Source organism: Triticum urartu, chromosome 5, assembly GCF_003073215.2.
Source record: "Triticum urartu cultivar G1812 chromosome 5, Tu2.1, whole genome shotgun sequence".
Classification (NCBI taxonomy): Eukaryota; Viridiplantae; Streptophyta; class Magnoliopsida; order Poales; family Poaceae; genus Triticum; species Triticum urartu.
The window spans coordinates 33,126,962-33,185,411 of NC_053026.1; the positions used below are offsets into that span (position 1 = coordinate 33,126,962).

The following is a 58,450-nucleotide window of genomic DNA, read 5'->3' on the forward strand; positions in this document are numbered from 1 at the left end:
CAGTTACAAGACCCCAGTCAACTATGCAAAATCATCTACAATTGTATGGGATGTCGGTCACATATACTAGGTGGGTTCATCATGGTGAAGCTTTGAACGTTAATGTTATTGACTACGTGGAAGCAGCAGATCACCATCTTGATCTGCCTGATGCTCAGGTGGAAGAGGAGGAGGAGGAGGTGGTGGCGGAGCCAGTGAGTTCGACCAACATTGAAACAATGCTACGAAATGTTCGTGCATTCCGTGAACTTTCACCTGCAGAAGAAAAGCGGTGGCCCCGCATGTTGGAACAATGCAATGTGGCTGTCACCCCAGGAAATAAGTTGTCAGTATTCTCAGCTACGGTCACCTTTCTTCAGGTGAAGACATCTGAGCGGATGACCAACAAATCATTCGATGCAATGTTGGCTGCTTTCCGCAAAGCTTTCCCAAATGCGTCTGAGCTGCCACACACCTACAGTAAAATGAAGAATTTCCTCCATGCAGTTGGAATTGGATATGATATGATCCATGTTTGTAAGAATAATTGTGTTCTGTTCCGGAAGGATTATGCCAACTTAAGTGAATGCCCGAAATGCAAATCATCAAGATGGAAAGATGGCGATGCTGTGAAGAGGATTCCTCATAATGTTCTGAGACATTTTCCAATTACACCAAGATTGCAGAGGTTGTTTCATGATGCTGAAACAAGAGAGGATGTACTGTGGCATTCTAGGAACCAGGAGTACAGAGATCAGAATGTAATGAGCCATCCATCACATGGTAGTGAGTGGAAAAGCTTCAATCAGAAACAAGAAAAGTTTGCTGCTGACCCGAGAAACATTAGACTTGGCTTAGCTTCAGATGGATTTAACCCATTTGGCCACCAGAGCGCCACGTATAGCATGTGGCTAGTGCTTGTTATCCCTTACAACATGCCTCCAAATATATGCACCAAAGAATCAAACTACATGATGGCCTTGCTCATCCCAGGTCCAAAAAGTCCTGGAAAGGATTTTGATTTGTTCATGGAGCCTCTTGTGGAGGAACTTCAACAGCTATGGAGGGGTGTTCTCACTCGAGACCTCTATAGCAGCCCACCAGCTGATTTCTTTCTGTGTGCTATTATAATTTGGTGCATCCATAATTATCCGGCTTTGGGCACTATGTCAGGGAGAATGACACATGGTTACAATGCATGTGTTCATTGTGATAGGAATCCGCTGTCATACGCAATACTTAGCAAGATCCGTTACATTGGACACCGTCATTTCCTTGCCAAGGACAAGCCGCATCCTAGAAAATACCGAAGACATGTGTTCAATGCAAAACATGAAAACCGTGATGCGCCAAAGAGGCTCACCGCTGATGAGTTACAAGTGGAATTAGAGAAGGTCAGGCATATTACACCAGGAAACCATCCTGGTAATGGTAGCAGGAAAAGGAAGCGTGGCAGGGAAGAAGAGAGATTATTATTTACCCGCAGGGTCCACTTTGTGGGGCTTGGAGTATTGGAAAGATTTGGATCTGCGGCATAATCTTGATGTGATGCACATCGAGAAAAATATATGTGACAGCATTATCGGCACACTTCTTAATATTGAAGGCAAGACGAAAGATACCTTAAAATCTAGGATTGATTTGACACACCTGGGTATCAGACAAGATTTGCAGGTGCAAGATGGAGGTAAACCACGGGATATGGCACCAGCTGTGTACGTCTTGGACAAGGTAAAAAGAAAAGAATTCTGTGAGGTCCTGTCACGTGTGAGATTCCCAGATGGATTTGCTTCCAACCCTGAAAGGAGAGTCGGTGCAGATGAAAAAAAGGTACAAGGGTTGAAAACTCATGATTGCCACATCCTACTTCAAAGGGTTTTACCTGTTATCCTTATAGGATTGGGCCGCCCTGACCTATACAAAGCAGTTGCAGAGTTGGGACAATTCTTCAGGGAACTCTGCAGTAGAAATATCAGGATAGATGCTTTGGAGCGTCTTAGAGACAAGATACCAATTATCCTATGCAACCTTGAGAAGATATATCCTCCAGCCTTCTTTGATGTGATGGTGCATTTGGTTGTTCATCTACCTGATGAGGCACTACTTAGAGGTCCAATACAGTATGGCTGGATGTACCCTATTGAAAGGCGGCTAGGCATTTTCAAGGGTTGTGTTAGAAACAGAGCTAGACCCGAGGGTTCCATTGCAGAGGTCTACATTGCTACAGAAGCTTTGACATTCTGCTCAAAATACATTGAAACAGCTGATCAGCTTAGCAAAGAGGTGGATGAAGACAATCCCGGGCTCAATGTTTTCGATTATTCTATTCGAGTTACAGGGAAGAGTCGACAAGAGGACAAACCTAAAGATTTGGACAAAATGGTTTGGTATGTGTTGAATAACTGTCCTGAGATACTACCTTATATCAAGTAAGTGCTAAGTACTGCAGCTTATACATCGTAATCTACTAAACTTGCAGCACATTCCTATATATTTAGATGTTTGACGCGATCACTATGTTGTGCAGCATCTACAAAAAGGAGTTATTGCCGCAAAATCCAATAAACATTGACAAACTGGTTATGGCGGGATTTGCAAAATGGTTCAAGAGCCATGTAAGCTTTTGAATTGCACTGTCAGTTTTTGTAATATATTGAGTACATAAGATGATCGGCTTATCTATTTTCTAACCATAGCTTAAGAAGATGCGGGAGGATGGGCAGGCAGTTGATGATGCCCTTTACTCACTAGCAATGGGTCCTGATACTCGGGTAAGACATTATGAATCTTGCGTTGTTGGAGATGTGCGCTACAACACCCTTGCACGAGACGAAGGCACGAAGACACAAAACAGTGCCATCATGAGCACGGATACGTATGACAAAGAGACAACTGAAATGTATGCTAACATAACAGACATTGTTCAGTTGCAGTATATCTCCAGTTTCGAGGATCATTGGTGTGTGGTTCTGTTGTGATGTTGTTGGTATAACCTGTTTTCCAGGATCGCAAAACCCATAGCTGATGATTATTTAAAATCCATCAATGTCAAGGCGGCGTACCAGACCAACGAGCCTTTTATTTTGGCAAATCAAGCAACACAGATATTTTTCTTGGAAGACACATTTGCACGTAGCGATGACTGGAGAGTATTGCAAAGGTTTGAGCAGAGGAATTCGTTTAATGAAGTTGCACAACAAGATGATGTTTACACTGCTCCTAATGTACAAGATAACACAGATGTTCCTAATATCTTTGAGAACCATCACGTCAATGACGTCGGCGAAAAGATTGTCTGTCGTGATGTGGACATGCAAGAGTTGATCAAGAAGAAGCCAACATTCGAGGACGTTGAGGACGAAGAAGAAGATGACACCGTGGGGAATTACGATTCAGACTGATACACATGGCGAAGATGTTGATGCTGCTGCAGATGATGATTACATTGTTTTTGTCGTATTTGCCTGTCAGAAGATGTTTTCTTATCTACTATGTGAAATTGTGTTTGCTATGACAACTGAAACCTGATGAACATGGTGTTTAGTATTTTCCTGTGAGAACATCACTTGTTATGTATGTTGATTTGTGTTTGGTATGATGACTAAAACATGATGACATTGTTGTTTAGTTGTATTCATATTTGGCTGTGAAACTTGAATTTGATGACATAGTTTGCTGTTGGACTGCAATTTTCTCAACGTCTTTGAATGAGAACAAAGTTGACCCGACAGGGCCTCTGCTAATTTATTTATTTATTACCAAAAGAGTCTCTACTATTTATTTATTTATGAGCAAAAGGGGATACCCCTGATTTCCGTTAATAGAAATCATTAGATGTTCACAACACTACGCCGAGCCTGCTACACAGGCTTCATTTATTACTAGTTTTAGCAAAGTGTTCATATCATAGCCACTGAATACATCACGAGTGCTACATACACTGCAAATAATCATCCTACAGAGAACATCGATTTTGCCTATTATCTTCACAAGCTCTTTCATCTCCTCATTGCTGTCAAGGTCATTCAGCAGCTGTTGCTTGGCCATGATCAGAGGAACTGCATCTTTAACCTTCTGCTCTACATCTTCCTCTTCTGTCGTTCCTTCAGTTACTTGTACTTGTTCAACACCCCAACCTGCTGGTATTGGGATTCCTCGGCTAACCAAATAATCAATGTAGTTGCACTCCCCCACATCAGCAACTTCCCAGAAATACAAATCACACGAATCTTTCCTTTTCTGCACGAATCAAATTGGAAGCTCATCAACCAAACTATTAAAAAATCAGCAATTGAAAGCAGCAGATCAACACTTAAACATATTATTACCCCATGATTCGGGCATTTGTAGAAGACTCGCCCAGGGTTGAGGATTGTGGTTGAGACGCGACGGATGACTCTGCGTGATTTGCAGCAGTGGCACCACGCCAACGGCAGCGGGTTGCGATGAGCAACCGGCTGCGGTGCGCGTGCCGGCGGGGGTGTGATGAGACCCACAGGCGATGGTATGGGTGGCGACTTGGCGCATATTTGGTTGTTGTGTGCTGAAGAGCAGGTGGACGAGCAGCCAGCGGACATGGTTGCTGCGGCCAGAGCTTCTGATGCTAGGCAGAGTAAGTAGAGAAGAGGAGAACCGAACGTTGGATATGTCAGTTTCATTATTACTTGTAGAGTAGCATAGCACCATATATAGTCATACTCTAGGTTTGGATTCGAAGCAGCTACAGGAGCACGTCTCTCTTTTTTCTAAAACTCAGCAACGTCTCTTTACTGGTACACTAGCTTGTTCTGTACGCCTTCTCAAGTCTTTGATTCCTCCACCTAACATCTGGGACCCACCGGAAGGGCCTCTATATTTCACGAAAAAAACGTGCCCCCCGCTGACAGGTCAGACCCACCAGCTATCTTCGCACGCAATGAAGTGCCTCCTTATTACGCACAAAAAAATGAATACTCCCCCTGCCAGCTGGAACCCAGCATAGTGGGAGGTTGACTTGTGGGCCTACCAAATTGACCGGGACGGAGGGCTTTGTCAACTTAGTCAATATGAACGATTCTAGCTCCAGTTACCGTACGATGTTCATCCAACGGTCATAGTGCTTCTTCAACCTCTGGTCTTCTTGCTCCAGCCGCCCAAACCAGCGCCGGTCGTGCCGCGTGCTCCTGCCTCCCGTGGCCGGCCGTGATACCGCGGAGGCCTCACTGCCCCCTACTACTCCCACGGCTGGCTAGGGCATCCCTCTACTCACCCACACCCCCTATTACTCTGTGGCGACGGCAGCCCCACACCGCAGCCGAACCAGTGAACCCTCGTACTCCTCTTCACGTGGGCATCCACTGCCGCGTCTTCCCCGGTTCCGCGTCGTCCCCTTCCTAGGCCTCGCTGTCGTCCACCGCCTTGGTCCTCTCGGCGCGGCGTGGTCAATGTGGTCAACGACCGACTTCCATCGGAAGAGTACTGTACGTGGAGAGGCTGACAGTTGGGTCCACGGCCGCAACTGGGTCCACAGCCACAACCCAGTTTTTTGTGATTTTCCATGTAAGTCGCTTTGTCATGCCTGTTGGGCTGCAAATATTTCAAAACGAGGAGAGCTTCATTCGGTTGGCCGAGAAAATGGCCTATCAGTAATGAGAAATGAGTCGTACATTTTTAAAACACATCAAACCGGCAATTAGTTTCAAATTTCTTTTTTATCATTTCGAGATTTTAAATTGTATTGATTTTTATGCGTGGACAATTTGATGGATTTTATATTGATATACATTTATTTTTAAAATCAGTTTGAATGTGACTCGAAATTTCGATATTAAAAACAGTTCGGACCGCACCGAAATATGCAAAATTTCATATATATTTTTAACCATGGCTACAATATGGGCTGCAATGCTAACAAAAAAATGTGGGCTCCAAAAAAACCTTAAGAATTAGCAAATGGGTTGTAAATTATTAAGAATAATGGCAGATGGGTTGTATGATGTTTTTCACGGATTTGAGGCTTTTCTAAAAAAAGTTGATGCACAAGCAGTGACTGTTGGATGTCCATCCAACGGCCGTCGTGCTTATTCAATCTCTGCTCTTCCTGCTCCAGGCGCTCAAACAAGCGCCGGCGGTACTGCCTGCTCCCTCCTCCCCACGGCCGGCTATGCTCCCGCGCAGGCCTCACCGCTCCACCGTACTCCCATCGCTGGCCTAGTCATCCCTCTACTCACCACACCTGCTGTTATTCTCCGACGACGGCAGACGAACCAGTAAACCCTCGTATAGTCATACTCCCCTCCGCGTGAGAAACAACTGTCAGAGTCTTCCCTGCCTCCGTGTCGTTCCCTTCCTAGGCCTCGCCATCGTCCACCGCCCTGGTGCTCCTGGCGCAGCATGGTCAACGTGGTCAACGACTGACATGCATCTGAAGTAGACTGTATGTGAAGAGGCTGACAACTGGGTCCACGGCCGCACGCGAGGGAATGCCTCCTTATTACGCGCAAAATAATGATTCCTCCACCTGACATCTGGGACCCACCGAAAGGGCCTTTGTATTTAACGAAAACAACATTACCGCCGCTGACAGCTCGGACCCACCAGCTATATCTTTGCACGCAAGGAAGTGCCTCCTTATTACGCACAAAAAATAAATACTCTCCCTGCTAGCTGGGACCCACAATAGTGGGAGGCTGACTTGTGGGCCAACTAAGTTGACGGGGACGGAGGGCTTTGTAAACTTAGTCAATATGAACGATTCTAGCTCCAGTGACCGTACGATGTCCATCCAACAGTCGTAGTGCTTCTTCAACCTCTGGTCTTCTTGCTCCAGCCGCCCAAACCAGCGCCGGTCGTGCCTCATGTTCCTGCCTCCCGTGGCCGGCTATGATGCCGCGGAGGCCTCACCGCCCCCTACTACTCCCACTGCTGGCCAGGCCATCCCTCTACTCACCCACACCCCCTGTTATTCTGCGGCGACGACAGCCTCACACCGCAGCGAATCAGTGAACCCTCATACTCCTCTATGTGTGGGCATCCACTGTCGTGTCTTCCCCGGCTCCGTGTCGTCCCCTTCCTAGGCCTCGCCGTCGTCCACCGCCCTGGTGCTCTCGGCGCGTCCTGGTCAACGTGGTCAACGATCGACATGCATCTGAAGTGGACTGTACGTGGAGAGGCTGACAGCTGGGTCCATGGCCGCATGCAAGGAAATGCCTCCTTATTACGCGCAAAATAATGATTCCTCCGCCTGACATCTGTGACCCACCGAAACGGCCTCTGTATTTCGCGAAAACAACGTTACCGTCGCTGACAGCTCAGACCCACCAGCTATATCTTCGCACGCAAGGAAGTGCCTCCTTATTACGCACAAAAAATGAATACTCCCCTGCTAGTTGGGACCCAGTATAGTGGCAGGCTGACTTGTGGGCCTACTAATTTGACGGGGACGGAGGGCTTTGTCAACTTAGTCAATATGCACGATTCTAGCTCCAGTGACCGTACGATGTCCATCCAATGGCCGTAGTGCTTCTTCAACCTCTGGCCTTCTTGCTCCAGCCACCCAAACCAGCGCCAGTCGTGCCTCGTGCTCCTGCCTCCCATGGCCGGCTGCGATGCGACGGAGGCCTCACCGCCCCCTACTACTCCCACCGCTAGCCAGGCCATCCCTCTACTCACCCACACCCCCTATTATTCTGCGGCGATGGTAGCCTCACACCGCAGCGAATCAGTGAACCCTCATACTCCTCTACGCGTGGGCATCCACTGCCGCGTCTTCCCCGGCTCCGCGTCGTCCCCTTCCTAGGCCTCGCCGTCGTCCACCGCCCTGGTGCTCTCGGTGCGGCGTGGTCAACGTGGTCAAGGAACGGCTTCCATCGGACGTGGACTGTACGTGGAGAGGTTGACAGCTGGGTCCACGGCCGCATCAAGGAAGTGCCTCCTTATTACGCGCAAAATAATTATTCCTCCACTGACAGCGGGGACCCACCGGACGGGCCACCGTATTTTGCAAAAAAAGTTTCCCCCTTACTGTTGAGACCCACTAGCTACATCTGCGCACGCAAGGAAGTGTGTCCGAGCAAAAAAACGATTCGCCCCCTAACTGCTGGGACGCACCAGCTACATCTTCGCACGCAAGAAAGTGCCTGATAGTCGGGACCCACCTGGTCGAAGCGTACGTAGCGTTGTCATTCTGGTCGCAAACGTGTACGTACATACTGGTCGATGTAGAGGCGCACGTGTCATAGTAGAGGCGCGCACGTAGCATGTACACGTACGTATAGCGGCCAGTGTGCAAGAAAGAAAATACGGCCACGTACGTACATACGGGCGGGGTCTCGAACGCCTACTCGCGCATACGTACGGCCAGGGCTCGTGTACATGGCTGGGTCGGAACGGAGAAACTGCATCGTCGTCGTGTTCATGGGGAGCCAACCGGCTAGGTCGGAACGGAATGCGTCGTCGTGTTCATTGGGAGGGCTTGGACGGAACACCCGATGGAAAGGAGGCCTGGCGTACCGTAGAACGGAGAAAACGGCCTTGTGTTCGACCGACCACGTTCAAAACGGGATCCTGTTTATCGGGAGGGGTCTGGCGTACCGCAAAACGGAGGAAATGGACCTTCTACGGTCGAAACGGGGGTCCTGTTGATCGGGAGGGGTGTGGCTTATCACAAAACGGAGGAAACGGACTTGTATTGGAGCGCTATGGTCGAAACGGGGGTCATGTTCATCGGGAGGGGTGTGGCGTACCGCAAAACGGGACTCCACGGGATACTGTTCATCTCCACCATCGACCCCCTCCAACCTCCACGGGCTACTGTTCATCCACCGTCGACCTCCTCCAGCCTCCACCTGCGACTGTTCATCCACGGGCTCCTGTTCATCCTGCCTCCACCGCGCGCTACTCCACCGGCTACTGTTCAACCAGCCCTCTCCACGGGCTCCTGTTCAACCACCCCTCCACGGGCTACTGTTCATCCAGCCATCCACCGTCTACTGTTCATCCAGCCCTCCACGGGGTGGTCCTGTTCATCCGCCCTCCACCGGGTCCTTTTCATCCAGCCCCAACCGGCTCGATCGATCGGGGTCCTGTTCATTCAGAGGCAACACCACGGGGTCCTATTCATCCACCCCCACCGGGAACTGTTCATCCAACCCCCCCCCCAGCAACGCTCACTGTTCATCCAGAGGTAGCATTGATCGGCTTCAGTTAGCATCAGTAGCGAAGGAATCGCTCGATCGGGTTCAGTTAACAGTCATCAATCGATCGCTCGGGTTCAGTAACGCGACGCGTAGCCTGCAGTGCAATCGCTCGGGTTCAGTAGGCGAACGCCTCGCTCGGGTTCAGTTAGAGCCCAACGCCTCGCACCCACGCGTGTGCGTGTACAAGAGAAACGCGCAAACCTCCATGCATCGCTCGGCCCCGGTCACCCACCATAACCGGGAACACCCCGACATTTTCCTCGCCCTCGCTTCTACCACGGTTTTTTTCCGTCATGGACGGCCCAAATAATGTCATACAGCTGCGTCTCCGGCCCGCCCAGGACGAAAAGCCCATTTTCTGTCATGATTTTTTATCATAGAAGTAGGACCCCACCACATCTATGATGATACCGGGTTTTGTCACAATTATCGTCATAGAAGTGTCATAAGTATGACAGAAAAAAATTTCGTTCGGCCCAAAATGTCATGGATGTGTCCTTTTTTTTAGTGTACTTTAGAGACATGCATGCCCATGACACGTTCAGGTGGATTTGGAAATCAAGGGCCACTATGAAAATCAAAGTCTTCGGTTGGCTTCTACTGGTTGACCGGTTAAACACTCGAAATATGCTTAAAAGAAGGCACTATAATATCGGAGAGGGTCATGGGTGTCTTCTATGTGACTCAACCGATGAGGAAACGTTGGAACATCTATTTTTTGAGTGTCAATTCAGTACTCAATGCTGGGCCGCCCTCCACATTTCCTGGACAAGGGGGCGACAACATTTCAAAGAATATCAGAGGCCAAACTTAGTTGGAACCGACCCCTCTTCATGGAAACTTTTCTGCTCGCGGCTTGGAGTATTTGGAAGGAGAGGAATAACAAGCACTTCAGGAAAATTGTCCCCTCAAAGGAATCATGTGGCTTAGAAGATTCAAGGAAGATTTCTCCCTCCTCACTCATAGGGTGAAGGAGAAGCATAAAAACTCTATCCCCTCTATCTTAGCCTCAATAGTATAGTCCTCTTTCCCACCCCACCTCATGGGGATGTAAAAACTCTTTGTAAATTATGACTCATTCTTTAATTTAATTCACAGTAGGAGGTTCTCAAGTAAAAATTTGATCATTCGTATCACATGCAAAATATGGGCTGAACAAATGATCAAATGATTGTGGCGTTTCCAGGATGTAAATCATATGTAAAAACAGGGATAACTGAATGATTATTGATATGTTGGATTTGTTTTGAGGATCGGTTGATTTCGATGCGAGGTGATGATGTTATGTATGATAGTCTGTCAATCCCCTGATGTCACAAGGTGAAGACACGCATACATCCCGACAGGCTCTGATCGCATCTCAGTCCCACTTTCTGATTCCCTCCAATGTGCTTTTTGTAGTGCATTTCATCAATCCAATAATAAATGCTCCATCGTGTTTCAGCGGGTAAAGGCTTTGCCGAGAAGGAAATAATGTTTTGATCACATTCGATAAACAAATATTGGGACTGTCAAAACCAATCTGAACAGCTTGCATTCCAGTATCAGAAGGATTACTGACAATGTTTGTGGGTACAAATTGGCTTAGGCGTCTTTTTAGTTGTTGTGGAATTGCGCCGAAATTTGTACGATAGTTTATCTATTACATTGGTTGCCATGGTGAACATGAACCATGCTTGTCTCCAATGAATCGTCTGTGTGCCTTTTTGTCTTCAATAAAAAACATCACACTGGATCACATGCAAAATTGACTGTTTCAACTCTCACTACTCCTAGCTTTCTCTTAATCCAAGAATAGCCAACTTGCTCGGATGCACAGCGAGATTTCTGTTTTAGAGCAGTATAATTGCTTCGTATGGTAGGGCCTACTTGTCAATGACCCGTTACTAGTCTTGTTTGTGCTATCTGTGCATTACATGGTTATGCCTAGCCTACATGTTGGAATTACTGTCAGATTTTGAAGTGGCAAAAATTTATGTGGCTTTATGAGGTTTTAACAACTAAAAACAATTTTCTCATACCTGCAAGTGTTCCTTCACATGACTTTTGTTAGTTTGTCTTGGTTGGAATCCCCATGTCAGTCCCTTCCTACAATGTGTGCGATTTTCTGTGGGTCTTTGAGGGATTCTCTCTGACTTAGCTTGTTCTTGTAGTACTCCCTCCATTCCTAAATATAAGTCTTTTTAGAGATTTCACTACAAACTACATACGGATGTGTATATACATATTTTAGAGTGTAGATTAACTCAGTTTGCTCACTATGTAGTCCATAGTGGAATCTCTAAAAAGACTTCTATTTAGGAGCGGAGGGAGTATTTATTAAAATTAGGATCTGTCTAGAACACATCTAGATGTTTCCTAGTTATTGCACATCTAAGTAACTCAAAGCAAGAATAAAATAAAATAGGAAGGGAGAAAATAAAATATCACATGATTCTTCACCTAAAATCAATGGCATGGAATTTAGATGTGCTATACTTATGGCACATCTAGATGTGCTTTAGCAAAACCATTAGAATTAATCTAACTGTCCCTAATGGTCCTTCTTTGGTAGCTACAAGCATATTGGGCCATTAAACAGTTTCCTGGCACTGATCGGATCCTGGGACTTAATGCCTCTCTGATATATTTGTAGATGTTTTGCTGCTGGGAAATTTATGGCAGTGATGATAAATTTAAGGCTTGTTTCTCAAAACATTTTTTGTCTTTTACCTTGCCAGGCTTGAGAGCTGATGCTGCTTATTCCTTCCTTGCATTATGCGTCCATGCTGTCATTCCATAACTCTGAGGACAAATTTATCAGATTTTGAGTGTTAGCTCATGTTGAACAACACTTTTTGTGCAGAATCATGTGACTCGGTCTCCTTGATGATCCAATCCCTCTGTTATATTTCACCGGGCTTGAATTTTCCAAAAGGGCTATACTTTATGGAATCTGCTTTGCCTACTGTAATTGCCCGTTCTTATCGTTGTATGTTTGATGGTTTTAAGTTCCTTTTCTCTTAAGGTCAGTCAGTTCTGCGAGTCCAGTGATGGCACATCTTTGAGAACTGAGTTTACTTAGTTAATGAACATCATAAGCATAATCCCTGAGGACCGCCGATTCGATCTTCTATTGTTCCTGGTCTACCCATGATCTTCTATTGTTCCTTGATGTTCTTTCTTCACTTTTGTTGTACTATCCTTTTGCTTGATGTAGATGTATTTGTCTAGAATGCATTCTCTGATAGCTCGACCATCATTCACCATGGTACTTTCCTTGTTCTGAAATTCTCTATTTGGAAGAAGTGGAGACCTGAACTGAGGATGGTCAGTTTAATTTTTTTTCCTAGGGTGTTTTCTTTCATATGGATCGAAGAGTGTTGTTCTTTTTTTTCTTTTCTATTTGTGTTTTGCTATTTGGCAGCCTTCTCTGAAAAATACCAATCTGTTGATACAAATATACAAATGTTCTGAGGTTGCTCTTGGGAAATTTACTTGTTTTTTACTATCTTGTTCTCTGGAGGCAACCTAAACACCTTCCAATGATGACCAAACTAAATACTTTCGTTCTTCTGATGCGCCACCTCATGGCGTGGTGCGGAAGCAATTTGGAGACTTGAACTGAGGAAATTTTTTATTATGTCTTCTTTCCGCCCCAAAACAATGTTGTTTATATCATGTTTTCCTCTTATAGTTGGCAACGCGAAAATGTTGTGTTTATTATATCAAATCGTGTTGTGTTACCTGTCTTCTGGCACATTTATTAACACAAGAATATAAGAATATGCCCATATTTTGCCTAGTCTATGATTTTATTTTTGTTTTTTAATACTTCCAAAATTCTTTAGATATGTAGTCTGATATTCTGTTTGTTCTTGATTCTGTTATTTACCATGTATATTTTCTTTTGTGTATCATCGAGTAAAATATGGCTGGACAGTGATGAAATACACAAACAAAACACACCATCTTTCGGGACTGATTGGTGCACTCTGTGTGCCATGCTGTGGAAATGTGTGATTCTGATGTCCACCTACCATATTTTCTCCAAAATACAACTTTTATGTTCTGTGATTCTGATGTGGTATATGTTCAAATTTTAGAGATTGATATGCCCATTGACGCCTTTCTTGGTATTTTGATTTTGACAACCATGATGAGCCAATTTTACAGTTACAGACCTGTGATGACTCCTGTGGAAATGATCACATGGTCAAAGAACATCTAAGGGACTGAGTTGTCTTTGTATTTTGGATCTTTGCTGTCAGTAGTTTATTTGTTGCTGCATTATTTTTTCGTATGCTTCTCTTCATCATATTTGTGCCTTTTAAACTTATCCATATGGTTCTTGGACAATGAGAAAATGTTAGGCAGAAAGCAAATGTTCCTCTCGCTATCCAGTGTGGAATTTCTTGTGATGTGATTGGACGTTGCTATCTCTTTTGATGAATTTGATTGGACTTTGTATCGTTTTCCAATTCGAACAACCTGAACAGATATAAATTAGAATGACAATCATACAAGCGTTTGACAAAAGCACCCTATCCAGAGAATGGACTACGTGGTGGTGGAGGAAGGTCCAAAGGAAAGAGATGGTTTACTTACCACCATTTGTTGTTGCTCTAGAGTCAAATGGTCTAATCAAAATATCCCGTTGCAGATGTTTTTCTTAAAAAAATTGAGCCGTACTGCTGGCAACTGATGATTAGATAGCATTAATGTGCTCTATTTGTCTGTCTCTTCTTTTATCCCCTTGAATTTATTTATCTTCCTGTGCAAACCAAGGGTGGCAAATGATGTGAAATATGCTATGCTATACACTGAATCTTTGATATGTTTACAAAACTCCGCTTATTATCTGACGCCACCCATGAGTTTGAACTTTCAACCCAGTTTTTGAAGAGCTTAGCTGCGTAATTTTTGTACAATGCCATGACGCTGGTAGTATCGTGTTTTCTTGATGCTTTATTATGAATGTTCCTCCGGGTTTGATGGTTTTCTCATTGATCTGATGTTTAAAATTGTCCAATGATGATCAAACTAAATACTTTTGTTCTTCTGATGTGCCATCTGATGGCTCGGTGCCGAAGCAATTTGGAGACCTGAACTGCGGATATATTTGATCATATTGTTCATCCCCCAGAACTGGATTTTGTGCTTTTTATGCTTGATTACTGAACAAAAGTTTTATGTTTGTTGCTTCACAACTGGAAGAATGGCCTGTTGTTAACAGTTTGGTCATCCTGTAGAGAGAAGCATAGATGAACGAAAACACCAGCCAGCATTAAACAACACGGTGCTTTATCAAACTGCGTCGTGTTACCTGTCTTCTGGCACATTTTGTAACATTAGAAAATGTCCAAATTTCCGGTGATGTTTTATTTCCGAGCTTCTTATAGTTTGGGTGGATATGCTATGTCTAAACATTGGCTTCCAACATTTAGATGGAAGTGAGGATCCTTTCCCCAGCTGATCGACTATGATTATATTGTGCGCAAATGTAATCCTTTATCAGAGGATTCCAAGCCATAAATCTGATCCATCTCACCGAACATTCTCTAGCCCTCTTTTTCTGTTGTATTTTTCCTTTGTTTATCTGTTCTGATTTGTAAACTTAATGGTAGTGAGGATTCCCTGAATGGTGGATTACACTATGCGCAACTGTAATCCCATAGGATCCATCTTTGTTTATGTTTGCCACCCTGTTTTTTTTCGTTTATCGGAAATTGAATATTGAATGGATGTGAGGATCCTTTCCCCAAATGATCGACTATGATTATACTGTGCGCACATGTAATCCTCATTAGAGGGTTCCAAGCCAGAAATCTGATCCATAAATTTCTGCTTACATGGTCCTATTTGTGTATTTTGCTTTTGTGTTATTTTGTGCAATATGTTTTGAGGGTTAGTCGTTCAACATCTGATTTTACTTAGAATGGAGATGTTTCTAGCAAATGAGGACTCTTCTGCTTATTCTCACACACTTGATGTTTCAAAATTCCGCTTTTTAAAATTGAAGCTCAGCCTGTCAGAAATCCATAGCCCACTGAATCTTAGTAGTGACTAGTGACTCTTCCTCTTGTGTGATGTTTTTTGATGGGCTGGTCAAATGGTGCTAAAACAAGATATTCCTGGGATTTTCTTTGAGGAATACAAAATCGAGCTTTTTAAAACTGATGGTTGGCCTGTGAGCCTGTCTAATGTTTTCTTTCTTCTATACACTTGTCCCTTCTAGTAGCCAATGCTAGAGATGTATTCTAAGTTTAGTCCTCGTGGTTATTCTGATTCATATGACGTTTTGAAATCGAGCTTTTTATAATAGATGAACCGACCAGTATCAAACTTTATTTACCTTGCAGTATTGGCTGCTGATATATGTTGATACGTGCTCAGCTGAAGATCTTCCTCCCCAAGCTGACACTGCTGCCTCGTCTTCCCCAGCACTGAAAGAGGTTCAGTTGAAGGTTCTTGCCTTCTGTTAGCTATTGCAGCAGATTTGTGAGTTGTAGAGAAATTGAGGCACCGTCATTTACCATAGGTTTTAACTTGTAAGTTCATATCCCCCCTGCAGAGTGTTAAAAAACATGTAAATTTAAATACTAGTTTTGAATTCAGTTTGTTCAGTGAAAGATCAATGTATTTCGTGTGCATTGGCCATCTTGCAATGCTGGCATTTTGCTGTGGGATCTTTGTCTGGTGATTGATCAGGGTACAACACTTAGATTATCATGTTGTTGTGCAGAGGAAACAGAGTAAAGAAAATCCAAGTTTTGCATGGTTTGATGTTGCTTCAAATTTGGGCTGGTACAAATCTTTCCTCACAGAGAAACAAAGAGCATTCATGCATGCATCTTACTCCACCCCAAATCCCAAAACGACGCACGTTTAGTCAGGGCAACCTTGCTGAGAATGCTTTCCAGGATAGACTCAGGATCTGCCGTGTCTTCTAATTTCTCTGTTTCTCTCTGGATATTGGGTGAATCTACATGTCAAGCAAAGATTACAGATTGATAGTAAATGGATCAAATTTGTGATTAAATGTGTCAAACACCTAGATCTACTAGATTGTTACAAATCATTCTGCACAGAGAAACAATTCATGCATGCATCTTGCTACACCCCAAATCCCGTCAGATATTACACTTCTGCTGGGTTTGGAACAACTCTCAGGTGTACACTTCTGTAACTGCGTACCGCTCCCAACTCATTGGTTCTGTCGCCCTCTTCAGATTTGACAAGCCTAGGTCGAGCTTGGCGGTGCGTGGAATTCCCCAAAATGGCGCCTGCAACCTCTGTGACCAATGCCCTCGCGCTATCTCTGTCTGGCTACTTGTTGCAGATTGGTCTGATAATCCAGCTGCACTTACCACTCACGCACAAGAGGCTATCTCTATCAGAGAGTGGTGGAATGAGATGAACGCACTTGCATAATGGACAGAAAGGTTGTTGCTGCACAAATCTACGCCTACGCAGCCAACTCTAGCTGATCCCTTAAAAATAGAGAAGGAAAACAGACAGAGTAAACTTTAATGAACTATATTTACTCCGCTAAATTTTGTCGGTTCTAGCCGATCTCCTATATTTAACAGAGTAAAAATCAAATTTAAAATATAAATGAACAAAGATTCGATAAACCGCCGAAGCATAGTCTAATTTGACACATAATTTACATCTTAAACCACCGAAGCATAGTCTCAAACCTCAATCTTCGGACTTGTAGAGGGCGAGCTACTCCACCCGCGAAATCCCACCACCCACGGGGTCCGGCCCTGTGCCATCGTCGCCACAGTCAGGGAAGATCCTCGTCGGCGCCGCCGTCCTCCTTGCCGCTTGAGACGTCGATGACCACCCCCCCTCCCCCTTCCGTTGCGCGTTCCCTGAAGATCTTGTGCTCCACCTCCACGAGCTCGGGTACTGGCGGCGAAGGTCCGCCATGTACTCCTCGTTGACGGTTCTGCCGTGATCCGCTCCCTCGCCTCCCGGTCCTCCCTATCCAGCAACGCACTCACTAGCCCTGGCGGCGGCCCCTTGCCCCACGAGAACTTGAGTCGAGGACGCGCCAGCGGTTCGCTCGTGGCGGCGCGGATCCGCGCTGCGGATGGGTGTCGGGGACCGGCGGCCATGAGATCCGGCCATTGGGGAGGAGGGGGGCGAGGTTGTTGCCGACAGCATGGAGGAGGGAGGAGGAGAGGCAGAGGAGGGTGGTGGTATTTACTCCGCCGACTAGCGGTGGAGTTAATATAGACGCGGATAAGCGATGGAGAAAAAATTATCCTCTATGGGTTTTAGGGGTTCGGCTAGGTCCTGATTAGAGGAGTATAATCAGATTTTTACTCCTCTAACCGGTTATAGGGGATCGGCTAGAGTTGGTCTAAGAAGAGTAAATCGATGTCATGGATGCGTGCAATAAATTAGGAGCAATTAATTCAAGAGATCAAATGCAATTGATGTCGCTTGAATTTGGGCCGTTGGATTTGGTGACAGACCACGAAAGTCAAATGGACTCTTCGATACGATTAAATGCATTAGATCGTAGGGCGATGGTTGTCTTGTGCACACTAAATTTAATGGCTTAATAGAATTACAACCGGCGCTTTTATAAGCAACAATAAGTATAAATGTAAATGTAAATAAATAATACAGAAATATACTATTTATTAACATAAATTGAGTGGGGGGGATGACAGCCGTGAGATTGAAATTGGATGGCTGATACTGGGGGGATGACAGCCGTGAGATTGAACTTGGATGGCTGATATCGCTGCTACCAAGGTGAGTGCAGAGGACATGGAGATAGCGTGGCGCCGCCGCCACCGTCGCCCTCCCTCGCAAACTTGGCAACAGGGAGAATCACAGACAAACCGTAATCGCCAAGGAAGACAACCGCCACCGGTCTCAACATATATATAGGGATAGGGCATACATACATAGCAACGCAGGTCCGCAGGCAGGGAAGCAACATACGGAGTAGCACACAACTTCTTCAGGATCTTCGTCTTCTCCATCTCCGGCGGCGGCGGCGGGTACGTATCTCTTCCTACTTACCCCGCTCCTCTCCTTGTACTCACATATGCATATGCTCTCCGATAAATCCGCTGAGGAACACATGGACTGGCTGGTATTCTGGGCGAGCAGAGAGAGCATGCCAAACTCGTGCACACCGAGTTGGACTTCGAGTGAATCTGATGATATTCAGTTTGGGTTTAGAAAAAAAAAACCGAATCACTTTCATGGTGATTAATCTGATGGACATGTAGTAATCTATTGTGTTTTGCTTTGTTATGACATTTTTACTCCCTGTAGCGAGTGCTCCAAATCATTCAGTTTCTTGCAAACTTTGCAGGGATGAAGAAATCAGTGTGTTCAAATTTGTTTTTTTTTTACGAAAAGAAATCAGTGTGTTCATTTATTTATTTCGGTGTTTTTGCGAAAACAATCAGTGTGCTCATTGAATATCCAGAATTAATTCCAGATTCGCAACTTGAAAAATCAAATCTCAATCGATGATGAAGAAATAAGTGTGTTCATTGATCATGCTTCATGCATGTGTATCCAGAATAAATTCCAACCTCTCAACTGATTGATGCCTGCAGGTGGTTGAAGGCAGCCCCCCTTCTGAACCGAATCGCGTGCTCTCCATCAAAAAAGGCTTCTCAAGATGTTCATCGTAGAAGACAAGGGCAGTGCCATTGCTCTCATGTGTGCCGCCCTCCTCTTCTTGGGCACATGGCCAGCATTGCTCACCCTCTTGGAGCGCAGGGGGCGGCTGCCGCAGCACACGTACCTCGATTACTCGATCACCAACCTCCTCGCCGCGGTCCTCATTGCGCTCACCTTGGGCCAGCTTGGGGAGACCAAGCAAGACATGCCCAATTTCTTCACCCAGCTCAGTCAGGTTAGCTTAGCTTTCATTTATTTCCAGGAAATAAATAATCATTCATTTATTTATTTATGCAACAACTTCCTGATGATACAGATAATTTTTCATTCGGTTTGCTGACTCTGAATGTTTTTTTATGAAGGATAACTGGCCTTCGGTGCTGTTTGCAATGGCAGGGGGCCTTGTGCTCAGTATTGGGAACCTTTCTACACAATATGCTTGGGCATATGTGGGTCTCTCGGTTACTGAGGTTATCTGCGCAAGCATGGTTGTTGTAATAGGTAAGTTTGTAAACATTCTTATTGTTTTTTCTGCTTATGTTTCTGATGATACACGTGACGTTAGCACTAGTTGGTTTAAGTTAGTCTTTTGCGCAATAACACTGGTTATCTGACAGTTCAATGGTAGGCAGGTCATTTAATTAAAAACAGCTCAAGATATGAACAGATTTGAAGATACGAGTATGGCTGATATCTGAAAAAGAACATTTCCGGTTAACTAAGCCGATGCACAAAATTACCTGTTGGCTCTGCTATTATCCTGTGTCCTCTTTTAACGGGTGTACGGCTGATATCTGAAAAAAGAATTCCACACATTTTTAACGGGTGTTGTATTTTCAGGCACAACACTGAATTATTTCCTGGACAACCGCATCAACAGGGCAGATATTCTTTTCACTGGAGTGGCTTGCTTCCTTGTTGCAGTCATCCTTGGGACTGCTGTACACGCTTCCAATGCAGCTGATAATGAAGAGAAACTAAGTGAATCCAAAAATGGCTACAACCTTGGGTAACATCTCACTTTCTTGCACATTTTTTCCGTCAGACCGAGTCAAATTATATCAGCTACATGCATTAGGCGTCAATATTTGGTAAACCATTTTACGTCTTTATGGTTGCTTCTCTGACCATTATTATAATGTCTAATTCAACAGGACAAATGGAGGTATGGAGCCAAGCAAACAAGGTATACATGATGCACTAGAGGTGGACATAGAGAATGGAGCTTGTGCAGAAGAGGTCACCAGAGCTGAAGCAGGAACTGCAGAGTACCTGATTGAGCTCGAAGGCCGGCGTTCGGTTAAGGTAAAATCGTACTAATTCTGTCACAAGTCATTTTATTTCAGAGAGCAAAAAAAATCAGATAGTATTGGATGGATTTTTGCAACACCAATGAAGTGAACTGATCTAATCAAACTTGTTCATCATTTTCCAGGTGTTTGGATCGAGCACCCTCAAGGGGCTTGGGCTGGTTTTCTTTGCCGGGGTGTGCCTCTCACTCTTCTCCCCGGCACTCAACCTCGCCACCAATGACCAGTGGCACACCCTGAAAGGCGGCGTCCCGCATCTGGTTGTGTACACCGCCTTCTTCTACTTCTCCATGTCGTGTTTTGTCATCGGTGTCGGGCTCAACATCTTGTTCCTCTACCGCCCGATGGCCGGCGTGCCAAAGTCGTCCTTCAAGGCCTATCTGAGTGACTGGGAAGGCAGGCAATGGGCTCTCCTCGCCGGCTTGCTTTGTGGTTTCGGCAATGGCTTCCAGTTCATGGGTGGTCAGGCTGCTGGTTATGCTGCTGCTGATGCTGTTGAGGTCTGTTTGCTCAATCAATCTCTGCTCCTTCTTTCTTATATGCATGCTCGCATCCAGCACAGTAAAAAAAAAGCATGTTTGCATTCTGTGTGATTCAATCAAGATGTTAAAATAATATTGGATCTCTAAAGAGTATCTTATCTGTGGTAGATATAATTTTTAACTTTTAAATAAGATGTTAGCAACTTTCAAGAAGGATATTCAGAGAGAAGAGGACACTTGTCTGCACCTATGAATATGAATCTAACTGTTTCTGCATTGCTGTTCAACATCAGGCATTGCCACTTGTGAGCACATTCTGGGGCATCGTGCTTTTCGGGGAGTACCGCAAGTCGTCGAAGAAAACGTACACTCTCCTCGTGTTGATGCTGCTCATGTTCGTCGCGGCTGTAGCAACGCTCATGGCTTCAGCAGGTCGCAGGGCCACAAAGTGATCATTCTGGGGCATCTTGCTATTCCGGATCATGGAATAGCGAAAGTTCGCTCTGCTCGTCGAGTTCATGCTGCTAATGTTGGCCGCCGGCTGTGGGCCTGTGGTCAAAGCCGGACAAAGTGATCGGCTGTCCCATACTTTCATCTCTTCTTCTAGTTTGGGACTCCTCCTGCCACAAGGCATAGGAATGATTGGATGAAGTAAGAATGGAAGGCAAGTGACATTGATCCAACTGGGAAGCAGGCCATGCCATGACAAAGTAGATTTTATTCCTGATGTTTTGATCTGAATGGAGTCGTTAGATGTAGCCGTACATAATCTGAAACAAGAGATCTTGTAGTTGAAAGAGAGTTTGTAGGAATTTCGGAGGATCGGAATCATAGAAAATACTTTCTGGAATCCATTTTGTATTGCAAAATTCCAATGAGTCCAACTTGATGGAAACTCTTGTATCAAATGTTTTGTCTTTTCAGTTATTATATAAGATTTCGTCCTCTTCACATCAAGCAAGATGAAATCATTTTGAGTGAAAAAAATTCTCCAGGGAAAATGGTTGTGATTGAAAGTCTTGTTAATAAGGGTAATGCAATGAAATATACTCCCTCCGTCCAAAAATTTTTATTTTAGATTTGTCTAGATATGGATGTATCTAATACTAAAACGTGACTTGATACATCCGTATTCAGACAAATCTAAGACAAGAATTTTTGGAACGGAGGGAGTGGTTTATTTGCAGCAAATACAAATGCTCAGAAAAATACGCCTCCATCATCTAGCGATAATGTTGTGTAGAAAACCCTAATCTAACTTTACCTATTTCACGGGGGCCCCTATGTCGTTGAACTTTTGTCTTAACCAGACCAATCAACCTGTGGTTGCACCTACATGCTCTAGTTCTATTATGAGTGCTTCCAATTTGTCACAACACCCTTTAGTCTTCTATTGAATTATGATTGGGCGCCCACACCACAAGGTGCACCCTAGCTAGTACACATGTTGCTCATATGCTATCACCAAGCATCTTTATCTACCTCGGACCCAATTTTAGCCAAATTAAGGGGGGATTTGCATAAGATGTTTGAAGAAATTTCGAAAACAAGCTAAAAGTAAGGAGCCATGTGTAAAAAAGCTTCATGTTGAACGCTTCAATGCAGTTTTGTACCTTCAAGGTTATAAAGTTCCTGATTTTACTGAATTTAGTGGTAATGGTATGAAAATAACTTGGAAACACATTAGTCAAGCACAGTTGGGTGCAACAGGTTTCATTAATGAATAGAAAGTACATTTATTTTCTATATCTTTAACTAGCATCACATTTTCATGGTTTGTTGTTTACCCATGGCTCTATTTACCTATGGTCGCAACTACAAGAAAAAAAATTCATGATCACCTTTATAGTGACGCTAATGCGCTTAAATTGTCACATCTTACATCAATTAATCGGAATACATGATGAATCGGTCACCGATCACAAAACAACTTCCGTTTGGTTATTAATTTGAAATGTTTGGTTATTAACTTAAACTCTTTGATCAATCTTTGGCTGGCAAAGCGAAAGCTTGGGTATTAATTTAATATGTAGGTATATACCTTTCATGCTTGGAAAAAAGTTATCTAGGCTATCTAGTGTAGAAATCCTATGGAGCCACATGTATGATATGTGAGACAAAAACTAGGTGAAGTCTTATCAAAGCCTACAAAGGTACCATACTTTATGCTTTACTAGATAATTATCCTCAACATAATTTACTACCTTGGTTTGAATTACACATCTTCTATGGAGGACTAGATGATCAATCTAAGCAATGTAGATTTTAAATTCGGAGAAGCCTTTAGGAATATATTGTTGCCCCACGCACTAATTGTGTTGGCCTCATGCGCAACTATTTCATTGGACTCCTTGCACAAACCAAAACCATGAACCGTCTCTGAACCCCAACACCACAGAGGTAGTCGTCGGAGAGAGAGGAAAAGTACCTCCTTCATCATCATAGTCGGGAGGGCATCATCGTTGTCAGAGCTTTGTGAGACAAGGTCTGCCGCACGCGCCAACACACATAAACTACCTATATGCTTTTAACAGTTATCATCTCCGCACTTGGCTACCCAACATTTACCGTAGGCACGAAACTGGTACACTAGTGGTATGTTCTTCCCGGTCCTCTCGTACTAGGGAAAGGTCATGTTAGTCAGGCGTCATCCTCGTGCCATCCAGACCTCATAACCAGCGCCGCCCATCGACAAAATCGAGAATGACCAGTCATGCCGTCCTTGCGCCTCTTTCCATGCCTCATGCTAACTATCTTATTCCACGAGCCATCACCACCACCATGAGCAGCAACCATCGGACATCCACGAACACAAAACACACTGCTCCTCAACCACGATTATGAAGGCAATACATATGAAGACTCTAAGTTTACGCACCATCTCGACAGATTTGCTTCATAAGCATTTGGAGGCTGTTAATATGATGATTTTGCTAGAGTTGCTCTTAAAAGACAGCGCGAGATGAGGGTGAAGCCAGACGAAAGAGTTGAAGATGGAGAAGCCTGGTATTGCAAAATCGTACTACTACTGGACACCGTAGCAAAAAGGCTATGTGGGCTACCCTGACGCTGTGACCCCACACAGCTTGCTCCGGCCCATCCATCGTCGGCCAGTGACCTGCCGCCCGCCGCCGCCCGCCGGCGGCACCATCCGGCGGGCCATTGCCAATCGCCTTCCTAACCACCAAACCCATTTCCTCCCGCGCACGCGAGCGGCCGCCATGGCCGGGCATCTAGCCAAAAACCCATTTCTCCTCCTCCTCAAACCTCGCCGCCTGTGCACCACCGCCGCATCCTCCTCGGCCGCCGCGGGAGAACTCGCCCCCGCGCCCGTCGTCAAGGAGATACCCCACGATGATGACCTCGCGGAGGAGTCGCGCAGCCGCCTCGTGCGCGACACCTGCAAGCTGCTCGAGCTCCGCGGCTCGTGGACCCCGAAGCTGGAGGCGCAGCTCCGGCACCTGCTCCGGGTGCTCTCCCCGCCGCAGGTCCGCGCCGTGCTCCGCGCCCAGGCGCAGACGGACGCCCGCGCCGCGTTCGAGTTCTTCCGCTGGGCCGACCGCCAGTGGCGCTACCGGCACGCCCCGGAGGTGTTCGACGAAATGCTGAGCCTCCTCAGCCGCACCAGGCTCCACGACCCCGCCCGGCGCGTCATGCGCCTCATGATTCGTCGCCGCATGAGGCGCGGGACGCAGCAGTTCGCGCACCTCATGCTCTCGTACAGCCGTGCGGGGAAGCTCCGCTCTGCCATGCGCGTGCTCCAACTCATGCAGAAGGACGGGTGTGCGCCTGACATATTGATATGCAATGTGGCGGTGAATGCGCTTGTCTTTGCCGGGCGCATTGACAAGGCGCTTGAGTTTAGCGACCGGATGCGACGTGTTGGGGTCGAGCCGGATGTAGTCACATACAATTGCCTTATCAAGGGGTTATGTAGCGTGCGGAGGGTTGTTGAGGCACTAGAGATGATTGATGTGATGCTGCAAAATGGGTGCCCACCTGATAAGATTACCTATTATACAGTGATGGGCTTCTTGTGCAAGGAGAAGAGGGTGGCAGAGGTGCGGGGTTTGCTTGGGAGGATGATGAATGATGCGGGTCTATTTCCAGATCAGGTCACGTATAACATGCTCATCCATGTGCTTGCAAAGCATGGGCATGCAGATGAGGCGTTGGAATTCTTGAGGGAGTCAGAGGGGAAAAGGTTCCGTGTCGATGAGGTTGGATATAGTGCAGTTGTGCACTCTTTCTGCTTGAATGGGAGGATGGCCGAGGCAAAGGGGGTTGTAGGTGAGATGATCTCAAAAGAATGTCACCCTGACGTTGTGACATATAGCGCAGTTGTTGATGGGTTCTGCCGGATCGGGGAAATTGATCAAGCAAGAAAGATGATGAAGCATATGTATAAGAATGGCTGCAAGCCAAACATAGTCACACATACTGCACTGTTAAATGGTCTCTGCAAAGCTGGGAAAACTTCAGAGGCTTGGGAATTGCTAAACAACAGTGGAGAGGAGTGGTGGACTCCAAGTGATATCACATACAGTGTTGTGATGCATGGGTTTAGAAGAGAAGGGAAACTAAAGGAATCATGTGATGTCGTTGCCCAGATGTTGCAGAAGGGTTTCTTTCCCACTACTGTGGAGATTAACTTACTGATCCATGCGTTATGTAAGGAAGGAAAGCCGGCAGAGGCCAAAGACTTCATGGAGCAGTGCCAAAGCAAAGGTTGTACCATTAATGTTATTAACTTCACTACTGTAATTCATGGATTTTCTCGGCAGGGGGATTTGGAATCAGCGCTGTCTTTGTTGGATGACTTGTATCTCAGTAACAGGCATCCAGATGTTGTAACTTATACTGTTGTTGTCAATGCTTTGGGAAAGAAAGGTCGACTGAAAGAAGCGACAGAGCTTGTGAAGAAAATGCTTAATAGAGGAATTGTCCCTACACTCGTTACATACAGGACAGTGATACATAGATACTGTGAGAAGGGTACAGTGGAAGAATTACTCGATCTGCTGGATAAGATGTTAGCGAGACAAGAGCTTAAGAGTGTATACAATCAGGTCATTGAGAAGCTATGTGCATTAGGTAAAATAAATGAAGCTTACAGTCTCCTCAGCAAGGTACTGAGAACTGCCTCACAGAGAGATGCTCAGACATGCCACATTCTGATGGAGAGTTTTCTTAATAGAGGTCTCGCAGTTCAGTCATACAATGTGGCGTGCCAGATGTTTCAGAGAAATTTAATTCCTGATATTAAATTGTGTCGAAAAGTTGACAATCAGCTGACCTTAGAGAAACAACCAGCTGCTGGGAAGCTTATAGTTAAGTTTGTAGAAAGAGGTCTTCTGAAACAAGAAAAGTAAGCTATTGCTGTCTGGCATGTTGATATATCATGCGTTTATTGGCAACTGGCAAGTATGTTTAATATTTGATCTGACATGTTGATGTATCATGTGTTTACATGCTGGAAAGCTTACTCATTTCTTCTGCCTAAAACTGACAGATTTATAGTTTTGGGTTCAGTTGGTAACGTTTCATACGTTGTGCTGCTTAGTTAGCTGCCAGCCAATAGACTAGTAGGTATGGCACCTGAATGTTAGTTAGCTGCCACTCAAAGGGCTACTGAACAGTACACATGTTCGTGCATATATCAGCATCACAAAGGCTTGGTCCATAATGAACTAGACCAAGTGAAGTACTTAAGGGGAGGAGACAATGGAGGGAGATGGCGACACTGTGACGGCACCGTTGCTGGAGTTCATCGATGACCGGTCAGCTGCCTCGGAGGAGCTGCTGCGCCGGGAGCCGGTGCCATTCAACGTGCTGTCGCGGCTGGCATTGTGGGAGGCCGGCAACCTGTGGCGCATCTCATGGGCGTCCATCCTCATCACGCTCTTCAGCTTCACTCTCAGCCTCGTCACACAGATGTTCGTTGGCCACCTTGGTGAGCTGGAGCTTGCCGGGGCCTCCATCACCAACATCGGCATCCAGGGCCTAGCCTATGGCATCATGGTAACTAGCTGCACTCAGTTCTTGCACTATGTAGTATAGTCCTTTGTGCTGCTTAGAAACGACGTCTTCTCACTTGTATGCGGAATGCAGCTCGGCATGTCGACTGCAGTGCAGACGGTGTGCGGCCAGGCCTACGGTGCGAGGAGGTACAGGGCGATGGGCGTTGTTTGCCAGAGAGCGCTCCTACTCCAGTTTGTGACGGCCGTCGCCATCGCTTTCTTCTACTGGTACTCTGGCCCATTCCTGCGGCTCATTGGGCAGGCTGAGGACGTGGCTGTGGCGGGGCAGCTGTATGCTCGTGGGCTGGTGCCGCCGCTGCTCGCGTTTGCACTCTTCTGCCCGATGCAGAGGTTCCTGCAGGCTCAGAACATCGTCAACCCCGTGGCGTACATGGTGCTTGCTGTGCTTGTCTTCCACATCCTCATCTCGTGGCTCGCTGTCTTCGTTCTCAGCTTTGGCCTTCTCGGCGCGGCTCTGACGCTGAGCTTCTCTTGGTGGGTGCTTGTGGCGTTGACATGGGCGTACATCATCTGGAGCCCGGCTTGTAAGGAGACGTGGACCGGGTTGTCCATGCTCGCTTTCAGAGGCCTCTGGGGATATGCCAAGCTCGCCTTTGCGTCGGCTGTTATGCTAGCGTGAGTAAATTTATCAGCCATTGCTAACTGTTTGGTAGGTCTTGCTTGTTTATATCTTGCATCATTGTGTTCTTGCTCAGATTGGAGGTCTGGTACGTGCAAGGATTTGTGCTTCTGACTGGCTTCCTCCCCAACTCGGAGATTGCTCTTGATTCACTCTCTATCTGGTAGGCCACACGATGATTCAGCTCATGTTATAGTTACACACCTTGTTGGAAGTTCTAATGTCTAATCCATATTCACATATAACTTGCGTCGCTATCTCTTTTACTTGTTTCAGCATCAACTACTGGAACTGGGACTTCCAAATCATGCTTGGTTTAAGCTATGCGGCCAGGTCAGTGCAAACGACCGATACCTACCAAGATGTAGACCAATTTCCGCTTGCTGATCAAACGTTTGCACACGCAGTATCCGCGTCGGCAACGAGCTTGGCGCTGGCCATCCAAAGGTCGCGAGGTTGTCGGTCCTGGTGGTCGTCACGGCGAGCATCGCCTTCAGCATTCTCGCCACGATCGTCGTCATGGCCCTCAGGTACCCGCTGAGCACCCTCTACACGAGTAGCACGACGGTGATTGAGGCTGTCATTGCACTGATGCCATTGCTGGCCATCAGCATCTTCTTGAATGGGATCCAGCCAATCCTCTCAGGTACACGCAACACTTGGCAGTAACACAACGTGCCTAGTTTGCACTCAACCGAAGGAACTGAAAATTCGTTCTGAAATATCTGCAGGAGTGGCCGTCGGGAGCGGATGGCAAGTCATAGTTGCCTATGTCAATGTCGGGGCTTACTACATCATCGGTCTGCCAATCGGATGCGTTCTAGGGTTCAAAACAAGCCTGGGAGCAGCTGTAAGTCAATTAGCTTCCCGCGCTAATTTCATAGTCAGTTAACCTCTATCTTGCAACATTTTGCCGGAGGTCTGATGATCATATGTTTGTGGTAATTCTCAGGGGATCTGGTGGGGCTTGATCATAGGGGTCGCAGTGCAGACGGTGGCACTGATCGTCATCACGGCCAGGACCAACTGGGAGAGCGAGGTGAGCTCGCCCTTTTCACATTCACGCATGATCTCGGCTGAAGCTTCTGCTCAGTTTCTGTTTGTCGCGGTGCTCATGGCGACACGGCTATGTCATGTATGCGTGCAGGTGGAGAAGGCGATCCAGCGGCTGCGGCACACCGCCGCAGACGAGGGTGGCATGGTGGTCGACGGCGACGTCTAATGACCGGGCCCATGGATGTGTCTGGGGCTCTGTTTGGTGGCCATTGTTTGCTTTGCTAGGAGCACTCCCCATGAGGAGGGAAGTAGTAGCTGGTGCCGAACTTTATTATCAAGAGGCCATGGTGCCTTTCGGTTTGTGCAATAAGTTGAAGTGAGATGATGGAAAGTTGAAATGCCTTGACTTTTTTTTCGAGGATGAACTTGTACTAGTTAAATGGTAATTAACCTTGGCTGCTGGACTAGAAATGGTTTGATTTCTTGAGCTCTTACGCATTGAATTCATTTTAGAGAAGCTCTTACTATTTGATGACGCCCCCAAATTATTGTGGTCAAGGTGGACCATGCTGGTCAGCGTGAGGTTGCGCCATGGGCCCGTTTGTCAGCCCAGCAAATTATTATGGACACGTACATGATGCCTATTGCTTCTTTGGCCGACTTCAACGGCCTCCCGAGTTAAAAGCTGCTCCCTCCGTTCCGAATTACTTGTCTTGGATTTGTCTAGATACGGATGTATCTAGACTCATTTTGATGCTAGATACTTCCGTATCTAAACAAATCTAAGACAAGTAATTTGGAACGGAGGGAGTAGGAAGCAATATACTGTAGATCAAAGCCTTCAAGCTTCTCGACCAGTTCAAAAATGCCGTGTGTGTCCTAAAGCTACCAAAAGCTGGTCTTCAAGAATTTCCATTATGTTGCAGAAAATTAAGAAAACGGTTAATTAACTGAACAAAAAATAGCACATCGGACTAGCATGTGTTCTATAGCTTCTGCAAAGAAACCTTAAAATAAGGCGCTTCCTATTCACATTTAACAACCATACAAGAAGAATTGATCAACGAAAGCACAACGTGAGCGGGTGAAGGAAATGAGAAACAACAAACAGAAATGACAATTAGATGTTATGGTTCGTGGTGGTGCCAAATGATGCTAGCATAAACAACATGTTAGCATACAGAGTGTGTGAGCGCGTGTGCATGGTCACCACGCCTGTACGTGGCCTAGGTAGTGCGTGAGTGGGCATTACGGTGGCGTGTCGGCGGCAAAGGGTGGCAGAGAGCAATGGAGAGATGAAGAGAGTGGCAGAGGGCGCTGCAATTTATAGGCGCGCGAGCTGCCGTCTTTTCTCGCGCGCGCAATTGTTTCCCGTCATCGCTGGAGTGCACAAAAACATTCCTTAAAAAGTCAATTTACCGCGCGCATCTTTTGACGCGGCAGTCGGAGATGCTCTTAGAGCCAATCTCTCTCTTCAGCTATGCCAACCACACCACCCACACAAGGGCGGCCTGTTGCTGCCCCTTCTCCTCCTTGGCGCGCCTCCCGGAGCGGCTTCGCGTGCTGGAGATCTCCGGCGCGTCTCTGGACGGCCTCGCGGTCGGCGGCGCCGTCGCCGCGTGCCCCAGTCTCGCCGACCTCACTCTGCTCAAGTGCCAGTGCTCTGGCTACGTGTCCAGCGCTGCCGCCTTGACTTGGTCGGCTCCGGCACCCGCGCGCTCGCGCTCGCCGCGCCCCTATCCATGGCAATTCTGAACTTCGGTCTTGTCTAATGTTACTTCCATCGTTTCAGGTAGCGTGCATAGCATCTTGTCCGAGCAGCTGTCTCTGCGTGGTGTCCAGTGGAGCTGGGGCAGCACCCGGTGATGAACATTGCGTCCTGTGGTGGTTCCGATGCGAGGGAGCCTTTTCCCGAGGTCGATCTTGCTGAATTCTTCGACAGCCACCCAAAGATTCGCTCGCAAGTTTGAGATCCATGATGCAATGCAACCCCGGTCTGCGTCCCGATGGTGCCCGTCGCCTGTTCGACGGAGTGCTCGACCCAGGTCGATGCCGTCGACCAAGCCCATGACGCCGCCACCGTCGCAGCGGAGGTTCGCAACACCACAACTGCGCTCGGCCCCGAGCTCGCCATCGTCCTCTGCAACACCACGGCGGCCATCGGTGTAGCCACCTGTGGTCACCACGACAGGTTCCACGGCCTCAACATCCCCGTGACAGCCAACATCAGCCCGCCGCCCCACGTCTAGGCCATCGTTTTCAAGCAATGGCCGAGCAGTACCAGTGTGGCCAGAATTACCCAAGTGTGAGCTTCCGGATGAATACTATTCTACTATTGACAATTTTGCTTTACTGGTGACTATCACCGTTAATGTTGTTTGTTCATGGGAACCTATTGAGCATCAGTTTACAACTGTTCTTGATCAGGGGCATTGGAAGTTTTCTGAACATGCTGCTGCAGGTAGTTTTCCTAAGCCTAAAAAAAAGGCCAGAGACACTGCGGATCACGACAATGTCAGTACTCAGGGGCATGTTCTCCTGCAAGGTACGTGGTGGTGGTTCAATTATTTGCGCATTCCATCGGAGATCTTATTCGTACTGTTCACAAGAGGGCAGGGCAGCCTAGTACAGTGGAGTGCAAAGAATTTAAGAGCAACAATTGTCCATGCTTTGGGCTCCAAACCAGAGGGAAGTTTGTTGATACTGATTGAGTTGGAGACGTGCATTGCATATCTGAATTCATGTGCAGTCAGTGCCTCTGGGAACTATAGTCATTGGCGTTTCTTTGTTCGGTTTGAGAGGCTATGGGCTCCTGGAACTAAAGAAGTGTCTGATGATAATGTTACTGGCCAGTCTCGGGTGGGCGGATGGGATTGAGAGCGCATTCGAGCTATTGGTGCTCATAATGCAGCAAGCTTGTCGCTCTACGCTCACTTATTGTTTATCGCAAGCTGGACAACTCTATTTCTCTGTTGGGTGAGCAGCACTGGCCATTCCCTGAACCTGATGTGGATGCCTGCAGGCGTGAAGACATACAAGCTACAATCGAGGGGTGTCCACGGTGGTATTACTCATGTGATCTTCCCAGTGCTCCAGTTGCCGTTTCGACCGAATACCCTACCGGTGATGTGCATAAGTCATGCGATCCTGGGAGGGTCACAAGGCAGACTTCTGATATTCAACTGTCGCAGATTCTAATGGCAATTGTAATCAGCATGAGAGCACTGGGCATGGGTGGTATGGTGTCCTCTTCCTGCTACAATCAAGGACATTTCCAAGGAAGGTGGGGTGTCGTCGCTGTTGTTGCCGGCTTCGTGCAAGGCTCCGTCGACAGCTTCAACGACTACTTCAGCATCTCCTTCAACTCGGTCGCCATCGCCCACAGCTACTACCCCCACGTCGTTCAAGTCAACGCCAACTTCCCCTTTTACCTTTCTTCCTCCTCGGCTCCTCTGGAGAGTGCTTCCTCCATTCGTGTACCGATGAACTGTAACCTGCTACTGCAACAGAGAGTGTAGATCGAACCCTGTGTCCATCTATTCCCTTACACTTCACCAGCCAACCATTACACAATTGCAGTCACACCATGCTGATCACCCTCGAGTCCCTAGCCAGGTACGGTCCAGGACTGCGGAGGATGGTAATTAGGACCTCCTCCAAGGTAAATAACTGCCTCCATTCAGTGCTGCAAAACTCTTCATTCTGTTTCTTTCTCCTTGTTTCCCTGCACCGACAACTAGATACATACGTACGCACTGATGGCAGAAGCTTGTCAGCAAAATCAACACCATTCAGCTTTGGTTACTCCATCAAAACAGTATCATAACATCCATAGGAGTTTGCTGCTTATTATATATAAGTGGCTTCCCTCTCTGCATAGCATAGCTTCCCTCCTAGCACTCACCTCTTGCATTCCATGCCCAATACCAAACTGTGAGCTAGGCTTCAGAGCTCGGATCAGCCATGGCGATCGGAGCTGTGCTGTCGCAACAATGGAGCTTGTTGCTCTCGCTTGCGGCGCTCGTGGCTCTGTGGTGGGCCTGGAGGGTGCTGGAGCTGGCCTGGGTCACCCCGCGGAGGCTGGGCCGAGCGCTCCGGGCTCAGGGCCTCGGCGGCAGGGCGTACCGCTTCCCGTTCGGCGATCTGCAGGAGTTTTCCCGGCTGGTCGCCGTGGCCCGGTCGGAGCCCATGCTGCCGCCGTCGCACGATATCACAGCGCGGGTGGCCCCTCTGTACCACAGCGTGATCAAGGAGCATGGTAAATAAATTAAATCCATCATTACATTTTTTTTTTGCATATTAAAGAAGTTATTAGTGAACATGGCTGTGATGGTCACTTGTTCAGACTTGCGTGTCTGAAACTCTAGAAAGCTAAAAAATTGCAGGGAAGATCTCCGTGACCTGGTTCGGCCCGACGCCGAGGGTGATCGTGAACGATCCTAAACTGGTGCGGGAGATACTAGCCAACAAGTCCGGGCACTTCCGGAAGCGCAAGTTCAGCAATGGCATCGTCAGGCGGCTGGCCAACGGGCTGGTGAGCCACGACGGCGAGAAATGGGCCGCTCACCGGAAGATCATCAACCCCGCATTTCATCTTGAGAAACTCAAGGCAAGCGCGAAAACCAAACCACGCGCGATCGTTTCTTCTTCATGTCAGAACATGCAACTCCAAGGCGCCGCTTGCTTGCTTGTCTGAATAATGTTCAATTTGGCTTTGGTTGTGAACTTGTGATGCAGAAAATGATGCCCGCTTTCGTTGCCTGCTGCAATGAGCTGGTAGCTAGGTGGGAGGATCATGTGGGATCCGATGAGGCCAAGGAGATTGACGTGTGGCCGGAGTTCCAGAACCTCACCGGCGACGTGATCTCCCGTGCGGCGTTCGGCAGCAGCTTCAGCGAAGGGAGGAGGATTTTCCAGATACAGTCGGAGCAGGCCCAGAATGTGGTGAAGATGCTCAACACCCTATACCTCCCAGGTTTCAAGTGAGTCTCCCGTTAGACTCTTGGTCTCTCTCTGGTCACTTTTGCACATTACCCGCTTGTGATTATTGCTCTTTTTTCCTTGAGTAGGTTCTTACCAATGCAGCTCAACAGACGGGTGAAGGCGAACGCGTGCGAGGTCGAGTCGCTGCTCAAAGGCATAATCGGCAAGAGGGAGATGGCCATGAGAGAAGGCAGCGCCAGCAACGATGACCTGCTGGGCGTGCTGATGGAGTGCAACGCCGCGGAGACCAAGGAAGCCAAGGAAGCCGGGAGCACCAAGCCCATCATGACCATGGACGACATCATCGGGGAGCTCAAGCTCTTCTACTTCGCCGGAATGGACACCACCGCCGTGCTTCTCACCTGGACGCTGGTCGCGCTGAGCATGCACCCCGAGTGGCAGGACCGGGCGAGGGAGGAGGTCCTGCGCGTCTTCGGGGACAAGGACCAGCCGGACCTGGACGGCATAAACCAGCTCAAGGTGGTGGCCATGGTGCTGCACGAGGTGCTCAGGCTGTACCCGCCGGTGATCCAGTTCGACCGGCAGACGTACACGGAGGTGGAGCTGGGCGGCGTCAGGTACCCGCCGGGGGTGATCCTCTCGCTGCCCATCGTGTTCCTCCACCACGACCCGGACGTCTGGGGAGAGGACGCCGACGAGTTCAGGCCGGAGAGGTTCGCCGAGGGCGTCTCCAAGGCGTCCGGGAGCTCGTCGTCGCCGGCGTTCTTCCCGTTCGGGTGGGGCCCACGGGTCTGCGTCGGCCAGAACTTCGCGCTCATCGAGGCCAAGATGGCGCTGAGCAGGATACTGCAGCGCTTCCAGTTCGGGCTGTCGCCGTCCTACAGGCACGCCCCATTCCCGGTCTCCACCCTGCAGCCTGATCATGGCGCGCCCATCATGCTCAAGAAACTCTAGCCGCAACATGTCTTAAAATAAATCTCAGCATATTGTAAACCAAGAGAGATAATGAGAGCTAGTTATAAATCTCAACATGTATTTGTTTGTTTTCTGTGGGTTTTGTTTAAGAGATTGTTATCAGAGGTGATCCTCAAATAGATTGTTTTCATCCATCATACTACTCCCCCAGTATCATTAGTTTTTTGTACTAGTGGAGTGAGTAGTAGTTTATATTAGGATATCATCAAGATCCTTGGTATTAGCATGAGCATCTCAAGCTAAATATTCATCAGTCGACCCACATGTCCTGCCCCAAAGGAACAGAAAGATCTTCACAACTGAAAACATTCTTGTGATGATCAGGTCGACAAGTGTTTCCAGTTTGAGTGTGAGACACCAGTTCATGTACGAGTATTATTCAGTATATGACTGGAAAACTCGGTGTCGGTGCGAACATCATCGAACGGTGGAAAAAAGAGAGTAGAAATTCATACATGGGGGCTACATATTTGTGGCAACCTGCACGCTTAATATTAGAACAAAATGGTTCACACTGAAAACTTGTGATCGATACAACCGGATCTTGCAATCGCCTTGACATTAATCTAAACAGTCCATGCCCTCAAGCCAAACTACGATGATGTATAATCCATGACTAGCTCTCATATCATACATTTCCCATGCATCCAACTAGTGCCTGCCTTCAAGATTTCCAGCTTGGAGTTTCCACGGTCCGTATCACCAGTAAGAGCCCGCTACATAGACTACACTAAACATCACAAAACTCGTAGCCCAGCCTCTCTTCGATAGTTTAACTCAAACTCAACATCTCACTTGATTAACTCCTGCAGAATCAAGAGACACCAATGAACACAAATGCCAGTGACAAATAGGATCATATGAAAAAAAAGGCATTTTGTTCAAGTATCAACACATGACTCATGAAACCAGGTTTAACATCAATCACGATTCATTTTTCTGAGAATAATCAATGATATGCTCTGTTTTATGTATGTATAGATGAAGCTTCCATGGACTTACATTTCAATGATGTCCCAGCAAGGCATGTTAGCCTTGCTTTTGTGTTGGCCTCTGCCAATGGAGTAGGCTTCTCGCTTCCAATCATCCGAACATCCCAGATCCTTATGATGCCATCAGATGAAGCCGAGGCAACTAAAGTGCTCGATTCAGATCCGTTGTTCTGGTTATCGAAAATGACAATCCCTTTTACACGAGTTGAATGAGCGCCCTCGATGCGCGATGAAACCTTGCCGCTCGACAGATCCCAAGCAGTAATACCACGGTCCTCTCCTCCGGTGTAAAGAGCTCCATTCTGCACATACATGATGAAGAAGTGGGCAATATATAAAAGCAATGGAAGTGAAGCTAAAATGCTATGAAATTAAGCATACACCCATATTTGTGTGGTGTTTCTACTTCTAGAAGAAAGATTTGTAGCAAAAAGAATATAAAAGCAATGGAAGTGAAGCTAAAATGCTATGACATTAAGCATACGCCCATATTCGTGTGGTGTTTCTACTTCTAGAAGAAAGATTTGTAGCAAAAGGAATATAAAAGCAACGGAAGTGAAGCTAAAATGTTACATTACGCATACGCCCATATTCGTGTGGTGTTTCTATTTCTAGAAGAAAGATTTATATAGCACAAAGAATAGAAAAGCAATGGAAGTGAAGCTAAAGCGCTATGACAGTAAGTATATGAAGATCCACCGACTTCACAAGGGGAAACAGAACTGAGTCCTGATAGATGGACGACAACATTAAGTTATACCTACGAGTCTTATGGGCTGTGATATGACTGACCAAAGGTCAAATTTGCATCAGACAGGGTAACAAATTTGCATTGACAGGGTAACAGTTTTCAAAAACTTCCCAAGCCCTACACAGTACACTCTTAACCAGCCATAATCGTTTAAATCCTAGGTAAGAAACTACTAATATTCAAGCGATATAAGCACTCTTATGACCATGTTCTTTTTCCAAGAGAAATCTATTATCATGACATGATTAACAACTATGTAGGTGGTTTATCAGGAATTCAGGAGCAAAAGTAAATACCTTTGATGGGGCTAAGGCGAGAATCCTCTTGTCGCAGCGCATCTCATGGATGATCCTGGCGTCCTCGGAGTCATGCACGGTGACCTTCTCCTCGGCGGCCATCACGAAGCGGTCACCGCCGGCGGCGTCCTGGGCGTACGCGACGGCCGAGGCGGGGCGCTCGAGGCGGCAGGTGAAGCTGCGGCGGCCGCGGAGGAGGTTGACCATGGAGAGGCCCCCGGCGCGGCCGACGGCGAGCGCGACCCGGCCCGAGGGGTGCACGGCGAGGGCGTCGGCGGCCTCGCGGCCCCGCGGGAAGACGCGGAGCGAGGTGAGGAGCGCGAAGCCGTCGGCGTCGTAGATGTGGAGCAGGCCGTCGTCGGAGGCGGCGAGGAGGTTGCGGGGCACGGGGCCGATGGAGTGGAAGGCGAGCGCGGAGACGGCGGCGGAGGGGTCGAGGAGCGGGCCGAGGTCGGCGGCGGCGCGCAGGTCGTAGAGGCGGATGGAGTCGTCGGCGCCGCCGGAGGCCGCGAGCCCCGCCCGCGGCGCGGCCGCCACGCAGCGGATGGGCCCCGCGTGGGCCGGGTAGGAGAAGAGCGGCGCGAGGGCCTGGGGCTCGGAGGAGGGGGGCGCGGCGGCCAGGGCCTTGAGGGAGAAGCCCCAGATGAAGCGCTCGTAGGAGCCGGCGACGAGGGCCATCGGAGACGGTGGGGAGGGGAGGGGAGGGAGCGAGAGCCTACGCGCCGCCGCCGCTGCCGCCGCCGGAAGGGTTGGGGAAGGAAGGGGGAGAAGGGTTTGGGGTTTGTTCGTTTCGCGGTGACTTGTGGGCCAGGACATGGCCACCATCGCTGCACGAATCACGAGGAGCGTTGCACGGACGGCTGAGATGAAACTCCACGTACGGGCGCTGACAGGCCGGCCCCACTCGGACTATGCGAATTTGTGTGTTTTGGTTGATTTTCATGTGTGTGTGACAGAGCAGATTTTAAGAAATAATACTCCCTCCGCCCTATATTTAATTGACGCTGATTTAGTACGGGATTTAGTAATTGTACCTCTATATACAAAAAAGAAAATGTAAGATGTTTTACACTTCAAAAACATCTTATATTTTTTTTCCGAATAAATAAATAAACATCAGTTTTCACGCTAACTCCATGGCCAACTGCGCAGGCAAATCGTCCGCCAAAATTTTGGCTGCCCATGATTTGGTGGGGCGGATGTGGCCAAAAACAAAAGGTATTTTAGAAGTTTTGGAAAAAACTTTGTTTTTCGCCACTCTAATTTTTGTCCACTTTGTGTATGTTACTTTAGAATTTGAAATTCCCCTTTTGCCACTCTTAGATTTTGACAATACATCACAATTATCATTCCGTGGCAAAAAAAAAACGGAAAAAATAAAGTGGCAATTGTGATACATTGTCAAAAGCTAAGAGTGACAAAAGTGAAAGGATTCTTCTTGCATTTGCTACGAAAATGGCATTTTTGATACATTGTCAAAAGCTAAAGGTGGCAAAAGTGCGATGGATCCCGGCCCTTGCCAGCGGGAAGGCTCCATTTTTAGATGCTCCTTCGAGCTTTGTTATAATTTGTATCCTACTCGGGAAGACAAGACGGTGACGGCTCCTTAAAAATGAGATAAGGTTCTCCCGGTCTATCCCCTCGTTCCATGGTGCATCTAGCATTGTCGGTGGCTGTGTGAAGGTGTGTCTCCGACGTGTCTGTCCTTGATGGATTTGCTTGGATCTAGTTGTAGTTCGTCTACGTTCTTGTATTTTTAGGTTGAATTCTTTCAATCTATGCTACTCTTCAATGCATGTGGTTGCTCTTCCGGTGCGCTGATCCTGTAGGGCATTAGCATGACGACTTCCCGACTATCTACTACAACAAGTTTTGCATAGCTCTAGCGAGGGAGGGGCGATGATAGCGACGAGCCTTTGGCTCACTTCAGTGCTTGTAGTCGTCCCTAGGTGGTCTATGAATCTATCTGGATGTAATTTTTGTTATTTCTGGTGTTTGTTGTATTGCCACGATTGAAGATGAATAAATTGGAAGTTCTCTTGTAAAAATAAAAAATCTAGTGGCAGACGCAAAGTGGGTAAAAGCTAGTGGCAAAAACAAAGTTTCCGTTTTAGAAGACAAATACAACAATATTATCGTATATGCCCTCAAATGGGTGCTGATAACAGTACCAACAACGTCCAGTGTGCCGGCACTGTTTGTTCTTCTACTCCCTCCATTCCAGATTAATTGAAGTTCTAATTTTTTTTCCCTCCCTCAAAACAAATTTATCAAAAAAATATGACAAAATTTACAACATTAAACATACATAGTACAAGATATATTTTATATAAAGTATGCAATGAAACTAATTTGATGTTCCAGGTGTTGATATGTATTTCTATACATTTGAAAAACTGACTCAGAGCAAAGATAGAACTTCAGTTGATTTGGTAACCAGTGAGTACATGCACAATTTATGAGATGTTTCCCAAGCTGCAGCATGGCTTGAGCTTTAGACTGCAGCATCAGTAGTAGTATTTCTTTTGGTGTGTAGTCCTCTTTTACTTACAAATGAATGCCTGAACAAACAGGCCAGTAGTTGTATTACAATCCTAAGTGCGGCAAGCTGATCCATCTGCTCATTGGGCACCGTACACACTACAAATGCACCACTATTTCTTTTGTTTCTGTTGGTTGGCATGTTTCCATAACACTACAAAATGACATACACACATCATCAACCTGCATTCACCGTTAGTTACCAGGGAAGCCGGTAGCTGGCCGCCTGCATCAACGGATGCGCAAAGTACGCGCCCAGGGTCAGAGCCACGATCGTGATGTACGGTAACCGGATGAACTCCTTGTAATAATCATCAGGTAGTTTCTGCCGCCCATCAACGATCGCAGCGAACGGCACGACGCTGGTCCTCTTCTTCAGGACATCAAAGGCTTCGCCGTAGCGCAACGCCAGCCTCCTGTCGCCGTTCCAAACGCCAAATGCATGGTGGCCGATCAATCCGACGGAGGCCGCGACGGCAACAGAGTTGCCGATCCATAGCGTGTGAGCTAGGCACCAGATTACCTGCCCAACAAACTAAAAAGATAACTGTTGATTAGATAAAGTACGTATTAACATGATGCACAATACAGAAAAGGAGCTTCAAACTCCTAGCACAAGATTTCATGGCCCATATAAGTATATCTTTATAAGCTAGCATGGCCTTGAGGAAACTACCTGTGGATGTCTCGTGATGCGCATTATTCCAGTTTCCCACATGTGTAATTTTGGCTTGTCCACAGCTGCCACTTCTAAAAGATTGAAAGTAGATGGATACAGAAACAAGAATGAGACAAAATTCGACAGCCAAACAAGCTCATGGACGCCTGAGACGCCTTTAACATCCCACAGCTGAACACCACCGTAACGATGATTTATGAAGTAGACCTGCAAGTTATATAGGACAACTTTCTAAGATACAGGAAGGCTTACCATCTAACAAAAGAAAAAGAAAAAAAGAAAATACAAAATACTCACAATAGTGCTAAGCGCCAGAGGTAGTGATATTCCAGCAAACAGCACGCGGTAAGCTCGCTCGCCTATTATTTTCTCACCAGTTTCACGTAAGCTTGCCATGCCACTATGGACTAAAGCAAAGATGAGGGTAAGGAGCAACAAAACGACCTGCAACGGAGATACAGATGGTAAAGATATGTATCTAGCTACATGATTACAATTAATTGCCAAGCTAAGAAATAGCTGGTAGAGTATAAATGTATTTTTATGGATCATGATGCCATCAAAGCAATAACAAAAACAACCCAAGCAGTAAAAGGTGAATATAAAGAAAACTAGCAAGAAATGACTAATGAACCGGATCATACAAATGATTGCAATGCAATTTAGCACTCCTCCCATTTATACCAGGCCTATTAATCTCGTCTTAAGTCAAACCTTTTAAAGATTGACCAAGTTCCTAGAAACAAATATCAAACATGTACAACATGAAATCAATATAACTGGATCTATCATGAAATATATTTTTATTAGTTACCGTAGGTGTTGATATCTTTTCTATGAACTTGGTCAAAGTTGAACAATTTTGAATTAAGACAAGATCAATAGGCCTTGTAAACATGGAAAGAGGGAGTATATATGATTGATGTTGAAAATTATTTCACTGCAAATGCTCAGTGCAGCCAAAAAATACCAACAGAAGCATGCTATTACCGCAGGTGTTGATATCTTTTCTAGGAACTTGGTCAAACTTGAACAATTTTGAATTCAGACATGATTAATAGGCCTTGTAAACATGGAAAGAAAGAGCATATATGATTGATGTTGAGAAGTACTGTATTTCACTACAATTGCTCAATGCAGCGAAAAAATACCAACAGAAGCATGTTATTACAAATCAATTTGGATTACCACATACAGACTATTTATTTTGATTCGTTAGCTATACATTTACTAGATTTACACTAGTCTTACAAATATGGATAAAGTGTGATTTTCTCAAACATATAGCAAAGCAAGTGTAATTCATACCAGGCGTGCATTTATTAACCAGCAAAAGATGTTTTACTTGGTTATTGTTAAAATGCAGGGCGTGCCATCACTGAGATATTTATCGAGAATTGGATTTTAGTCAAAATGAAAACCATTGATGATCTAAACTGTCACGTGACATCGAACTAAAAATTGCTACGGTAAGTCAACTAGCGAAGGCCTGCATATGCTAAGGTTCATGCTTTTCCCGAATACACACCTAAGTGCGCATCATTTTGTATTAGAAGAAAACATCCAGGTGACGTCAAACTTACGGCCGAAAACAAAGGGAAAAAACAGAAACAGCCAGGAAAGAGAAAAGAAGAAGCAGAAGATCGCAAAACAAACTGTACAGCTAAATTACTCCTACCCTACTGCTTCTCAAAAGACATCACGCGGCGGAGCTTGTTGCGGAAAATCCTCGGGGCATCTGTTTTCATCAGGATTAAATCAACCCGTGACTTCACCTCCTGCCTTGCTCTGTTGAAGTGGCAGCCGCTCCGAAGACACCAAATGTGTCATATCATCCAAGAGATCAGGGAGCGCGCACCCTTTCACCAATCAGCCCGGTCGCACTTTTGCAGCATTCTCCAGCCACGGCACAAGCTTGTCGCCGGCCCTGAGGGCATTTGGATTTCCATGAAAATTCTCCCAGCACCTTGTGCCGGACCGCTTTGAAGTCAAGCCACTCAAAGATGAAGCCTCGGAGTCGAAGCCACTCTTTGGAGGCGAGCAACAAGATGGTCAAATATGGAATCAAGGCGAACTATGAGGAAAATTCAGTTGCTGACGAGCTTGCTAAGATGGCTAGAATGTATGGTAGTAGTTGTTAGTGGATGGAAAACCTTCCTATAGTGAGCTGGTTCCCCTCCTTTTATCTGATGTAATTTTGATCATCGATACGTACTAAATAAACAGGGGTTCCAATTTTCAAAACAAAGGGGTACTTATGTTAGTTGCTCTACTAGTAATTTAGAAACCACGGTGCGAGCCCATACAAATTCTAGCACTCGACGCAAGAACGTGCCCAAACCATCCCAATCGGTCAAGGTAATCGTTAGTGTATTACTGTACTACAGTATTACTTAGCATAGCGGAGTGAATGAATCATTTGCTCCATGTAATATAGGCAGGCTGGGAGTAGCAGGGAATGGTTCCTGGGGAGACGCACCTCGGGGCTGTCAGAGAGGGCGGCGACGGCGTCGAGGAACCCGGTGCCGACCCCGGTGGCGGGGTCGATCCAGAGCACGTTGAGCCCGTAGAGCACCACGGAGAGTATCCCGGCGAAGTAGGCCCAGGAGGCCACCCGCTGGTCGGCCAGCCGGAACACGGCCGAGTCCTCCCCGACGAGGCCACCAGCATCCCCCTCGCCGTCCGAGTCCTCCGCCTCGGCGCCGCCGACCCTCGCCCGGGCCGGGGCGGGGGAGAGGACGCGGGGAGGCAGGGAGGAGGACGCCGCCGGGGACGGGAGGCCGAGGAGGGGCAGTCTGGGCGGGCGGGGCAGGCGGAGGCGGGGGAGGTGCTGGTGGCGGAGGGCAGGGGGCGGCGGCGCGGCGAGGTGGAGGCGGAGGTGGGAGGCCATGGCCGGCGGGGCGGTGGGGGCGGCGGAAAGGCCCGAGCTTGGGGGTTGGGGCGGTGGTGGGGAGTGGAATGGGGCGGTGGTGCGGTGCCGGTGGGGCGCGGGAGGTTGGACTAGAGCCGTGGCGGCATCTTTGAGGAGGGCCGTGGGAGGAGAAGCAGAGGATGCGGTATTGGAGCGTGGCGCCGGCGTCCAGTCCGGACGGGCAAAATATCAGGGGACTCCCAACTCTTGAATGTGTCCATGCTTTCAACTTTCAGAAACAATTCAAATATTTTTTTAAAATCTGTTTTTTGTTATGGTCAGGAGTCATTTTTTTTTGCAGGAATACAACCTCATCCTTAAGACGAAGGGGATCTTTGGAGCAGTGGTAAAGTTGTTTCCTTGTGACCACGAGGTCACACGTTCGAGTCTTATAAACAACATCTTTACATAAATGTAGGAAAAAAATGCGTGAAAAGGACTTGTTTTTTTGCGAAAAAAAATTCAATCTATTCAACAATCACGGCAGTACGTAGAACACTGGAGGTAAAAAAAAATTACAACCAGATCAGAGTCAGAGCTGACATAAAGGCGAGCTTGGCATATTCTCAGAGGCCTGTGAAAGCGAGTATGGATAGTCCGGTCAACGCCGCAAGCACCCACCAAAGAAGCTTAGAGTCAGAGCCGCGCCGAGAAGGCCCCAAGCGAGGTTGAAGCGAGTAGTTGCCGTCTTGCTCTTGGTGACGCCTTTCTCGCCGGTGCAGAGCGCGCGCAACTTCTCCATGGCGTCAATTCTTTTTTTGTAATTTCCATTTCGTGCTTCATTTAGTGTTCAGACCAAAAATGCATCCATCCCGCACTAAGTTGTAAAATTCTCTAAAAATATAAAGAAAGTTTCCAAAAACAAAGAAAAAAGTGAATCAATTTAATAGAAAAAGTACTCTATCAGATTCGGATCCAATGACTTACGTCTTAGCACGAGGTTACTCTACCACTAATTTAAAAAGCCCTTTATCACGTTGTATCGAATTAAATCATATGCTCCATTGCTTGTGCAGGCCCCATCAATTCGGGCACGGCCTCCTTATACAGCTCCTCGACTCACATTCTCATTGTCCCCGACAGCTCGTGCAGCGTCAGGTACGCACCTCACAGACAGATTGAGGATGCACCGCGTGGTCCATCGACGGTGATTGCCCTGACCGACAAAGGCCACCGCCTTTGGTCTGTAGCGATGCGACACGACCGACGATGGTAGTCAGCATAATCAGTGGCATAGCCAGAATTTTGGGTTAGATAATATATTTGCATCACCGGGCTATGTGTTTAGATGCCCCCCCCGCCCCCCCCCCCCCCCCGCCCCCGGCGCGCACAGTGCACAACTCTCGAATGCACGGATACTACAGCCGACCAGCGAATCCGTATCGGGTACCGTATCTGATACCGATACTCCTCCGATACGCCCTCGATACGTATCCGAGAATAAATGATTTAAAACAATTACGATACTCTAAGGATACTTCGCCAGTACATTTTGGATACTTTTCCAGCCCAGGTAAGAGCCTGCTCAGCCCAGTTAAGAAGCAACCAGCAACCCTAGTGCCCTGATGGCCCCATCCTTTCCCTCACAACGTCTTTCCTCCCTCCCATGCTCACACCAGGCGACTGTTGTGTTGCCAACAGCTGCTCACCCAGGTCCCAGGGCTAGCAGCAGTGGCGGCTAGCCGGCGACGAGCTCCTCCTCCTACTCACCAACGTCCCCTCTCACGCAACAGCCATGTATGGACACTTATCTTCTCCATTTCTCCTGCCCAGCCAAGCTCATCTCCTCTTCTTTCTTCTCTGATCTCTGAAGATCTATCATTCTCATCTCCTCCAGATGGCTTTGAGTACCTACAATGTATCCATATTGACACTTTTTGAAAATGACGAATTTACGTATCCGTATTGGCCCGATACTGATACTCGTATCCGTATCGGTGCATTCGAGCACAACCAAAGCCCTTACAACTTAGCCATTGTCCACTTAGCTTTACCGATGTAACTGAATGCACATAAATTGCCGGAAACCAACGGTGGCTAGCTCACAGGTAAGCACAACCACCATGGATAATTTGAAATCTTCTTCCATGCCATAATGCCTAGTAAGGCCTTCTTGGTGGCTTATTCCATCTCTATTTACTTGAGAATTTATCACAATGCCATTCCCATAAAATTCTTCCACTACTGCTGCAACATGGTCCACATGTAATTGGAGCTCCTTCCGGCCTCAATTCCACTTGTCTCATGGTTGGGCGTTCCTCCCCTCTTAATTCCATACATGCTACTGTAATTGCAGCAATTTCTTCAATTTTGCCCCCCACCCTTGTTAATAACTCGTGGATCTAATATCTATAACAAATTGCCTTCAGCAACACATGGTAGCAAAATGTGCACAAGGCCATCGCCTTCAGAATCCATATAGGAAAACGACTTCTTTTTAGTCATCAATTCTATGAGCATAACATCAAAGTTGTAAATATCACTTTTCTCTATGAGTCACTTGGTGTAGAAGTACATATGATACAAATATTCTAATGTACCTTGCGCCATTGTTGTTAAACCTGATTTGTCTAATGGAATGTACCTTGATGATCCAAAGTCTGTTGCCTTAGCTATTAGAGTATCATCCAAAAGTATATTAGCAGACTTGATATCCCTGTGGGTTATTGGTATTAAAGCCGTTGAGTGAAGATATGCTAGAGACAGTGGCGTAGTCAGAATTTTTCGTTAGGGTGACCCAATTGATGTAAAAATACATTTACATCACCGGTTAGGATGTTCAAGGAAAAAACTGGAATTGTTGTTTGCGTCCATATCTAAGATTCTTAGGTCTGTATCGCCAATCTAAAATGGACAACCTTTTCCATCCAGAAAAGCAAGGTCATTATTATAGTCATTTAAAATATGAGATGCCCACCCCTATTGTCTCTAGTATATTTTATATATGCTTCAGAAAATGAAAAACTTGTGCTGGTTGTTATATTTGTAGAGAAGAATACGGAGGATTTAGTTGTCTCAAGGGATGAGTGAATGAAACCGTGGGCTTGACTCTAACATATAATCTTCTAATGGGTATAGCAAAGTTGATTTTCCTTCCAATCTGGTACTGGTTTATAGCTCATATTTACTTCAAAACAAATTGGCTATGTTTCAACCGAAGCTTGGTTTATCTACATTTTCTAAAAAAATGGTTATTTGATATAGTTGATAACTCCTTTTATTGCGAGCAGCAGAGGAGGCGTGCCACGTGTGGATGGATCCAGGACCAACATCAGCACCATTCTCTGCCTCACTAAGGTCGGCCTCGTGCCTGCTTGGGGTTCTTCTCCGCCCAGCATCAGCACCATCGGAGGTAGTGAAAATCAGATATTGTAGATGTCGTACGACCATGGAGATGGCGAGCTCATGCCCCTTCACCACGAGTAGCACCAAGTCGGCTACTACAACATCAAAAGTTCTACGGCGGTGGTAAGAAGACGACCCTTACTTCCTCTTTTCCTTGCTTTCCAGCGCTCTAATGTTCCCCTAGCTAGTTTGGTTTGGTCTGGGGGGTGCTCTGATCCGATCCATCTAGTTTGGTTCACTGGGACACACATGGATTGAACATCGGAAATGGATGTCTTTTCTGTTTCAGTTTGGACATCATTTGATAAACACAATTCAGTTTTAGAGAGATGATTATGGACTTCTCTTATATATCTGAGCACAATCAACATTTTATTATCAATGGTAGCTCTATGTTTATGCTGCTCTTTATTTATCCTAATAATATAAGAAAAAATGGGTTGGGAAGTCTTTTTTAAGAACTCTACACCTAATTGTTTTATAAGCATAAAATGGGTTGGTGAAGTTATGGGTTTTCTGGCACATGAATCCTCAATAATTTATGGTGAAGTTATGGGGTTTTCTAGCACACGGTATCTGAAGACGTCACTTACCTGTGGATTGATTAAGATGCCAAATTGTGCCATTTTGCGATGTATGCTATTCAAACCTGGTCCAGGAATCAGTTGAATGGTATGCCTAGTGGCTAGTGCGTAACCAATGAACTTGCCACTTTTGATGTATCCAAGATAACCTGTCTCTCCATGTTGTTTATGCTAGCATCATTTGGCACCTCCACGAACCGTAACATCTAACTGTCATTTTTGTTTGTCGTTCTCATTTCCTTCACCCGCTCACGTTGTGCTTTCGTTGATCAATTCTTCTTGTATGGTTAAATGTGAGTAGGAAGTGCCTTATTTAAGGTTTCTTTGCAGAAGCTATAGAACACATGCTAGTCTGGTGTGCTATTTTTTGTTCAGTTAATTAACCGTTTTCTTATTTTCTGCAACATAATGGAAACTATTGAAGACCAGCTTTTGGTAGCTTTAGGACACACATGGGATTTTTGAACTGGTCGAGAAGCTTGAAGGCTTTGATCTACAGTATATTGCTTCCTAGCTTTGAACTCGGGAGGCCGTTGAAGCAATAGGCATCATGTATGTACCCATAATAATTTGTTGGGGTTGACAAACGGGCCCATGGCGCAACCTCACGCTGACCAGCATGGCCCACCTCGACCACACTAATTTAGGGGCATCATCAAAGAGTAAGAGCTTCTATAAAAAGAATTCAAAGCGTAAGAGCTCAAGAAATCAAACCATTTCTAGTCCAGCAGCCAAGCTTAACTTTCCATCATCTCACTTCAACTTATTGCACAAACCCAAAGGCACCATAGCCTCTTGATAATAAAGTTCGGCACCAGCTACTACTTCCCTCATGGGGAGTGCTCCTAGCAAAGCAAACAACGGGCCACCAAATAGAGCCCAATAATACTAGATATACAAAGAGTTACATGCAATTACACGCTGACTAGGATTTTCTTCATCTACTAACCAATCATAAACTTGTCCCCCCTCTGATTTTCAGGGGTGGGCCGCCTCTCCACCTATTGACCAATCAAATTAACTCTTTTTGTAAAACCTTGTAACCCATTTGTACGTGTAGCATTACTCAATCAATAATGCTAAACATACAAAGAGTTACATGCAATTACACGCTGACTAGGATTTTTTTTCATCTACTAACCAATCATAAACTTGTCCCCCCCCCTGATTTTCAGGGGGATGGGCCACCTCCCCACCTATTGACCAATCAAATAACCCTTTTTATAAAACCTTATAACTTGTTTGTACATGTAGCATTACTTTTACTGAATAGAGCCCCAGACACATCCATGGGCCCGGTCATTAGGCGTCGCCGTCAACCACCATGCCACCCTCGTCTGCGGCAGTGTGCCGCAGCCGCTGGATCGCCTTCTCCACCTGCACACATACATGACATAGCCGTGTCTCCATGAGCATCACGACAAACAGAAACTGAGCAGAAGATTCAGCCGAGATCACGCGTGAATGGGAAAAGGGCGAGCTCACCTCGCTGTCTCAGTTGGTCCTGGCCGTGATGACGATCAGAGCCACCGTCTGCACCGCCACCCCTATGATCAAGCCCCGCCAGATCCCCTGAATTACCACAAAGAGATGATCATCAGACCTCCGGCAAAATGTTGCAAGATAGAGGTTAACTGAAGATGAAATTAGCGCGGGAAGCTAATTGACTTACAGCTGCTCCCAGGCTTGTTTTGAACCCCAGAACGCATCCGATTGGCAGCCCGATGATGTAGTAAGCCCCAACGTTGACATAGGCAACTATGATTTGCCACCCGCTCCCGACGGCGACTCCTGCAGAAATTTCAGGTCAATTGGTTCAGTGCAAACTAGGCACGTTGTGTTACTGCCAAGCGTCGCGTGTACCTGAGAGGATTGGCTGGATCCCATTCAAGAAGATGCTGATGGCCAGCAACGGCATCAGTGCAATGACGGCCTCAATCACCGTCGTGCTACTCGTGTAGAGGGTGCTCAGCGGGTACCTGAGGGCCATGACGACGATCGTGGCGAGAATGCTGAAGGCGATGCTCGCCGTGACGACCACCAGGACCGACAACCTCGCCACCTTTGGATGGCCAGCGCCAAGCTCGTTGCCGACACGGATACTGCGTGTGCAAACGTTTGATCAGCAAGCGGAAATTGGTCTACATCTTGCTAGGTATCGGTCGTTTGCACTGACCTGGCCGCATAGCTTAAACCAAGCATGATTTGGAAGTCCCAGTTCCAGTAGTTGATGCTGGAACAAGTCAAAGAGATAGCGATGCATGTTATGTCTTATGTGTGAATATGAAGATACGATCAGACATTAGAACTTCCAACCAGTGTGTAACTATAACATGGGCTAAATCATGGTGTGGCGTACCAGATAGAGAGCGAATCAAGAGCAATCTCTGAGTTGGGGAGGAAGCCAGTCAGAAGCACAAATCCTTGCACGTACACCAGACCTCCAATCTGAGCAAGAACACAACGATGCAAGACATAAACAAGCAAGAACTACCAAACAGTTAACTAGAATTTTTTTTTTGAAAAGGGGATTCCCCGGCCTCTGCATCAGAAAGATGCATACGGCCATCTTATTAACCAAATAAAGTAGTGCCAACATGGTTTCAAAGGTCTCCAAAAGTAATAAAAAAGCACAAAAAGCTCACACAAAGCCAATAAGGGCTAGAAACACCAACTAGCCAAGAAAAGACGCCACAACCGGCTGGCTAAAACTAGATAGGGAAACTAATTGCCTATCCTATTACATGACCGCCATCCAAACCGGTTGAAGATATCCCGAGTTACCATCTCCCAGTGGAAAGACCCAGTAACCAAATGCTCCCTGGCCTCCGTCTGGGTGAGTAGCGACCACGAACGGATCAGAGCCGTAGTTCGGAATATGACCTGCAAAAAATGTATACATGATATTCTGTTAAAAACCAAATCATTTCTGCAAGTACAGATAGTCCACAGCAAAGCACAAACTCCAACCCGAATATGTCTCGCTAAGTCAGGCTCAATCCCATTAAGCCATGTCCCAAATAACGCATTAACAAAATTCGGTGGATTGATATTAAAAGCAATGTGGACCATCCCAAAGTACCTTGGCCAACGGGCAATCAAAAAAGAGGTGTTTGATAGTCTCATCCCGATCGCAGAAACTACACCTAGTAGGTCCTGTCCAATTACGCTTTATCAAGTTGTCCTTAGTTAAAATAACTTGTTTATGGACAAACCACATAAACACTTTTATTTTCAAAGGAACTTTGACATCCCAAATATGCTTGGACGTAGGAATGGAGTTCGAATTAATAACATCAATATACATTGATTTAACCGTGAATACTCCAGACTTAGTCAATTTCCAGCGTAATTCATCGGGTTGTTGTGAAAGCTGGACCTCCATCAGTCTCCTAACTAGACGGAGCCATTCTTCCCAACGATTGCCCGCTAGCGTTCGTCAGAACTGAATATTAAGGGGGGTAGATTGAAAGACCGATGCGACGAACACCTCACGTCGTTGAACAATGCGGTATAAAAACGGATATTGGATGGCCAAGGGTGTCTCGCCGAGCCAAATATCCTCCCAGAAACGTGTACTCGTGTCGTTTCCAATAACAAACTTCGTCCTATTAAACAAGGACTGTTTGACTTTCATCAGGCCTTTCCAGAAAGGTGAATCGGTCGGTCTGACTGTAACCTGGGACAAAGTTTTTGTCTGGAGGTACTTGCTGCGAAGGATTTGAGCCCACATAGCATCATTCTCCGATGAGAGCTTCCACAGCCACTTGCTAAGAAGGCATTTATTCTTAACTTCTAGATTCTCAATACCTAGACCCCCTTGGTCTTTCGGTCTACAGATGATATCCCATTTGGCAAGCCGATATTTTCTTTTAAGCTCATCACCCTGCCAAAAGAAACACGATCGATAGAAGTCCGGTCTCTTCCTAACACCAACTGGGACCTCAAAGAACGATAGGAGAAACATTGGCATACTCGTGAGCACCGAATTAATCAGGATTAATCGGCCTACGTATGACATAAGCTTACCCTTCCAGCAACTCATTTTTTTCTCAAATCGGTCCTCGATACACTTCCACTCTCTGTTTGTCAGCCTACGATGATGGATTGGAATCCCCAGGTAAGAGAAGGGTAACTCTCCCAACTCACACCCAAACAGTTAACTAGAAATGGCTGATAAATTTACTCACGCTAGCATAACAGCCGACGCGAAGGCGAGCTTGGCATATCCCCAGAGGCCTTTGAAAGCGAGCATGGACAGCCCGGTCCACGTCTCCTTACAAGCCGGGCTCCAGATGATGTACGCCCATGTCAACGCCACAAGCACCCACCAAGAGAAGCTCAGCGTCAGAGCCGCGCCGAGAAGGCCAAAGCTGAGAACGAAGACAGCGAGCCACGAGATGAGGATGTGGAAGACGAGCACAGCAAGCACCATGTACGCCACGGGGTTGACGATGTTCTGAGCCTGCAGGAACCTCTGCATCGGGCAGAAGAGTGCAAACGCGAGCAGCTGCGGCACCAGCCCACGAGCATACAGCTGCCCCGCCACAGCCACGTCCTCAGCCTGCCCAATGAGCCGCAGGAATGGGCCAGAGTACCAGTCAGTGGCGGAGCTTGAGACGGAATCATGGGGGGGCCATGGGTTGGAGGGGCAAACGTAATTGTTTTGAGGTGATTTTTAGGGGACAAACAGGCCCAATACTAAGCTATATACAAAAAAAATTCTTATGAGCTGGGGGGCCATGGCCCAGGTTGGCGCCCACCAAGCTCCGCCACTGGTACCAGTAGAAGAAGGCGATGGCGACGGCTGTCACGAACTGGAGGACAAGCGCTCTCTGGCAAACAACGCCCATCGCCCTGTACCTCCTCGCACCGTAGGCCTGGCCGCACACCGTCTGTACTGCAGTCGACATGCCGAGCTGCATTCCGCATAAAAGTGAGAAGACGTTGTTTCTAAGCAGCACAAAGGACTATACTACATAGTGCAAGAACGAACGCAGCTAGTTACCATGATGTCGTAGGCTAGGCCCTGGATGCCGATGTTGGTGATGGAGGCCCCGGCGAGCTCGAGCTCACCAAGGTGGCCAACGAACATCTGCGTGACGAGGCTAAGAGTGAAGCTGAAGAGTGTGATGAGGATGGACGCCCATGAGATGCGCCACAGGTTGCCGGCTTCCCACAATGCCAGCCGCGACAGCACGTCGAATGGCTCATGAGACACGCTGGCGTGTCACATACGTTGCTGACCTTGTCGCGACACGCATTCTCACCGCCGCCGCCGGCGAGATCGTCCTCCGGCACGGCGCGCTCTGGATGATACTGGTCGACACGCGGGGGGTGACGGTGGATGCACGATATCTACACGAGGGGAAGCGCATCGAGCCAGATCGGGTAATTCCATTCCCGTGTCATCGAGCTAGGGTGAATAGTGCGCCATGCACGGAGACTCGCGAGGTGCGGGCATGCAGGCCGGTGGGGGAGGGGAGGAGCCATGCAGCGGTTGGATGCGGTACATCTTGCAGCACGGGAGAGGCGGATCCATGGCGGTCTCACCGCCATAGCGGGCCCAGAGATCAGGGAGGGGCCGCGGGGTGCGGAGAGGGAGCAGATGCATCATATCCCCCACCCCCACCTACCCCCATTATTGAGAGCTGCGATTCTCATCTCGCTCCGCTCTTCGGGCTCTATGGGAGAAATCTAGGGTTTGTCGTTCCTCTTCTCCTCCTACACGAGATTCCTTCAGGTGGTGGCGAGGCAAGGTGGGCGGCGATGAGCGCTCGTTCGCTCAGGTGGCGGGGACTCGCTTGCGTGGGCACGGTGCCTCATCCACATCGATGGGGGATCGAGGAGGAGGCAGATCTGGCGGGTGGCGCGATTCTTCGACGCGCGGTGGGTTCGGCGGGGGCGCAAGACGGCGCAGGCGACTTCCTCTCGCCACATGGTGTGCAGCGCCCAGATCCGTCGCCGCCACCATCTGGGGGAGCCAGATCTGGCGGAGGTGCTGACGACCGATGGGAAGCTGCAGCAAGGGCGATGGGCGGAGATGCCAAGGCGTGGGCGAACACGACGACGTCGACGGCCCAGACGGCTTCATCGGCTGCGGTGGATACTCCAGATCCAGCGGCCAAGGACAACGACGAGCTCTGCCTCAACTGCAATCTCCCAGGTCATTTTGCTCCTCGCTGCCTTACTATCCGCTGTGAAAAATGCAATAAGCTAGGACATATGGCGCAACTTTGTCAAAATCTGAGGCCATGGGAATGCATTCCTTTTATGTGTGGTTTCCAATCTCCTGGGTAGGGTTTTTTCTATATCTCTGATCTGTGTGCTGCTAGGAAGAGTGAGAAAACGAACAGTGTAGTGATTACTATTGTGTAGGGGAGTGCCACAGCTAAAGAAATTGAATCTGAATTTAATGGGTTCTTTGCTCATAAGCCCGGAAAGAAAAAATGGAGTTGTACTGCTCGTCCCATAGGCCATAATCAGTTTGTTATGAGATTTCCTAATGCTAGTGAGGTGGAGAGGGCCTGTTGCTATGGGAAACGCCTACCTGTGAAGGATGGGGCTGCGGTGGTCAATTTAAAACCCTGGTCTGCATCTGTTGGTGCTAAGGGGGAAATGGAAAAAGCTTGGGTTAGAGTTAGTAATATTCCTTTAGAGAAGAGATGTGCTGAACATGCTGCATATGCAGGAGCACTGGTGGGCATCACTCTTGAGATTGATGAATCTACCCTGCATAAACCTGAGTACGTTAAAATTATCTTGGGTTGTAGGAAGGTGAGAAAAATTCCCCCTACCGCTGAGGGCATGTTGGGAGAACAGTTCTATGATTTTTATTATGAGGTTGAAAAAATTGTGACGGGGGGAGGAGAGAAAAATCAGACCTCTGTCACTGTGGATAGCAGTGTATCTCCTTCCTTTCCGAAGAAAGCCAGGATGAATTCCTATCCTGCCTCTTCTGATGGACAAGGGGAAACCAGTGCATCTGTGATGGGAAATTTTTCTTCTCAAAACTATGATAAGGGGTCGCAGAGATTATCTGCAGTGGCTGAGAGTGAGGAGGAAGGGGAAAGTGATGAGGGGAATCATACAAAGCTTTTGCTCGAATCTATGGCCAGGGAATATGCAACTGATAAAATGACTTATTCTGAATCACCTGTGGAAAAAGATCATGAGGAAAAAAATGATGAGATATCAGGAAGTGAGATGGAGAGGTCTCCTATTGCGGCTGGCAACATGAAAAAAGGTGCTTGGGATATTATCCAAACTCCTATTCCTCCATCTCCGATGTTTATGCAACATGCTGATAAATCTTATGGAGAAAAATTTCCTCCCTTGTCAGATTATGTGGTGTGGCCATCTCTGCCTCATATTGTGCCTCTTGATGAAGGGTCAACTGAAGGAGGGGATAATCGCAGTGTTTACACTGTTGAATCACCCTATGGATCGCCAATGCATGAAAAAATGGCTCCTGAAGGGCGGGCTTCACGCAGGCAATTTCTAAAATTGGAGCGTGTGGAGGAGATGGCAACCAACAGACTGAAGAAGCGCGATGCTGAAGGTAAAAATATGTCTTACTCGAATAATCAATTTTCTGCACTGGATGATACTGCTATTATTGCTCGGGCTGCTATGATGGGAGTGCATATTCCTGATGATAGCTTTGATACGATAGATATTTTGCGGGAATTAAAGGTATCTAGGACCTTGTTACATGATAAGAGGGTTGAAACTAACACTGCTCCTATTACTGTAAATGATGGACTGGGTAATGATATTCCCTTGTTATTAACCTGGGATAATGGAAATGTGGACGATGATGAACCTTATATCTTGGTACAGTCTAGTCAAAAAAAGAAACATGCCCAACAACGAAAAAAAGTGAAGGTCCTGTCCCCTCACGATGTGGACAGACCTGTCACGAGAAGTCAGATGAAAAATAAGGAGGGTAAGTCTGCCCTGAATCCTGGCAGACCTACTAGGGAGAGGGGGAAACCTGCAAGATATAAATGGTAGGATTGCTTTGGAATTGTAGGGGGGCAGGCAAGAAAGGCATGTCTACCTGCCTCACTGATATCATTTGTGCCAATAATGTGGACTTTATTGGTCTTCAAGAAACTATGAAAAAAACTTATAATCCTTCCTATTTTAGGAAATTGGACCCTGAAGGTAAATTCAAATGGGATTGGATTCCTTCTAGGGGTAAATCAGGGGGTATTTTGGGCGGTATCAATACAGACAAATTTGATCTTATTAATGTTAAACATGGAAAATATATCCTTCAAATGGATCTTTTTGATAAAGGTAAGAAATGCAACTGGGCTCTGCTGGTTGTGTATGGAGCAGCCCAGGATGAAAACAAACCAGAATTTATTGCAAAACTGTCTAATATGTGTAATAGTACCCACATTCCTTATTTGGTGGGAGGAGACTTTAATATCCTTAGACACAGTAGAGAGAAGAACAAGAAAACTCCCATGTCCCATTTTTCTGAGGTATTCAATTATGTCATCCACCTACTTGGTCTGAGAGAGATCAGTATGTCAGGTGGATGTTATACCTGGTCTAACAAGCAGGAAAACCCTACCCTGGAGAAATTGGACAGGATACTGATGTCATCTGACTGGGAGGACTTGTATCCTCTTGTTTCAGTTAGTAAGCTAGTGAGAGAATTATCAGATCATAATCCTTTGCTTTTGAATGGAGGTTTGTCTTCCTCTAGAGCATCAGGTAGTAGGTGCTCTAGGTTTGATAACAATTGGCTTAATAATCCAGAGTTTTTACCTCTGGTTGCTGATATTTGGTCGAGACCTGTATATACCAAAGACCCTATTGACATCCTGAACATAAAACTGAAGAGAATAAAGAAATTTTTTAAAGGGTGGGGGTCAAATATTTTTGGGCACAACAAGATTAGGAGAGAAAATATTAAGTTCGAACTGCAAGAGCTGGAAGGGCTTGAGGAGACTGTTGGATTATGTGGACAGGCCTATACCAGGAAACCGGAAATTTTGTTAGAGCTCAATAACATGTATGTGGAGGAGGAATTGTATTGGCACCAATTCTCTACTTAGAGATGGCTTCTGAAAGGTGATAATAATACTAACTTTTTCCATAAAGTAGCAAATGGCCGTCGGAGGAAAAATTCTATGATCTCACTGGAGTGCGGTGCAGTCACTATTGAAGGGACCAAAAACCTCTTGGCGCATGCCACTAAATATTACAAAAATCTCTTCGGACCTGTGTGACGCCCCGAGACCGGTGTGCCAGGTGTCTTCCAGTTATTCGCCGTCGTTGCCATGTCATTTGCTTGCGTGTTGCATCTTGTCATGTCATCATGTGCATTGCATCATCATGTTTTAAAACTTGCATTCGTCCGGGTTCTCCGAGTTCTCTCCGTTGTCCGTTCTGAGCCCAACCACACTTGCACGTGCCCGCGGCATGTCCGAAATAGTATTTTATAAGTGGCCGGAGAATGTTCTCGGAATGGGATGAGAGTTGACGTGTGGTCTTATTATGGTGTAGATAGACCGCCTGTCAAGTTTCATCGCATTCGGAGTTCGTTTGATAGCCCAACCGTTAAACTATAGCGGCATTATAGCCGGGCAGACGTCGGACGTTTTCGGTCTCCGGAAATAGTCGCCAGGCCTCTCTCTCTTCTCTTCTCTCAGCTCGAGCCCTTCTGCACAACCCACAAGTTCCAATAGACCTCTCGCACGCGTGTCCGAAATTGTCCCGGACCCGACCCGGACAGTTGTCACCGTTGGATCCGGATCATCCCCAAACATCTACAAAACGTCTCCGTTTTGTTATTTGGACTCCCTAACCGATTTATTCTCGACTGCCCGATTACGATCGGACGGACCGAATGCCCCCCTAACCTAATCCAACAACATATATATAGATAACAACCCTAATTTTGAGGAGAGTTGTCCCATCCATCCACTTCTTCCGCCGCCACCCTCTCTCTAAATCCTCCTCGGAGTCCACATCGAGCCAACCACACAACACCAGCCAGATCAAAAAAAATTCCACCCACTTCCCTCCTGCCTCCTCGCTGGTTGGAGCCTCCGAAGCCGCAGCTCCTGCCCACGGAGCCCCTCGTCCCCGTGCCCCTGGTTCGCTCAGACCCCGCGACCATGAGGAGGCTATGCGAGCGGCGCTGCTGCACCTCGTCACCATCACCTGCCCGCCGGAGTCCCCTGTCCGCCGTCTCTCTTTGCTTCCTTCCCCTGAACCTTCTCTGAACCTCTCTCTCTTTTCTTCAGTCCACAGCAGCAGTCGATGCATCCTCTCGCCGGTGAGACGAGCAGATGAGCCGCGCGCCCCTGCCTCCTTCCCCACGCCTGGATCCCCCGACGTGCCGCCCCGGAGCCCCGCGTCCAAGTCCCGCGCCCCCATGACCTCGCTGCAGCTCGGCGCCGCCGCAAGTCCACGTCGTCGACGGCCTGTGCTTCCCCTACAACAGATCGAGCGCCTCGCCCGCTTGCATTGCATTCGCCTGGGCCGGCCTCGCCTCGGCCTGCATCGGCTCCCGCTGGACCTCCACCTCGCCCGCGCCTGGGCCTCCTTGCACAAGGCCCAGCGAGCCTCCTCAGCCTGCAGCGACCGGCCCAGCCGCCTACCGCATCCAGCCCAGCACCGAACCGGGCCTTGGCCCATGTTTGCAGGGCACAGCCTCTCTCCTGTGTTTGTTTGGGCTAGGTAGTTTCGGCCCGTGACTATTTTTTTCCCTATTGCGAATTTGTCTAATTTCCCAGAGTTTTTCCAGTTTTATAGTATAGCCCCTAAACATCATGCATTTTATAACTCCCCAGCCGTGCATCGGATTAAAACAAACTTAATATGAAACTTGCTTAGTTTTTCATCTAGTTTAATAATTTGTCGTTTTCATCCAGGTTTAAAATATTTAAAATGATGTTTGTTTAAATTTGCTCCTATGCCATGTTAAAATGCTTTAATTTATAACTAAATAACCGTAACTCCGAATTTAATAAACTTTATATGTAAATGGGGTAGAATTTTGCCTAGTTTAACATGGTGGCATCATCTTGCATGTTTAATAACTATAAAATATGGTTTAGGGCAGAACAGTACCAAACCTAATATATGCATATGGGGATTTACCGGAATTGTTGTTCGTTGCTTCCGGCCTCATTTAAACTTGACTAGATAGGTAGTTTTACTTTGCTTCACCCTCTTGCCATGTTTAACAACATTTAATATTGTTGGGTACATAAACAAGATCGAACTAAATAACTTGAATGTGGTGTTTTCTTCAATATGCAACTCTGTTGCATAATGAGCTCCACTTAATTTGTAGGATTGTTTGTGCACTTTGCCATGCCATGCCTCATTAAACTGGACATGCATCATACTTGTTTGCGCATCGTGCCATGCTTATGTGGTGGTTGTTTACTATGCTGTTTGCTTTCTTTTCGGTGTACTTCTCGGTAATCCGGTAACGTGGTGTTGTGAGGATTCGTTCGACAACGTCCGTTTGTCTTCTTCATGGACTCGTTCTTCTCCCTTGCGGGATTTCAGGCAAGATGATCATACCCTCAAAATCACTTCTATCTTTGCTTGCTAGATGCTCGCTCTTTTGCTATGCCTATGCTACGATGCCTACCACTTGCTTATCATGCCTCCCAAATTGCCATGTCAAACCTCTAACCCTCCTGGTCCTAGCAAACCGTTGATTGGCTATGTTACCGCTTTGCTCATCCCCTCTTATAGCGTTGTTAGTTGCAGGTGAAGATAAAGTTTGTTCCTTGTTGGAACATGGAGATGTTGTTCCTTGTTGGAACATGTTTACTTGTTGGGATATCACAATATCTCTTGTTTAATTAATGCATCTATATACTTGGTAAAGGGTGGAAGGCTCGGCCTTTTGCCTAGTGTTTTGTTCCACTCTTGCCGCCATAGTTTCCGTCATATCGGTGTTATGTTCCCGGATTTTGCGTTCCTTACGCGGTTGGGTGATAATGGGAACCCCTTGACAGTTCGCCTTGAATAAAACTCTTCCAGCAATGCCCAACATTGGTTTTACCATTTGCCACCTAGCCTCTTTTTCCCTTGGGTTCCGCGGACTCAAGGGTCATCTTATTGAAACCCCCCGGGCCAGTGCTCCTCTGAGTGTTGGTCCACCTCGTCAGCCGCCAGTGGCCACCAGGGGCAACTCTGGGCT

The 58,450-nt window shown here is 47.0% G+C and overlaps 6 protein-coding genes, 8 non-coding genes and 5 pseudogenes across 16 annotated transcripts; 16 read left to right on the forward strand and 3 right to left on the reverse strand.

Moving 5' to 3' along the window:
- The first annotated feature begins 10,423 nt into the window (after positions 1-10,423).
- LOC125511882 lies at positions 10,424-10,512 on the forward strand. The gene has a single exon (XR_007285153.1). It is a non-coding gene; the product is annotated as a small nucleolar RNA snoR14 (small nucleolar RNA).
- A 1,668-nt stretch (positions 10,513-12,180) lies between these two features.
- Positions 12,181-12,252, forward strand: LOC125511776. The gene has a single exon (XR_007285115.1). It is a non-coding gene; the product is annotated as a small nucleolar RNA R66 (small nucleolar RNA).
- Positions 12,253-12,388: 136 nt separating this feature from the next.
- Positions 12,389-12,463, forward strand: LOC125511773 (annotated as a pseudogene).
- A 209-nt stretch (positions 12,464-12,672) lies between these two features.
- LOC125511767 lies at positions 12,673-12,768 on the forward strand (annotated as a pseudogene).
- A 303-nt stretch (positions 12,769-13,071) lies between these two features.
- On the forward strand, positions 13,072-13,168 carry LOC125511725. Its single transcript, XR_007285080.1, has one exon. It is a non-coding gene; the product is annotated as a small nucleolar RNA SNORD96 family (small nucleolar RNA).
- A 115-nt stretch (positions 13,169-13,283) lies between these two features.
- On the forward strand, positions 13,284-13,379 carry LOC125511720 (annotated as a pseudogene).
- A 543-nt stretch (positions 13,380-13,922) lies between these two features.
- On the forward strand, positions 13,923-14,006 carry LOC125511791. Its single transcript, XR_007285117.1, has one exon. It is a non-coding gene; the product is annotated as a small nucleolar RNA R16 (small nucleolar RNA).
- Positions 14,007-14,158: 152 nt separating this feature from the next.
- Positions 14,159-14,254, forward strand: LOC125511768 (annotated as a pseudogene).
- A 78-nt stretch (positions 14,255-14,332) lies between these two features.
- LOC125511893 lies at positions 14,333-14,478 on the forward strand. The gene has a single exon (XR_007285164.1). It is a non-coding gene; the product is annotated as a small nucleolar RNA snoR137 (small nucleolar RNA).
- Positions 14,479-14,581: 103 nt separating this feature from the next.
- On the forward strand, positions 14,582-14,680 carry LOC125511757. Its single transcript, XR_007285108.1, has one exon. It is a non-coding gene; the product is annotated as a small nucleolar RNA Z103 (small nucleolar RNA).
- A 194-nt stretch (positions 14,681-14,874) lies between these two features.
- LOC125511754 lies at positions 14,875-14,972 on the forward strand. The gene has a single exon (XR_007285105.1). It is a non-coding gene; the product is annotated as a small nucleolar RNA Z103 (small nucleolar RNA).
- Positions 14,973-15,241: 269 nt separating this feature from the next.
- Positions 15,242-15,319, forward strand: LOC125511714. Its single transcript, XR_007285072.1, has one exon. It is a non-coding gene; the product is annotated as a small nucleolar RNA SNORD36 (small nucleolar RNA).
- Positions 15,320-17,964: 2,645 nt separating this feature from the next.
- LOC125507715 (ureide permease 1-like) lies at positions 17,965-21,534 on the forward strand. The gene is made up of 7 exons (XM_048672204.1): positions 17,965-18,160; positions 18,731-19,032; positions 19,160-19,298; positions 19,638-19,806; positions 19,952-20,102; positions 20,233-20,607; positions 20,883-21,534. Exons 2-7 carry the CDS (start codon positions 18,796-18,798, stop codon positions 21,039-21,041), a joined length of 1,230 nt encoding a protein of 409 aa, XP_048528161.1. The 5' UTR covers positions 17,965-18,160; positions 18,731-18,795; the 3' UTR covers positions 21,042-21,534.
- A 2,092-nt stretch (positions 21,535-23,626) lies between these two features.
- On the forward strand, positions 23,627-25,986 carry LOC125507716 (pentatricopeptide repeat-containing protein At1g09900-like). Its single transcript, XM_048672206.1, has one exon. The coding sequence runs from the start codon at positions 23,811-23,813 to the stop codon at positions 25,959-25,961; it is 2,151 nt and encodes a 716-aa protein (XP_048528163.1). The 5' UTR covers positions 23,627-23,810; the 3' UTR covers positions 25,962-25,986.
- A 197-nt stretch (positions 25,987-26,183) lies between these two features.
- LOC125507717 (protein DETOXIFICATION 41-like) lies at positions 26,184-28,811 on the forward strand. The gene is made up of 8 exons (XM_048672207.1): positions 26,184-26,610; positions 26,701-27,245; positions 27,326-27,412; positions 27,526-27,582; positions 27,657-27,895; positions 27,981-28,099; positions 28,202-28,288; positions 28,397-28,811. Exons 1-8 carry the CDS (start codon positions 26,314-26,316, stop codon positions 28,469-28,471), a joined length of 1,506 nt encoding a protein of 501 aa, XP_048528164.1. The 5' UTR covers positions 26,184-26,313; the 3' UTR covers positions 28,472-28,811.
- An 893-nt stretch (positions 28,812-29,704) lies between these two features.
- On the forward strand, positions 29,705-34,301 carry LOC125507718 (cytochrome P450 72A397-like). 3 transcript variants are annotated; one of them, XM_048672208.1, is made up of 7 exons: positions 29,705-29,942; positions 30,038-30,550; positions 30,673-30,790; positions 30,862-32,503; positions 32,631-32,854; positions 32,983-33,227; positions 33,315-34,301. In XM_048672208.1, the coding sequence occupies exons 4-7, from the start codon at positions 32,209-32,211 to the stop codon at positions 34,141-34,143; spliced, it is 1,593 nt and encodes a 530-aa protein (XP_048528165.1). In that variant the 5' UTR covers positions 29,705-29,942; positions 30,038-30,550; positions 30,673-30,790; positions 30,862-32,208; the 3' UTR covers positions 34,144-34,301. The 3 variants fall into 3 exon arrangements, with proteins under 3 accessions (XP_048528165.1, XP_048528167.1, XP_048528166.1); XM_048672210.1 differs by having other exon boundaries at positions 31,268-32,503; XM_048672209.1 differs by having other exon boundaries at positions 30,038-30,790; positions 31,268-32,503.
- Positions 34,302-34,586: 285 nt separating this feature from the next.
- On the reverse strand, positions 34,587-36,990 carry LOC125507719 (p21-activated protein kinase-interacting protein 1-like). The gene is made up of 3 exons (XM_048672211.1): positions 36,204-36,990; positions 35,167-35,458; positions 34,587-34,970 (listed from the first exon to the last, which is right to left on the reverse strand). Coding segments are annotated over exons 1-3 (972 nt in total). The 5' UTR covers positions 36,882-36,990; the 3' UTR covers positions 34,587-34,968.
- A 1,611-nt stretch (positions 36,991-38,601) lies between these two features.
- Positions 38,602-42,500, reverse strand: LOC125507720 (15-cis-zeta-carotene isomerase, chloroplastic). Its single transcript, XM_048672212.1, has 4 exons — positions 41,903-42,500; positions 39,721-39,867; positions 39,421-39,630; positions 38,602-39,279 (listed from the first exon to the last, which is right to left on the reverse strand). Exons 1-4 carry the CDS (start codon positions 42,311-42,313, stop codon positions 38,944-38,946), a joined length of 1,104 nt encoding a protein of 367 aa, XP_048528169.1. The 5' UTR covers positions 42,314-42,500; the 3' UTR covers positions 38,602-38,943.
- A 5,065-nt stretch (positions 42,501-47,565) lies between these two features.
- Positions 47,566-51,641, reverse strand: LOC125506693 (annotated as a pseudogene).
- Positions 51,642-58,450: the final 6,809 nt, after the last annotated feature.

Excerpts from the sequence above, each read along its gene's own strand:
- LOC125507715 (XM_048672204.1), top strand. The coding sequence starts at position 18,796 with ATGTTCATCGTAGAAGACAAGGGCAGTGCCATTGCTCTCATGTGTGCC. Across the intron at positions 19,033-19,159 it reads TCTTCACCCAGCTCAGTCAG|GATAACTGGCCTTCGGTGCT; the intron begins GTTAGCTTAGCT and ends TTTTTTATGAAG. Across the intron at positions 20,103-20,232 it reads AAGGCCGGCGTTCGGTTAAG|GTGTTTGGATCGAGCACCCT; the intron begins GTAAAATCGTAC and ends ATCATTTTCCAG.
- LOC125507716 (XM_048672206.1), top strand. The coding sequence starts at position 23,811 with ATGGCCGGGCATCTAGCCAAAAACCCATTTCTCCTCCTCCTCAAACCT.
- LOC125507717 (XM_048672207.1), top strand. The coding sequence starts at position 26,314 with ATGGAGGGAGATGGCGACACTGTGACGGCACCGTTGCTGGAGTTCATC. Across the intron at positions 27,246-27,325 it reads GCGTCGGCTGTTATGCTAGC|ATTGGAGGTCTGGTACGTGC; the intron begins GTGAGTAAATTT and ends GTTCTTGCTCAG. Across the intron at positions 27,583-27,656 it reads GGTTTAAGCTATGCGGCCAG|TATCCGCGTCGGCAACGAGC; the intron begins GTCAGTGCAAAC and ends TTGCACACGCAG.
- LOC125507718 (XM_048672209.1), top strand. The coding sequence starts at position 32,209 with ATGGCGATCGGAGCTGTGCTGTCGCAACAATGGAGCTTGTTGCTCTCG. Across the intron at positions 32,855-32,982 it reads TTCATCTTGAGAAACTCAAG|AAAATGATGCCCGCTTTCGT; the intron begins GCAAGCGCGAAA and ends CTTGTGATGCAG. Across the intron at positions 33,228-33,314 it reads CTATACCTCCCAGGTTTCAA|GTTCTTACCAATGCAGCTCA; the intron begins GTGAGTCTCCCG and ends TTCCTTGAGTAG.
- LOC125507719 (XM_048672211.1), bottom strand. The coding sequence starts at position 36,881 with ATGGCCCTCGTCGCCGGCTCCTACGAGCGCTTCATCTGGGGCTTCTCC. Across the intron at positions 35,459-36,203 it reads TCGCCTTAGCCCCATCAAAG|AATGGAGCTCTTTACACCGG; the intron begins GTATTTACTTTT and ends ATGTATGTGCAG.
- LOC125507720 (XM_048672212.1), bottom strand. The coding sequence starts at position 42,313 with ATGGCCTCCCACCTCCGCCTCCACCTCGCCGCGCCGCCGCCCCCTGCC. Across the intron at positions 39,868-41,902 it reads CCCTCTCTGACAGCCCCGAG|GTCGTTTTGTTGCTCCTTAC; the intron begins GTGCGTCTCCCC and ends TCTCCGTTGCAG. Across the intron at positions 39,280-39,420 it reads GCATCACGAGACATCCACAG|TTTGTTGGGCAGGTAATCTG; the intron begins GTAGTTTCCTCA and ends TTATCTTTTTAG.